This window comes from Bos indicus x Bos taurus, chromosome 19 (genome assembly GCF_003369695.1).
Source record: "Bos indicus x Bos taurus breed Angus x Brahman F1 hybrid chromosome 19, Bos_hybrid_MaternalHap_v2.0, whole genome shotgun sequence".
NCBI classification, from domain to species: domain Eukaryota; kingdom Metazoa; phylum Chordata; class Mammalia; order Artiodactyla; family Bovidae; genus Bos; species Bos indicus x Bos taurus.
This window is the reverse complement of record NC_040094.1, coordinates 38983525-39034761: the sequence shown is the minus strand read 5'-3', so window position 1 is coordinate 39034761 and position 51237 is coordinate 38983525. Positions and strand designations below refer to the sequence as shown.

The window sequence follows — 51237 nt, the reverse complement described above, 5'->3', positions numbered from 1 at the left end:
GGAGGTACAGAGAGAACCCGGTTGCTTGGGGCTCAGGTTTCCAGAAAGAGTGGTGTCTCCACTGTCCCAAGGTTCAGAGAAATGCTTGATGCTGGTCGGAGCTCTCCCTGCACCTGGGCTTCCCTGGGCTGCACCAGGGGTGGGGGTGGAGATGAGGAAGAAGGTCCTGGCTTTTCCAGGAGGCAATAAATAGGGGAGGAACTAGTTGGGGCGAGCCTGCGCCTTCCTGGTAGAGGCTTGCTGGGGTCCAGCCTCAAACAACATTCCAGAAGTCTCTGAAGTACCAAGTTCCAAAACATTTTGGTAGCTTCGAGATGAAGTCGCGGGTGGGGGGTGGGGGTGGGGGACAGGTCTCAGAAAACAACCTCTGGAGGCCGCTAGTGCAATACAAATGTGCCAGGAGGGGGTTAATAGGGTTCGATGGGGGTGGTGGGGGGAGCTTTTTGGTCTGTCACAAGGCAGCTGGTGCTACTGTAAGGTCTGTGGCAACTAGAGAGATTAAGCGTTGGTTATACGCCAGCACCCAAATACCTCCCACACAGGAAACCTTCTCTCTGTCCCGGGCCTAGAAGGGGGAGTTAGGATAAGAGTGCAGGAGAGGAGAGTCCTCGAAGCTCAAAGGCACTGGACTGAACAAATGGAAGTTGGAAGGGAAAAGAGAACCCGGGAGGTTGGGACTTGCTCCCACCCTACCCGAGGGCTGATACCCAGATTAGAGGCAGAGGGAAGCCCTTCCCTCGCATTAGACAGGTTGGGTCTCCCGTGCCTCTGGTCCGGTAAGGTCCCCAGCCATCAGCACCCTGCCCAGACTGGAGGAAAGCAGTCCCCCATTCCTCCCAAAGGCAGCTCTGAACTGGCGCCCCAGGCTAAATAGTTGAGCTGAGGCTGAGATTAGGGAGAACAGAGGAGAGGGCTGGACAGGACTCCTTGGTGCTCTGGTGCCGAGGAGTCCCGGGTGGGAGGTTTAGTTCAGGAGGTGACAGAGCTGGGCGAAGCTTCCGGGGAGGTGCACGTGGACTGGTCGGAGGTGTCTCCAGTCGCCTCCTTGGGACAGCCTGGAGGGGCTGGGGGCACCCGGCCTCCCTCCCGCTCCCGCTTCTTCTGCTTCATGCGCCGGTTCTGGAACCATATCTTGACCTGCGTCTCATTGAGCTCCAGGGTGGCAGCGATCTCCACCCTCCGGGCCCGGCTCAGGTACTTGTTGAAATGAAACTCCTTCTCCAGTTCGGTCAGCTGCCGAGTGGTGAAGTTGGTGCGGAGGCCACCTGGCGCGCCCAGGCCCAGCTCGGACACCTTCGCTAGGGGCGGGGCAAGAGAAGGGCCACGTCAGTTCTCTCCTCTTTCTCCTTCCCCTCCCCACCGCCCCCCTGCCCCGCCAGCTCTGCACCCCCAGTCACCATTCTATCCAGCTTCAGCTCTCAAAGTTTCCATGGATCACCAGGCACCCCTCCAGGCAACCTGGAGCAGGCCCCACACTTCCACCCCCCAGCTCCCCCTCCTCGGAACACCAGGTCCTAGGCCTGCGCTGAGCACACAGATCGAAGTAGGGGTGTGTCTGGAGACTTACTCTTAAGGATAACTGGGCACTCACTGGGTGGGGAGACCCCACCTGACCTGAGACTGAGCACAGTGCTCTTACCTGCCTCTACCCAGTGGTGCAGACAGGAACCCAGCCCAGGACACCTCAGTGCAAAAGCAGCAGAGCCGCTCTGAGCCCCTAGAGAGGGGGTGGCCACATCTGAGCCCTACCTGTCTTGGGTGGGTTCCTCTTAACCTTCATCCAGTCGAAGGTCTGGGCTGTAGGGGTGCTCGTTTCCGACGTGCAGGCCGATTCCTTGTCCTCGGAGAGGAGATCAGCACAGGCCGGTGCAAAGCTCCCTGTCTGCTCGTTCCCATAATGGGGCTGTGGTGGAGGGTAGGGCCCTGGGCCCACTCCAGCGGTTCCATAGCCATCGGAGGACAAGGCCCCTAGCTGGGCCCCGTAACTTGAAGGATGAAAATAGCCTCCATCTCCTTCCAGCTGGCCCAGAGGGTAGTACTGAGAAGACCCGTAGCTGGCACTGCAGGCAGCCGGGGAGTACCCCGAGGTCGCAGAGCTGGGGAAGGGCACCCCTAATGCCGAGGGTGGCTGTTGGGCCAGATAGCCTGAGTTCTGCTGCAGTGCAGAGCTGGGCAGCCCCCCACCATAGCGGGTCTCGCCTGCATAGCTGTCAACAGCAGAAGCCGAGCTCGAGGGGAAGGAGGTAGGGGCGCTGTGGGCGCTGTAGGCGCTGGGTCCCCGGTTACAGAGTGGGTACTCTAAGAAGGAGTTCATCCTATTATAGTCCATGCGTGGAGGCCGCAGGAGGGTCGGCCCGTTTGGGGGAGACACCCTCTTGCCCTACAACCTTTCGGCAGTATGTCACAGCGCCGAAGCTTGCATCCATGGCCTAACCCAGCTCGCCTGGGCCAGCGCTCCCCCAGGAAGGGGGTAGGGAGTGGGGGTGGAAGGGTGCATGTGATCTCTCCCAGGCCAATGGGCGCAGCGGGCCACAGTTTGGCAGCCCCAGCGCCCATCCATCACCCCCCAAGCATTAGCATGACAAAGACACTTCAATCACCCGCAGCCCATCCATCTGAGGGCGACATGGAAGCGTCAAAAACATCTTTCTTCAAAGACTTTTGGAAAGAAGGGACCAGAGGGAGAGGGGGCAAAAGTTAGAGGAATATTCAAGACTTTCCTCCCCTCTCAGTCCCCAAGGCCTTCAATAGGCTCCTAGGTTATTAGATTTGGACAAATTCAACCCAGCTGCCCTTCATTCTTCCCACCACCGCCCCCCTCACCTCACAAAGGAGCAACCCCCTCCCCAAGTCTGTAGACCAGGAGATGGGGAATCCAGCCTCCTTTGCCCAGAACTCCCACTCTGAGTTTCTTTCTCCTAATTTGGGGTGATGGGCTAGAACAGCCAAGTGAGGTATGTTGTCTTGGGCCAAATGGATGACTGTGAAGGAAGAGGGTGCAAAAACACCTAAGGGTGTGAGGCAGGGCCTAGAATCTAGAGAAAGAATTCATTAAGTGAGGGGTGGAAAACTGGCATTTCAAGGAGCAAGACAAGATGACAGAACTGCGGAGAAGAGGATGAGAAATGCCCCATTCCCCTCTCCACCTCTCTACATAACCACTCTCTCCTCATTCACACATCCATTTCTCTCCCTCAGCTTCTTTTTATATTCTCTCTGTCTCAATCCATCTCTCTGTTCCTCCATCTCTCTCCATATTTATATTCCTTCCCTACCTATCCATCAACTCATCTCTCCGGATGTATTTATCCTCTCTCTAGCCATCCATAGCTGTAGTTGGCTCACTCACTCAGACTCAAATAACTCCCTGTGTCTCTCCAGAGAGCCACAATGAGCACAGAGCTAGGTGATGTTTACTTACAGGTGAAGACGAGGGAATTTTTATTCTTTTCCTGAAATGCTTTAAACTAGTGTAGTGCATTCTTCTGGTTCCTTCCTGCCCCACACCCCTCTCCCCCAAAATCCCAAGCCTCAAATCCGTAAATTCAATAGCAGTTATATCTTAAAGATTACTCAAGTTTCCAAGGAATTTTGTAGAATAGATCAAAGGACTTTGCTTAGAGAATGGGAGCTTCTGAGTGGCGAGTGGCGGGTCTTGAGGCTCAGGAGGGGAGTCTCACCCCTTTCTGCTGGGTGTGTCTGTTGGGTTATGGTTGGGGGAGGGGAGGGGAACAGGAAGTGCCTCCTTCAGTCCGTTCAGACTGAGATGGAACTAGAGGGAAGCTCTTAGGTAGAGCCCATTGATTCCCCTCCTCCAGACTCTGGGGACAAGAGCTTGGCGCAATCTAACACCCACGCTCATTTGTAATCTGTCAGGGTGTCTGCCTGGCTGAGCCCTGGGGCCGGGGCTAGGGCAAGTCCAGGAGGGCAAGAGTTCAGAGGAGGATCTCTGTAAACAACTGAGCTAAGGGGAGGAAGGGAAAGCAGGTGGGACAGGCCCAGAGAGGACCCTCAAAACTTCTCAGGTTTCCCCACCCCAGAAAGGGCAGGGCGAGTCCTCATCTCTCTGCAGGAGGCCCAAAGTTGTCTCTCTCAGTCTCTGTGTCACTGCTCCCTCTTTCTGTTTCCCAGTTCCCTTGCTTTGCCTGCTCTCTTCTACTTTCCGTCTCTATCACCAGACTTGCACTGCCTTTCTCTTTTCTTAATAACTGTGAGCCTTACTTAGCCCCCAATTATGAAAAAGCTTAAAGCATTTCACAGGACCCCTGCTTCCCTCCCTCTGCTTCAGAGGAGCAGGACAAGTTGTGGGGAGGGACCAGCTGGCAACTCTTTTAAGAGAGATGCAGTGGGGGAGGGTGAGAGACTGTTCAGTGCCAAGGGATGAGGATGGACAAAGGAAAGGAGGGTTGAGGTGGGAGGTGGAAGTTGGAGGGGGCAGGCAGTGGCTGCAGAAGGATTGACGAGAAAAGGAGTATTGAGGTGAGAGCAAGCATATTTCTGTTGCCCTTTTTGGATTGGTAGATGCTCCCAACTGTTTCCTCTCACTTTAAGATGTCCTCCACAGAGGCCTTTGGAAAAGAGGGAAGAAGGGAACCAGGGTTTCCCTTCAAACCTCACATCTGAGCTAGGCCTTTATCTGACCTGGCTGCCCTTCTTCTGGGAGACTTGAGACTCCACTTTCTACATTTCCCTCCCAGGGAGAACCTCCTCACCTCATCCCTTGCTCTTCTAATCAAGGAAACAATTTGAGGTCTAAAAGAGGAAGTAAATTCCAAATCAGATTGATAAAAGAGTAGAAATCATTCTGGGAGTTGGGGAAATGCAGTCTCCCTAGTTAATAGCTGAAGTCACCAATAGTCAATTATAAATACAGAAGGAAAGGGATGGAGCAAAAGTGCCTCAAATTGTACTATCAAGTGCAGTAATTGTTTAGGCCTCAGCGTCCCAATTCATCCCTGAACCTTGCTACCTTCTCCTATGTAGCAGAAAGATGAAAACTTTCCAGATTTCCTGCTGGCTTCCCTGGTGGCTCAGCGGTATAGAATCCTCTTGCAGTGCAGAAGACATGGGTTCAATCCCTGAGTCTGGAAGATCCCGTGGAGGAGGAAATGGCAGCATTCTTGTCTGGGAAATCCTATGGACTGAGGCTGGTGGGCTACAATCTATGGGGCTGCAAAGTCAGACATGACTGAGCAACTAAATAACTCCCAACCCCAGCAGAAAGGACTGAGAGAAAAGGCAACGTGGGTTCTTAGGTTCCCAGTCTCTTCCTCCTTAAAAGAAACCTCACTGGCCTCTGGCTTGAGGAGAAAATCTATGGAGCCTGGATTCCTTGTTAAACCCACAGCTGAGGGCAACCAAAACAAAGTAATCCCCATCTGAAGTAGCCTGTGGCCTATAGGAGTATCTGGTTGGCCAGATTAAATTCACCAGGGATGGTCTGTGTAGACTCAACACCAAAGTTAAAAATGGTTGATTTCCTCTTTTTATAACCTATTTAGACATATAGGTGAGCAAGGAGAACACAGGAATATTTAGAACTGATACGATCTTTGAGAGATGCTGGTCCCTATACCACAAAGACAAGACCATTCAAATCAGAATAGGGATGTGTTAGTAGTTTATACCTGATTCTGGACCTTTCAATGGAGGAAGCTGCTTTAGGTGAAGGTTGGCAGAAGCAATCGGAACAGATCTTTCGTTAAGTCCTTAAGTGCCTCTCCGCCTGCTCTCCCAGCCCAGATCTTAAAGGCCAAAGCCCAAGATCAAAGATTGGAACTTAAGAATTAAAAGGATATTTGGGGTTATAATTTTTTTCTCTATAAGAAATGATTTCTTGTTGCTGTTTTTGGGGAGGATGCAATCTGAATTTAGGGGTGTGTTTTATTGCAAGCTCATTAAAATGTCACATGTCTGGTTGAGAACCATAGACTGTGGATGGTGCATATTGTAATGGGAAAACTATTAGTTTTGGGCCTAGAAAACTTGGGTTCAAATCCTTGCTTAACCATTTCTTAGCATTATAATCCTGGACAAGTTCCCTGGTTTCTCTGAATCTCAGCCTCAGAGAAGAAGCATGGGTTTAATACTACTTACCTCCCTACATTGTTAGTAGGATTAAAGCAAACAAGAAAACATAAACCGTAGAGAACTCTGTAAGTGTATGATATTAACATATACATGCACATTCTGAAATACTATGAGCAGTCTTCTGTTTTTAATATAACTGACATATTAAAATATGGAAATATGTGATGGGAAAATAGCAGATGTGCTATATTTTTATATACCATATCACATATATTATGTAATATGTACTTTATCATATGCACATTTCATTGAAAATTCAGAAGGCTGCCTCTGTTTAGGCAAAGAAGTTTCTTCTAAACTGAAGAGGTGGTTTTTTTTAAGTAAAGCCTAGTATTATATAATCTATAACAAACCCTAACCTCACCTAATATAACTCTAATATTATATAATATATTAAAACTGCAGCAGAAAGATTTGAGATTGGGCATTAACAAGAACTCCCTGACTTTCCCAATTTGGGAGAAAACTGTCCTTGTCAGGGTTGAGGGTTGAACCTGACTTCTGTGATGTCAGAACAGGATGAAAACCTCTATCTGGATGGAAAAGTAAGTCAGAGAGTTGGGATCTTGCTAAAAGGAAAGATTAGAGTGACATGAAGAGTTGTACTTATTATTAACTTATTATTAAGTTGCTACTTAATTGGGCTTATCCAGGTATAGTGGTTGTGGCCAAAATATCCACATTGGAAACTTTATTGAACACTAACTGAGCTGAATTTGTATCCAAATGACTGTCCAGACTGTGATTTTTCTGTGGTGGTTGGGAATTAGAGACGGTTTTGTGTGTTAGCCACACAGTCATGTCCAGCTCTTTGTAACCCCATGGACTGCAGCCCACTCGGCTCCTCTGTTCATGGGATTTCCCAGGCAAGAATACTGGAGTGGGTTGCCATTTCCTTCTCCAGGGGATCTTCCCAAACCAGTAATCAAACCCAGGTCTCCTGCATCGTAGGTGGATTCTTTACCATCTGAGCCACCAGGGAAGTCCAGAGAAGGTTTTAGGAAGGCACTTTTACTGCTAACTCTCTCCTCAGAGGAGGAAGCAGTTTGTTATATCTCCTTCAGGCACCAAATATCTGCTTCTGAGTAGGAAGAAGGATGGGGGTGGGGAGCAGGAGGGCAGAGCTGGGCTGGAAAGGTCAGTGGAGGATTTGGGCCACATTAGCTGCAACAGGTGGAGAGACTGATGTAGGGCCTAAGAGTCTACTTTCTGCAAACTGAGGACATGTATTCAATAGAGCATATTTCAGAAGGATGTACAGTGGGACCATTGAGTGTTTGTCAGAGACTTGAAGGAAAGGTGGAGAGAAGGTTCAGCAGAGCTATTTAGGGAGACCCATAACTTGTACCTATGTTCTAATGCCCTAGCAACCAGATAAACACTGACCAAAGGGGATTTTTAAAGTCTAGTACACTGGGAACTCCTGGCAGCCCAGTGGTTAGGACTCAGTGCTTCTACTGCAGGGGCCACAGGTTCCATCCCTGGTCCAGGAACTAAGATCCCACATGCTCAGTGTGACCAAAATGTATGTGTGCCCAGTCATAGCCAACTCTCTGCGACCCCATGGACTGTAGCCTGCCAGGCTACTCTGTCCGTGAAATTTTCCAGGCAAGAATACTGGAGTGGGTTGCCATTTCCTACTCCAGGGGATCTTCCCGACCCAGGGATTGAATCCGTGTCTTCTGCGTCTCCTGCACTGGCAGGCAGATTCTTTACCACTGCACCACCTAGGAAGCCCTTAAATAAATAAATAAACATTAAAAAAAAATGAAGTCTAGTACATCATGGCAAAGAAGTTTGGTGCCTCTTTTTTTATAAAATGTCCCACTTCTTAATACTCATATTCGTTGAATACCTGGCGCCTGGCACACAGCACTACAGCTAATTACATTCTTGTTGAAAAGGTTTCTCTCCCTGCTCACTTAAATAATGCTTGGGGCATGATTGTTGGTGTAAATAGGCAAATTAAAATTCATTAAAATGGCTCTACCAGATACTTGGGAAGTGGGTTATCATCAGACATCAAAAGTCACCACCTCCATTTAAAAGCACCTGACACCAGGTGCTATAATAAATATTTGATACGTTGTTTGTGAAGACTAATGAATATACTTTTGGCATATACTGATGCAGAGAACATTAGAGTCATTTAGTTCTTCCATTTATTTTACAGTTGGAGAAACTGAGGTCCAGAAAGGGGAAGAGACTTACCCAGGCATAAGTTTTTTAAAAGTGTAATGACTCAGGATTAGAGTGATTGCAAATAATTTCTCAATCTAATGGTCTTTTGCTTTCACCATAATATTAATGGGCCATTCTTCTTAAAAAATGACTCACCAAGAGTAGGACGGACTGACCAGCAGCTTTCAGGACAGCACTGAAGCCTTCCCACTCCAACCACAGCCAGTTTATAACCAGTCTGTCCTACAGACCACTTAAGAGGAGCCATACCACATCAGGATGGGATAACTGAGTGCAGCCACCTGGCACTGCCCTCTAACCTGCCATTGACGGGGGGCAGTCTGCTGCCCTGTCTAAGAACTCCCTTCTCTTTGCCTTCCTTCTCCATAGCCAGCCTGGAAGACTCAGGTTAAAAAGGATGACCCTAGAGATGAAACAAACAGAAGGAGCTAACTTAGAAAACAACTTAGGCACCCTGAGTCCAGTTCCTTACGAATTCTAAATTGCCATGCATTCCTTTGAATTTGAAGTCAGATGGAACAGAAAAGAGAAGTCATTTCTTTTTAGAAATGCCTTGCCTCTTTGTTCTTCTCTGGTGGCATCAAAGATGGTGAGTTTCATGAACAGGAGACAGGAGAAAGAAACAGAGGCTGTGTGTTGCCTGTAAAAACAGCTCTAACTCCTCTCTAATAAGCAAGGGAAATACTGGACCTTCTGATTTCCTGGATTGGTTGTTTCTCACCCCCAGGATGCAAAAAGTACCTAGATCTAAGCAGGTAGATTGAGCCTTTGGTTGGGCCCTCCCAACTCCCACTCTGTTGGGCAGGGAAGATTCAGGAATTCAGGGAAGACTCAGGCAGAAGCTAAAATTCAGGGCCCTTTGGGCCTCTGGTTTGGGTTGGGGAGGATTGGAAGGAGGTGACCAGATAAAGTGGGTGAAAAATTGTTAAACATGGAGGAAGGCAGGAAGCAAGGTGGCACTGTGATCCAGCAGTACTTCTCAGACTTTAGTTTGCCTGTAAGTTACTTGGGGATCTGCTAAATTGAGATTTTGATTCAGTAGATTTGGAGTGGGGCCTAAGAGTCTGCATTTCTAACTAGCCCACAGGTAGTGCTGATGCTGCTGGTCCATGGAGCAGCAAGTCTCTTAGAAAACTGGAGTCTCAGAGGCCCCTGAGTATTACAAACCAAGCCATGATTCCAGGAGGTGAATTCTCTCCAACGGAGCAGAGCCTGTATTTTTGGCATTGATGAAGTGTGCTCTCCTTTTGACCAAAGAAAGCTGAAAGGTGGGCAATTAGCAAGATCCTTCTGGTATTCTCCATCTTTGTAAACAATCTGCTATAGCTGAAAGAGCATTTTTAATTAGATCAAATTATCTAGTTTGGCTGTCCATAGAAATCAAAACCCCAGCTGAAATGTCTGTTTTATTTTGTTGGTGTAGAGATGGTTATGTGCTGTGATTTTAAAGAGGTTAAACACTGCCTATAGGCATATTTTATGGAGAAATAAACACACAGCCCAATGAGATGTATAGTGTGGTTTTACTATATTATATATTCACTTATTTATGGGGAAAATAAACACATAAGCCAACAAGCTGTATTATTACTTTAATATATTGAAATTATTTCATATGTATATATTTTATGAGGGAAAATAAACTAATAAGATACATGGTATTATTATAATAACACATCTAATTGTTCTATATTAATTTATTTATGAAAGAAATAAGTGCAATTTAACATGGCATACGATTATTTAATGCAGGAGATGAATTCTATATTAAGACAGTTTAAGGGATTAAATTCCAGCTGAATAAGATGTGTGTACTGCCCACACTGAAAGACCAGATTTAAAAAAAAATATGCAGGGGTCTGTTTAGTCCTGTATGTCACGACCTATGTTCGCTCCTGGCTTTTCCTGACAGTTGTTGCCTTTGAGTGCCTGGTACTCCAAGTCCCCATCCTGCTGGTTCAGGGGAAAGTCTGGGAGGTCCGGGAATAAACTGCTTTTCAAGAACAGCAGCATCTGCTGGGGAGGTAGCCCTGCGGTGTCTGTTTCTGAGCCCGAGAAATATTAAATAAACCTAAGGAGGATGGATGGCTTTCCAGGGCCCTTTAAATCTCCACGTTCCCCGGAACAAACCAGGAGGCAGGTGGAAAGATCGATCCTTGCCTCCCGCTTACTGGGTTTGCAAGAAACCTGCTAAGGTGAGGTGAGGGATAGGAAATAGTGCTGAGACGGCAAATGAAGTTGTTGGCAAAGACAGGTAGGTCTGCATTTGGAGAACGCTCTGGCCGGGCATCAAATCCGAGAGCGAAGGATCAAAAGTCAGATTTGGCGAGGCAGACCCAGCCAGAAAGATCCGCCATTCACCCTCTCCCATTCCCACCCCCTCGCGGACTATCTGTCCGGCTCGCATCCTCAGCATCCGTTGGGCTGATTTTTCAAACAATACAATACAAAAACAAAAAAGGAACCCGTGAGACAGGGCTCCCTGTCTTCACAGGCATCGGGATGGTCCAAAAAGGTGAAGGTGGGTGCGGGGACGGTCCCGGGGCTGGCCGCGCGCATCCTGAGGCGGCTGTCATGGCGGCCACAGTCTCTTCCCTCCCCTCCCTGCCTCCCGACCCCAGCGCCATTTTGAGCATCTTCCTGGCTTCCCTGTCTCTCTCCCGCTCTTCTCGCTCCTCCTTCGCTTTATACAAGCCAAGCGCCTCCCAACGCTGCCCGGGCCTCCCGGAGCTTGTCGCCCCGCAGCTCCTCGGACGCTCCTCCCAACCCCAGGAGCCTTAGGGTGACCGAGGGACCCGAAGAGCATTAGTGCCCGCTCCCGCTACATTTTCCACACGGCCTCCTTTCTTGTCCACTTGGGAGGCCAGTGACCATCCCTGGGTACGGGACCCTGCTTCTCAAGAAAACTCCCGACCCTACTCCACTCCTTGGCCCTGCGCATGACCCCAGACCTCGAGTTCCCCAGGCGTCCTGCGTCCTGGAAAAAACCCCTCCATTCCACTTGGGGCACTGAGGCGAGAAGCCTAGGAAGCCCTAGGGACCCTCCCAATCTAGCTGAACCTCTACGCCTCCCATCACAACTCTGAAGCCGGTGCCTGAGATCTCTTTTTGCTCTCACTTCAGTTGGCAGCACACCCTCTTCCTCCAAGGGGCCTCTTTTGTACCACCCGGACTTACCCGGCCCAGGGCAGACCCAGAGAGAGAGAGAGGGCGGCCTGGCCTAGTGGGTGCGGGGAGGAAAGGGACTGGGTCCCAACACAAACATTATCTCGTTTCCGTATTATAAAGACATTTATTTAATCTATGAAAATAATGTACAATAAATACTTTCCCCTTTTCCTATTAGTAAAGAATTTTAATAAATAATCTACGGCCTAAAACTTAAAAAAAAAAAAAGAGACAGAGAGGAAAATAGGTTCCTCTAGTTCTTAAGAAAGCACACCCCCGCTCCCCAGAGTTTAATTATTCCTGAGATTTCGTTGGAAGGACTCTACCAAACGGATTTTTTTATGTGTAATTTGTAAAAGACGCCCGTGTGTCCAATATTTTAGAGAAGAAAGGAGGTGGATTAAACGCTAATTCAATAATACCTGAATTTTAGCAAAACACATAAAGAAGTCCATACAACTTGGGGAGGGGGGTCCTTGGGTTTCCCCGCAGGCTGCTGAGGGGGGCCGGGGGTCGAGAGAAGGAAGCGGGTTATTAAGGGAACTGCAGGTCGATGGCACACAGCGTGCTGGTGAAGAAGTCCAGCTCTTCCTCGGAAAAGGGAACCGGGCTGTCCAGAGAGCCCTGGAGACTAGGGGAGAGGCCTCCGGACAGCTGGAGACAGGAATCGGCCGCGAAGAAGCTGAGGTCCGGCAAGAAAGGAGAATCCTGCCGCTCTGAGAAGGCGTCTTCTGGCAACGGCTCCGGCTCCCGTCCGCCGGCCCCGCGCAGCGCGCCGCCCGGGCTCCGCGCGTCTGCGCCCTCCACGCGAGCGGCCAAAGCCCGGGGGCCCGAGACGCCCGGAGGCCCTTGCGCGACCTCGGGCGTGAGACAACAGGCTGCTCGCGAGGCCTGCAATACGGAGGGGCGACCCGGGCTAGCCACAGGCTCTTCGGCTGGCTCGCCGGTGTTCCGCAGCGCGCCCGGGCAGGCTGGCTCCCCGTCGGGCGGCTCTCGGTGCTGCGTCTGCCGCTTGTGCTTCATGCGCCGGTTCTGGAACCACACTTTAACCTGCCTCTCGGTGAGGTCCAACAAGGCCGCGATCTCCACGCGGCGCGGCCGGCACAGGTACTTGTTAAAGTGGAATTCCTTCTCCAGCTCCAGCAGCTGCGTATTGGTGTAAGCGGTGCGCAGCCTGCGCGCCCCGCCGCCGGCGGCCTCCGGCAGTCCCGGCCCATCTGCGGGGAAAGCGGGCTGGGCGTCAACGCGGGCCGTGTCCTCAGCCCAACCTCAACTCGGCTGAAATAAAAGACTATCCCATCCTCCCAAAACAATGTCAGCGGCACCCCCAACCTGCCCGCCTACCAAAGCGGCTCGCTCCCACGGCTCTTGCCTTCTTTCTCGTCCCTCTCTCTCTCCGCCAGACCCGGCCAGAGTCAGCGCGCAGCATTCAGAGAGCCGCCCACGGACCATGCAGGGGTTACGGAGCGGCTCCCCTTCGCCCCCAGAACCTCAGAGCCCCTCCCAGGTCCTCCGAGTGGATCCCTCATTTCAGCACTTTCCAACTCAGCCTGGGGAGAGGATTCATAAAGAAAGATTGTTCCTCACCTCTTCTCCTCCCTAGCCCCCAGCTCTCAAATTCCCCCTGTTCTCCTAGAGCTAGATTAGATGGGATAGAATCTTTTCCTGCCTCCAGATTCGACCCCATCCAACAATACTCCTCCACACAGCTAAATGTGAAACCTCAATCGAATCCTTTTCTCCTAGCAGAAAAAGATGCTCTTCCCCAATCGGCTTCCAAAATCTGCTGTAGGGAAAGGGAAAAAACCAAAATGCTGGCAGCGGCCAGGCCTGAACCAAAACGATCTTTTCTGCTTTCTCGTCCCTGGAATCGACGGGGGCAAGAAACCCCAACAGGCTCGACACCTTTTTCTACCTCCCCCATCGCTCTTTCTCCCCCTTTTTTTCTAGCTGCCCCTCACCCAACCCCTATCACGCTTACCGACCTGCCGGCGATCCGACCCCGGAGGCCAGGACGGAGGAGGCGGCCGGGGGAGACGCGGCGGATTGGCTGGGTTTCTTGGCGGATTTCTTCTCTTTCATCCAGGGGAACTCGGGGGCCAGGGGGGCGGCGGGGAGCGGCGGCAGCGGCGGCAGAGCGGGCCCATCTTCGGCTAGCTTTTGGCTCCCGGGTCTCTGAAGGGTGGAGGCGCCGGGCTGGAGGCTGGGGAAGGTTTGCTCGAAAGGAGGAGGAGGAGGAATTAATGTCGACTCCTTGATTGATGAAGTTTGAAATGTCTCCAAGACAGCGGGGAAGGAAGTCAGACACTCGGCGAGCGATGGCTGGCTGTTTATAAACCCAATCTCCCTCTCAAATTCAAAATTCATGGCTTTCAATGGTGGGGGAGGGGGCCTGCTGGGGGGGCGTCAGGAGGGAGGATCGGAAGGGACCCCCCCTCCTGCCCCCCCCAGGTTTGTGTGATGCAGCGATTTTGGGAGGGGAAGATTTTGTTCTCTCTCTCTTTTTTGTTTTTTTAAATTTTGGGCCTTTATAATTGTATATTGCTGATAAATACAAGCGTATGGGGACTCCCTCTATTAAACCCAGGACTCCGGCGAAATTGCAGGGAATTCATGGTCACGGGACCCGCCTTGGCCAATCACTCGTCTGGGCCTGGTAGAAAACAGAGCATTATTTGCTTTAATTGATTCAAAAACTCTAGAGGACCATGACCTGGACACCATGAGCCCCCCAGTCCTACATACCTGCTCCCCATGCCCCGCTTTCTCCAGAAAAGCTAAAGGAACCTTGTCTTCATCCCCTTCAGAGGAGGGGAGGTTCTGGAACCCAGGAAACAAGAGAACCTGAGGGAGAAGTCTTTCTCTTTTTCAAATATTTTTAATACAGTAAAGCTTTCTTTACAAGGCCAGCAGCATTCCCTGCCCCCACCCCGGAAAAAAAAGAAAGCTGAGCGAGGATCTCAATATGGGAGGAAGAGGTAGTAGAAAGAAGTTTTCCCCTTTGGGAAAGGCCTGTGTTACAGTGCAATAAGGAAGAGAAGAGATTTACAATCATCAGCATCACTATCCCCAACCCACCCCCTAAAAGCAACAGATAAATCTTAGAAAATCGACAAGCACTCCTAGGCTGACACAGAGGAGTGAGATAGACAGTGAGGAGCCCTTTTGGGCCTCTGGCCTGTGGAGCTGTGAAGTCTTCTCTGCCCAGCATTTGCAGCACTGCCCCTGCCCCTATGTCTACCTGCCTCCTCACCTGGAGGCATCTGCTCCTCAATGACACCCCAGCAGACAGGGTCTAAGATGCACATGCACCCTCTCAAGCCTCAAGCCTGTATCTGCATCTATATCCAGGAACAGGACCAAGGTAGCCCCCAGTTTGACTTAAAGAACTCTCAAACCTCAGGTCAATGTATTGGAAGGGGGTACTCCCCCCCACAGGAATGCCCTTGCCATTTTCGTCATTGTATGTATGTATAAATATCCCCAACAAGATAGAATTCTCTGAACATGGAGGGGGTGCAAAAATAATGATCAGAGATGATATCTCATTTCTAGCCCCTGGGGAAATTGTTGTTTTTATTTCTTTTCAGAAGTTCAAGATAGTATGAACTTTAGGGAGTGCTGTAATTTACTGGAGGGACTGACTGGGTACAAGACTCAGGGCCCCAAGCAATCGTTGGAAAACTAGATCTCAAAGCAGAAAATGAAAAGTCGATCTGGGGTAAGATTTTTAAATAAGTGGGTCAGAGGGACCGAGAGGAGATGAGGCGATCAATCTTAGCCCCCTGACAGCTCCCTCCGATGGCATCAAAGAATTTGTTTCTTTGGGAAAGCAGAGGGAACAGCCGAAATTCCCCATCTCTTTAAAAGGCCTGGAGGTAGGGGGTGTTAGCGAAAGAGAAAGGTGATTCTGGGAGAGCAGGGAAACAGATGGGAAATGGGGACAGAGGAAAGGCGCCGGGTTGGGTGGAAAGTTTTTCTGGAGAACTCCCACGGCTCCGGCCTCCCCTCCCCCTCCTCGCTCGCTGCCGCGGAGCAAGGAGGAGAAGGCTGGTTAGCAGAGAAATGGCAACTACTCGGCCGGGAGCTGGAACTAGAAACTTTCTGTCAGTGTCTAACAGCCGCGTGGGTGGTGGTAAGTATTCATCCGTGTGGGGGGGGGGGGAGGGTGAGTGTTTAAAAAGGACAGAGAAATCTGAGGAGAAGGGTGGGGGTGGAGGAGAGCCAGGAGGAAAAAGGGGGAGCTGGACGTGGGGGCTGCAGGGACAAGGGGCGGCAGGCTCTGGAGGGCTCAGATCCAAGGGAGCTGCTCTGAAAAACGGGGCAAACTAGCCAGAGACGGTTGTGTCCAGCTCGGCTCCAAAGAAAGTAATTTTTGCCACTTGGAGGTGAGGACGGGGGTGGAAGTGGGGGAAGAGGCACAGAAGAGTAGTCGTCTGCAGGTTGAGCAGGGAGGCCTAAGAGGGGTCTCCCTCCGGCCACCCCCTTAAGAAGCCCTGGAAGTTTTTTCACAGCCTCTCCAGCTGGCTGCAGGGTTGAGCGATTCTCTCCGCAACAACTCCGGCTGTCCCTGCAGGAAATACGGCTCTCTCTAACCCTGCTGACAGATTTTACGGCCAGATTAGAGAACAGCAGAAAACTTGGGTGTTAAAAGGGGCCAAGAGAACCTTCCTTCCCAGAGTCGCCGCTTCCCCGCCCCCTTGTTGTGCTGTGAATCCTACTGTACAGATATTTTCCCCTCGACTTTGGCTGCTTAGCTAGGGGCTGAAATCTCTAAGAGAGAAGGGAGGGGGACACCAAGCCAAGGTGGCCCTGATTTTTCTTGTTTGCAATTCCAGTTTCAATCCAAAGCTCTGTTTTTCAAACTCAAGTTAAACTTTCTGACTTGGCCTGCCTCTCTCCTGCTAGATAAATAATCAGTCCACTCTACATCTAGAGCCAAACATGGCGCTTCATCTAGTTACATCATTCAGAAAATGTTATTCAGGGAAGAGGAAGAGAGAAAGAAAGAAAGAAAAACCCTTGAGCGTTATTTGATCCCAATCAAACTTTGCACGCTCTTATGCCTTTAAATTATAGCCTGACCCAATGCTAAATTGCTTGCTGCTTGGATGAGCCTAGTCCAGTTAAAATCCTACTTGGTGGTGGTGTGGGGGGTGGGGTGAAGAATTCAGGTTGCTTTTTTATTGTTATTTATTGTTGCATAAAGACTATAATTACTAACCTTGGACTGCCAGGATACAACATAAAAATGAAAATCAGCCCTGGCTTTAAGGCTGAGGGCCTGGAATGATTCTCACCGACACGCCCCCCACCCCCCCACCATCTCTACCTCCAAATATATGCTCCTAATTAAGCAATGCGAGAGCATCGCTTACAATTAGAATTATGCAACTCTTCAGCAAGCAGCCATCGCTTCTCTTTCAACGAATTAGCTCCATATTTCAGCTTCCCTGTCTCCTAGCTCTTATCGGCTTCAGCGACGCGGTGGTGACATTTCATCTTTGACAGACCCTCTCTATCCTCGCTCCAATGTGATAAAACTTTTATGGAACCACGACTAAGAAATGAAGTTTTCCCAAGGATCGTGGAAACAGAGCGGCACATTAGCCTGGGGACCGTTTTATGTATGCTTGGATCCATAGCTTCTCCCACCCTCCTCCTCTCCCCTTACCCTGGCAGGGGAAATCAAACAGGCCTCCTCTCCCTCTGCCCTGAGTTTTATTTAGTGATTTAATTTCCCTTTAGTTTTAAGGTTTGACCTGAGAAGTCTAGGCCTCAGAATTTTTTTTTTTAAGATTAATCATTTTCCTTTGTTTTCATTTTAGACCCAATGGTGGTTGGGCTTCGGGTCACGTGACGACTTCTTTGTAGCTCCGGAAGAGAACTGTGAAGTTTAGGTTGGAGAAGCAGTAATGGGCCAGATTTCTGTTGTTGTTGATGGGTTGGGGGGGGGGGAGGGGGGGCGGGGCAGCGAGGAGGCTGTGGCCAAAGAAGCAAAAAGACAAAAGGTCAGTCAATGAGGAAAAACTGAGAGGGGAAAAAGACAAACAGAAAAGACCTAGACAGAGTCCCCTAGTCTCCCTTTGCCCCAAACTTGTTACTTAAATCTTAAGAAGTTGGCAGAATGTTCCAAGCTTGTGTGAGAAAAACCAAATAAACCTGAGACACAGATGGGGGAGGTAGGGCCCTGAGCAGGGGAGCATAAAAAGGCCAGGATAGGGTCTTCACCATTCTTCTTCCCTTGGGGAAATCTGGCAGTCAGCAGCCTGCTGCTCTGCTATCTAAATTGGACCACCAAGACAAGATAAAATTGATAACAGAAAGTTTATTCAAGAATTATATGACAGACAACCCTTTTAAGTAAGGAAAAAAAGTAACTACAGAAGAACAAAGAAAGTTCCAAGAGGGAATTAACTCTAATTCTACAAATTCAGGACTATACAGTGACAATTAGGAGCTGAGTTCATGCCTTTTAGAACTAATTACAATTGTTCATAAGTACAAGTTTAACATAAATCTATAGCTTTTTTCTAGAGTACAATAACTAAAATAGCTGGTTTTACATGACAGGGAACACAACGTCCTTTATAACAAGTAAATACTAAAAAAAAAGTACAATTTTTTCCTTTTTCCCTCATATAAATACATAAAGTAGGGGGATAAATAATACAAAAAAAAAAGAAAATATCTTAACAAGCTATAACCAATAAATATATATGAAAATGTTCACTAGAACACACGTTTTTTGAGCAATGCTGGACTCCTGCAGGCCCAGGCATCTCTCACAGTTGTTTTTATATCCATTAAAATGTAAACTCTAAGTGCAACAAAAGTGTCCTGTCCAGGGTTGAGCAAGGCACACAGGCCCAGCTGCAGCCCCCGCCTGGGACAGTTTGTCAAAATATACCCTGTTTTCACGTTAAGTCAAGAGAGCAACAGAAGAAAAGTGTAGAACCTCGCTGTCACCGACTGCTTTCTGTGAAGAGAGGGGGATGGACCTGGAGCTGAGATGGGAGACAGCGGAATGGGCAGACCTTTACTCCTGACAACTTGCCTGCCCTCACCTCCCAGCTTTGCCATAAAAGAAAATATATATATATATATTTATAATATAGACAGCTCTTTCAGGATCTCTCACCATCCCTGAGCCCTCTGAAGAGTGTAATTGATAGGGGTGGGGTATAGATATTAATGTCCTAGAGCAGAAAAATATGGGACTAGAAATGGAGTGCCCAATCAACCTTCTCCTATCATGGGAAGAAATCTGAGGATTCAGGAAAGTGGGAGGGGGACATGCTTTGTGCCCTTGGTTTTGAAATGTATTTGAATTTTTTTTTAAAGGAGAATTGCCAGGAAAGAAAAATCAAGATTTGGGGGAATTAACCACATGAAAGGTAAGTTGGTTGGTTGGCTGGTGATGGCCTAGCCATCTTGTCTGTTTTTTAAAATGTGCTTCTTTGCCTGTTTCCCTATCTCCTCTTCCTCTACCCGACTCCCTAAGGTGGAATTCCAACTGGATATTGCTGGAGGCCTAGGGTTGATGGGGTCATCTCCAATCTGCTGTAGATTCCTTTCCAATGGGTTGGCAGGCAGACTAAACAAGAGCTGCAGGACTTAAAAAGCAACCTCTCAGGCCAGGGGGAGGGGAAGGACCTCCAGGCCCTTTCTTCCCAGGAAGCCTGGCTGCCATCTCCCTGCCTCCTCTTTCAGACCTCCCGACTGCACCCAACTCCACAGCCCCCGTCCCTCCTGGGTCTTCTCCACCCCAAGACCTGCTCCTCAGCCCTCCCTCTCCCATCACAGGTGTGTTAACTTGGGCGCTTCTTGGATTCTACCCTGAGGAGGAGGCGCATGGTGAGAGGAGAGGTCTGTGTAGGTGGGGTGGGGGTCGCAGGGTCCGTGGTGCTGGCTGGGGGCCATAGGGGGCGCCCCGTTGTAGTCCAGGTTCCCCGAGGGGTGGTGGGAAAGGTGGTTGAGGCCGTAGAGGGAGGGGCCGGCAGGGGGCGGCAACGGATCCGCGTAGCCGCCCCCGCCCACGTACACGGGGCTGCCCTGCATGGTGGGCGTCCCGTAGGCGCCCCCGTTGGTTTGAAGGACGTGAGGCTCGTAATCGGGCGCCGGGGTCTGGGGATACTTCTGCGGGGCGCCGCAGCCTTTGAGGGGGGGCTGGTAGTTGGAGGGCAGCGCATAGGCATTCTGGTGGGCTTTGCCGAAGGCGGGCGGGGACGGGCTCTCATAGCTGGGGGTCATGGAATGCAAGGCGTTCATGAAGCCAGCCGTGGACTGCATGGGCTGCGAGGGGCTGCCGGCGGGAGAGGGGCCCCCCGAAGACGAGGCCAGGCCCTTGGCCTTCTGGTCCTTCTTGTATTTCATGCGCCGGTTCTGGAACCAGATCTTGATCTGCCGCTCGCTGAGGTTCAGCAGGTTGGCCATCTCCACGCGGCGCGGCCGGCATAGGTAGCGGTTGAAGTGGAACTCCTTCTCCAGCTCCACCAGCTGCGCGCTCGTGTACGCCGTCCGCGCCCGCTTGGAGGCCGCAGACCCCGGGGGGCTCTTGTCCCCTCCCCCGCCGCCGCCCCCACTGCTGCCACTGCCGCCGCCTCCTCCGCCGCCGCTGCCGCAGCCCTCCGCTGGACCCGAGGGGGAGGGGTGGGAAGGGGAGAAAATGAAATAAAAGATAATTACTGAACACGCCGAAATTGAATGCATCGTTTCTTAATAAATCCAGGCCTGGACTCGGAGGCCCCGCCGCCCTCCCCTTCGCGTCCCCGCCTCCTCCTCTCCACCGCCCCCCGCCCCCACCCGCCGCATTAGCGGACACTCTATAATAGTGGCATTTATTAAGAGACCTGTTCTCCTCTCACTGCCCCAGCTTATGAAAATTTGATCATGTCACGCAGACAGAGCCGCATGGCCATTTATTTAGGGCTGGATTTTCTCGCACACGCTTTCTCCCCCCTTTTATCCCTAGTTCCAGGTGTAGAAGACACTCCTCCGCCCTCCACTGCGCCCCGTCCTGTGGCCCAGACAGGTGCTTGAGGAGAGCTCCTGGGCGAGTCTGGACATTCTGGGCAGGGCACGGAAATGGGGGGGTGGGGGTGGCAAAGAGGTTGCCATGCCTGGAGGCCAAGACCGCGGGCCGCCCGAGCGATTGTGATTAATACCCACAGTAGTAATACTTAATAACAATCAATCGTTGACGACTCTGCGTCTACTGGCAGCGTCTCGTGACTCTGCGGCCTTGCAAAGGGCTGAGGCCGAGCACCTGGCCTTCTGGGCCTCTCAGAAGTTCAGGTGGAGGAGGGCAGGAGGGAGAGGGTGCTGGCGGGGTCAGGGGTCGCCAGGTGAGGGGGGAGGGTATGGGAAATGCGCCGTAGCTGCCGCCGCCGCCTGGGCGCCTAGGGGCTGGGTGCTAGAATAACAGTGACATTCCTGGCCGGGACAAAAGCTGACGACGACGAAGCCAGAGAGCCGGTACCTGTGCCAGGGGAGCTGTTTTTCAGCTTGGACGTTTGCCTCGACTCTTTCATCCAGGGGAATATCTGTTTGGTGAGGGTGGAGTTGGAGCCGGCACCGCACTTGGGGGGGCCGCTTTTGCTGGGACCGCCCCCGTTACTGCTGTTGCTAGTGGTACTGGTAGGTGCGGCGCTGGGCGGGGGCGAGCCGGGCGGGGCCGGCAGGGGCTCCGAGGCCAGGCCCGGCCTCATGCAGCTGCCGTTGAGTTCCTTGCCCTTGGCGTGTGGGGCGGCGTTGCCCAGGGACTGCAGCGAGCACGCTGAGCGCTGGTAGTCACTTTCCAGGTGCGTGGCGGCCTGGAAGGGGGGCTGAGGGGGACCGTCGTAGCCGAAGCCATTGCTGCCAGGGTATGAGGGGTAGCCTCCGAAGAGTGCTGCGGCGGTGTTGTCGTAGTAGGTGGCTTTCTGCATCGCTGGGTGAGGCCCTGGTGGTGGGTGGCAACTTGCAAGGGCCAGATACCCTCACGACCGGACATTGGCACCCCTTGGGGTCACGTGGCACGCCGGACCCCCCCCCCTTTCTGCCCCCCTCCTCCCGGGATCTGTTCGTAGCGGTTGACCTGCGGGGTGAGAGAAGAGACACGGGGAGAAGAGGACTGGGGCTCGAATCCATCTTAGGAACTGAAAAGGGAACTGACATCAATAGGGTTTTTCTTCTCCCCCACCCAACATCTTCACAGCAGATGCTGAGGCCACTTGTTTGGCCTGAAATGGATTTTTCTTATATCAGTGCTTTAATTTTAAAAGAAAAAGCCCACCAGTTTTCATCTTCACTTAAAAAAAATAAGGACTCCACTCCTTTGGGAACTCTCTGGATATAGAATCTTACTATGGCAAGGGCCATGGCTTCTCTCCTGCCTGCCTACTAGCCCCTGACCTTTCTTCTCTCTCCCTACACCCGTCCCCCAACTCTGGGATAGGGTGGCTCAAGGTGGGGGGGACTCCAAAATAAAAGCATCATCAACACCCTCCTCTGAGCTGAGAGACCTCCTGCTTTTGCCCCCATCTAGGTCCCTTTCATCCAAGCAGAGTCTAACCTGGAGAAAAAAACTGAGGCTGAGGATCGCTGGTAGAGGCAGCAGGAAGAAGCAAGTTGAGCAGGGAACCTTCTGGTGTGAGGGAGCCTCTCCTTACCCTCCCATCTCAAGAAGCAGCACCCTGACCCAAAACTTCCTGAAGATTTTTAACCTCCAGAGCCAGTGGAACTGAGCCGCCTCCATGGCCTTTGCTGCAGGTACCACCACCTCCAGTCTGAGTGTTTGCTAACCAAGTCTGGGATCCCACAGCCAGCGGCCCCCATGGGGCCCCCAAATGGAACAGGATTGTTTCTTTGGTGGGACTGGTTGGTGCTGTGACCATTTGGCTAGGTCTTCCCCCACTCTGTTTTTTTTCATCAGGCATAATTTTTTTTACCCACCCTTTCCTTGACAGTCTGCTTCCTTTGATTTTTCCAAAAGAAGAAAAGAAGAAAGAAACTGGGCAACTGCTGGAGTTTTCTACAAAGAGATGGGAAAGTCTTTCTAAAACAGAATTTTTTTCCCCTAAGAAAAAAGAAAGTAAGCAAAGCAATCTAAGCAATATTATCTGGGCTGGAAACTGGGTGCCCCTGTTTACTGAAGTTCTTTGAGGCAAAAAAAAAAAAAAAAAAAAAAAAAAACTTTAATGCAGGCTTTTAAAAGTGTGCTGGAAAAATAAAGGTTCAAGCTGTCACAGGATTTTGTGTATTTCTTCCGAAACTTCTGACTACATCCCCCCAAGCTCACCAAATCTGTCTTCTCAACTCCTCACCATCACTTTTCATAGAATCTTTAGATTGACCCTCTCTTCTGACATATGAGTTTGGACTAGTTAAATCTCATTCAGCCCAGCTAGTCAACTCCAAAGAAAACTAAAAATAGGAAAATAAAAAGGGAGTCCAGGTGAAGGAAATCCCTCCCACACATAAATCCCCTTCTTAATGGCACAGATTTATACTCAAAAGGGAGCTGGGTAACTCTGAGTTCCGATTGGTTTCTGGGAAGAATTTGTTTCTGGGAAACACACAGGGGTCTGCAAAGCAGGAGGTCCTTCCAGGGAGGAGAACTGGAGTTCAATTGACCAGGCTGACCCAATCCCTTTATTATTATTACCATTAGCCTCTGATGATTTAACCAAAATTAGCTTCGGAGCAGCCCTGGTTGAAGGGGGAATTAATTAACAGGCATCAGTTGAGTTTGTTATTAATAGATAAGAGAATGAAATAAAAATGTTGGAGGGGGTTGGCTGGCTGGGCCCTGGCTTTATTTAGTCTAAATGATTGTTACAGCAGTAATGATGATGATGATGATGATAGTTATAATAAAACAATAATTTGACTAGACGCCTGGGGCCGAAATTCCTGTCGCTCCCCCTGCAATGAACTCGCAAACCATTGCAGAAACGAGGCCAGGCGAGTGTGGGAAGCAAGAAGCTAGAGACGTGATAGGAAAGAATGGAGGCTCCACCGGCAGCCAGAAAGGGCCGGGAAGGTTTGTGGATGGAGTTAGTCCCTGGCTGCCGCTGTCGCCGCCGGGCTGTCTCGGCTGCTGCTGCCATGGTGCCTGGCGACAAGCTATGTTGGCCAAGGAGAAGAGAAGCGTTCAGGACGCAGAAACGATTTAGCAGCGGCAGGTTCCAAGCACACCCGGCCGAGGACCAGCCCTAGGGCGGCAGCAAGTTTGGGCGCTGAAGGTAACTAAATTAAAAGGCGCCTTAGTAACTCCACACCGGGACTTTGTCAGGCCCGGCCGGCCGGAGGGCGCACACAGAGGCCCGGCTGATGGGACAGTGAGAAGAAGGAGAGGTGCCGAGGGGATCCGAAACCTGGGGATCCAGGAAAAGGGGGGTGGGGTGCAGTTCTACCAAGCCAAACACATCTATTTCCCTTGCCTCCATGTTGAAAAAATCCAGGCTCCATCTGGCTCCTCGGGAGAGAGAGAGGGAGGGAAGGAGACGGTGGCTCCCGGCTTCCCCCCAGGGTCTCACTGGAGAGGGGCGGTGAGCCACCCCAAGAAACCCACTTTTCCAAGCAACCCCCGCCCCCAAAAGCTTGGGAGAGTAACAATAGCTGGGAAGACCAGGGAGAGGGGCTAGGCCACCTTCCAGGACTTAAAAAAAAAAAAAACACATAGAAAGAAGAGAAATAGAACAAAAAAGGAAGAGAGAAAAAAGGTTAGGCTCTTCTTAGCAGCCGGGCGAAAATTCAGTCCAGATCTGGCTGCTGAAAGAAAAGAGAAGAGAAAAGGAAAGAAGCAGGAAGAGAGAGGGAGAGGGAGAGAGGGAGGGAGGGAGAGAGAGAGAGAGGGAGAGAGAGAGAGAGTCGCTGCGTGGAAGGAAGCTTAAAGCTTGTGAACTCTTCTTGAACCGAGATTGGAGTCATATGGGCCATAAATCATTGAGACATACTCTCCGCCATTCACAAACTGATAGCCTATTTCAGTCCAGCTTACCTTAGCCACCGACGAGGGGAGAACAGGCAGACATAATATATATTCACATCGAGCCCCAGCGCGAGCGGCAGGCGAGAAATCTCCCCTCCTTGAAGGCAAAGGAAAAAAAGACCACTGTTTAAAGCGGCGTCGCCCCCCTCCCCAATAGCCACCCCGGCTGGGGAGCCCGAGGGGCAGACCGGCCGGAGGAGCCGCTCGGCGTCCGCTTCAATTCACTCGGCTTAGGAGCGGGGGTGCGCAGGAGGGAGGGGGTAGGGGAGCGGGAAAAAAATAGAAGATCGAAAGGTGCTCGGGCGGCTCAGCTCGCCGAGAATCCAGCTCCAGGCTCCGGCACGGCCAAGCCGCCACAGTGCGGTTGCCCTATAAGACTGGTACGCCCTACTCTCCGTAACAATGGCCTCTGCTTTTGCACAGGGAAAAAAACCACACAGACACACACACTCACACACACACACACACACACACACACATACACACACAAGCTCACACACACCCCCACCTCTCCCCCTTTAGCAAGCTTAGATGCCTGATAAGGAAGGAAGGTGATGGTGGTAATGGGGGAGGGGGGCATTTTGAACGCCCCCCCCCCCGTTAAAAAAAAAAGACTGAGAAAGGAAAGAAGGTAGAGCTTTTAAGTTTTGTTTTTGTTTTTTAAGGACAGGTAAATTTTTAAATTCAGATTTTGGTGAGGGAGGAAGAGGAGCGCAAAGACAAGGCAAAGCTGGTGGAGTTCACAGCTCCCCACCACCACCACTAGTAAAACCTTCTGTCTAAGCGGAGAAGTAGCTTGGCCTTGCGGGGCTTGGGGGGGATGGTTCCTGGGTGCCCCTCTGCATTCATTTGCAGTGGGAACACTAGGACTTTTTTTTTTTTTAAGTAGTTTCACTCTTGTGGGACTGGTGGCTGAGTCTCAGCAGTCTGTTTGTTCTCTCCTCCACACCCTCTATTCCTCTTCTCTCCCGGCAAATCTCCTGGCCCAGTTTCCAACCTGGGGTGGGGGGAACTAGACCTTTCTTTTCAAAAACCCCCTCCCATTTTTGAGAACAGACAACAAGCGGTGAGTGATTATTTCAAAAATCCAGACCATCTTGTAGGGGAGGGTGACAAAAGGAAGACCTTGTGTTTAGCTTGAGTTCCAGACACTGCTGGCAATAGAGAGGCTGTAAGAACTTCACGAAGAAGTTTCTGTTAAGATTCTCACCTCCGGATAGGCAGAAGGGGCTAAGAGGTGATAAGGACATTTGTACTTCTAAGAAGATTCAAAGAACCAGCAAAATGCCTTAATTTTAAATGCACTGGCAAAAGAGATGGAGGATAGTTATTTTTATTATTATTGTTCAGAACAAATCTGTTTACTTCTCTTAGCTCTGCAAGATTTAGGACTCTTGAAACAAGTGAGGAAAACTACAAAAGCTCAAGTTGTCTTAGAGTGCGTTTTAGAAGGGCAGGGAAAGGCTAGGAGGCCTGTAGGAGGAAGATAGGGGGCAAGAATGTAGGTGTCTGCAGATTTGGGGCGGGGGTGGGGAAGAGCCATTCCTGGTGGAAGAAAAAGACAAAAAGCACCAGGACTTTTCCAAAAGCAGGAGTGTTTGCAACTTGGCAGAACTGCTGACTCCGGGCTTAGAGGATAAAATAGAAGTCCGGCAGTTTCTCTTTTCTACGAAGGCAGCTTGGAAAACGTGTTCTCTTAACTCTGCGTAGACAGAGCCAGCTACTACCCTGTGATGTCCTGGTTAGAATCCTTGGCTTTTGCTTTTTCCCATCTGGATGGACCAGGAGAGAAGGGACTGGGAGAACAAAGGTGAGAATGGTTTCCAGCTATTGTCTCCCTTCCAGGAGAGGGTGGCGGTATCTGGCAAAGCTTCCCTCACACCCCATAGCTCCCCACTCACTGGCTTTGCTTTGGGCTGAGAAAGGGTCCTACTGTCTACTCTCATCAGGTGTGGCCCCTGGCCTCCTCCAGTCCCCACGTCTTTCAGGCCCACTAAGTCAGGCTTACTTCGTGGGCTGGAATAGCCAGTTTCCTGGGGCCCTGATGAACTGGAGTGGAGAGGGGGACTCTGGCCTTCTTAACCTCCAGCAAGGAACCCGTTGAAGAGTCTCCTACTGTGAGGTCCCTAGGATCCTAATGCCTGCCTAGAGAGTTGGTGGCTGAGGGTTGTGGGGAGGTGAAGATGGAAGGTGGAAGCCATTTTTCTATGTTTATCAGTATCAAGAAAAGAAAATACCCAAGCTGGACCCACTGCTGGGGCTCAAGCCAGGACCGTCAGAGAAAGCAGTTAAGGCTACAAAGAGTCTGTCCTGAGATCTCCAGACCCCGGTTAGAGACCTGTTGGACTGGACTTTATGTAGCTCTAGGCCTGGTGGGTCAGTGACTCACTCACCCAGGATTCTAGAGGTTTAAGAGACCAGCACCTTTGGATCTTTTCCTCTCCCACATTAAAAAGTCAAGAATGTACCTCAGACCCTCCAACTCTTCTAGCTGTTACTGCCACTAGAGAGAGAGAGAGAGTCATTGTGAAGTTAAGAGGAGGATCTGGTCACTTGCGGGACCTGCACGGCTTCACCCCAATGAGTAAGACAGAACCCAGGGACATCCAGTCAGTTGCGGGCCTGCAAGAGGATCAGCCTGGAGCTAAGCCAAGGGCAGAGGAGTTTTCCAAACACAGCAGTGGACCCCTCCCCGCTCTGAGCCTGGATTCTTGTGGTCCCTTCTGGCTACACAAGGAGGTGGAGTACAGTGGAGTGGGAGCGGAAAAAGAGGGCTGGGAGAAAGAAAGTTAACTTGGAGCAAATTTTGAGAGGACATGCACCCCCAAATGCAGGAGGAAATAGAGTAAGGACTTCTTAAGTAATTCTGAGAGCAAAGCCCCTTCCAAATACTTGAGACACAATTAGATCCCAGTTTGGTTTCCTTCTGGACTTTATTATTCCTTTCTGGAGATTTCTGGTTGGCAGATAGCCCCTTTTGGGGGCTGGGAGGATGGGGGATGAATGGTAGAACGGCAGCTCCAGGGCACCCTTTTCCGAGGTACGAGGTACGTCTGCAGGCTAGAGACCTTCCAAATTTCAAGCGACAGAGTGGGGCAGTGAGGAGCCTGGGCAGGAAACTTGGGGTAGGAAACACCAGCGGGGCTGGAGGGAAGACTTTGAGGTCTGGAAAAGGAGGAGAGAGGGATTTATCATCCCTGATAGTGAAGTCATAATTTAGGGGGAGACTAGAGAGAGGAGGGAACAATCTCTCCCTGGATTCGAGCCGGGAAACTTGGGCAACTTACCGTGTTTGTGTCTGTGTATGTGTGTGTGAGAGAGAGAGAGAGAGAAATTTTTTTTAAATTTAAGAGAAAGATTAAGACACAGAAACCTTAGAAATTAATAATAAAGGCAAAAATCAGAGAAAATGCCCCCCCCCCCCTTCATAGACATTCTTTCCTGTTTCCCCAGAGCTAGACCACTCACTCCTCCACTCCTAATCCATACCCAGTATCAGGACACCGGGCCCCTAAAATCCCCTTGAGCAATCACGGGGAGGGGGGCATCCTTGGAGGCCATTGGAGATGTCTGTTTCCCTCTGTGCCCAAAAAAACATCAAAGAACAAACGAAAATTCTCCTCTCAATAAGGACAAACTGGCTGGTTCCTTTAAAATCGATTTCTGGTATCAGCCGTGGGATGACCAAGGGATTTTCCCCACCCCCTGCCCCAGCCTAGCGCCCAGCTCAGCCAGCCCCAAATCTGACTTGCCCGCCAGGCTCCCTGAGAAGCCAGGACCTGGGAGTGGGGCTGGAGGTGGTGAGGCGTTTAGCAATCTCTTTCTGGCCCTGTCTGGGTTCCGGGTCCCACACTCTTCCAGATTCACTGTCCAACTCTGTGGCCTCGGAGAGTCGTGAAAAGTACACACGCACACGCACACACACCCCTGAATCTCCATCTCTTTTAAATATTAATGAAATTTCAAAGATGGGGGCTATAAAATGGGAAATGCTCCTGCAAATCGCTCTTGGTATTTGGATCCCGAACTCCCACTTTTCTAAGATGCCTGAGCCAGTGGGAACAAAGGGGCAGAGGAAGGAAGATTTCCCGCCTGGGTGGAGGCTGGTGTAGACCCGGCTCAGTAGAAGCCGAGATCCAAAGAAGAAAAAGGCCACCGAGACTGAAGTAAATTGAAGTAAATTCCGAGTTGAACTCTCCCCTAACCCCAGGCGTGGGGGCAAGAAAAAGAGGAAGACAAAACAAGGCTCCCACAAGGGTTTGCAAAGTCTGCTCAGTGAGCAAGGAGGCCACGCCAGTGCCCCTATGCCGTGGACCAAGGCGGTGAGCGGCGCCCAGTTGGGTTTGAGCTTCACTGTATCAGGGGTCCCGCCTCACCCAGAAGCTCTGTCCCGGCCTGACAAACCCCACCCCTGTGGATGTAGAGACAAAAGGTGGGCAAGGCAAGAAGGAAAAGGGCAAATCTTGGACAGCTGGGGGCCTGGGGTCAGGGGTGGGTTGGGGGGTTTGGAGGGGGATTGCTGGGGAAGGAAGACAGAAGCTGACGAGGGAGGTACAGGGCCCAGGGAGTTGCTGCAAGGGACTGACTGCGCAGGTCTCTCCTGACAGATCAGATGCCTCTCTCCCACTGACCTCTGTTTAGCAGACAATAACTCATGGGATTAATGACCAATCAGTGGAAGGCCTCCTGAGCTGCCTCCAAATATAAAACTCCAAAGTCAGAATGGGATAGGCCCAGAATCTGGGCCTGCTGGCCCTTTCGTTTTTTTCTTTCTCTCAAATAGGGTTTGGGGTGAGACTTTAAGAAGTCTCAGGCAAAAACAGACTATTTCCTCTCAGGATTATCTGATTTCCAGGAGCTCTGATTTCTAGAATCCCCCCAAAATGAATTTGTTTCTCCTCTCTTCCCACTTCTTCCACCAGAATTCATATCCCTGACAACACTTCCTAAGGCAGTCTGGAAGCCGCCCCTCCTCTGCTAGCCTCCCCGTAGCCCTGATCCTACAAGAAATCTCCCTTCTCACATCCAGGCCACTTCTGAGAAGCCCCCACCTCTTTTGAATTTTATCTTTTTTTTTTCTCAGTTAGGAGAAGAAATGGAAAATAAGAGCAAGAAGACAGGGATCATCCACCTTGCAGGACTTCTGTCCTGGCTTCCCTGGGAGGAGACCTGGTGTAATGCCATGGCCCCCTGCATCCAAAGGCTCAGGGGGGCAAAGTGAGGCTGGCAGTGGTGATGGTGGTCTCCTGTCTCAGATCTAAATTCTGAAACCATAATTTGGTCCCTGGGCTGGTGTTGGAGGGACTTCAAAAGCTGTTCCCAACAACTCCAGCCTCAGCTCCGAATCCTGGCAGAGAAAGTGCTCTGCTCTTTGAGGCTGAGCCCCTCCTTCCCTAGCTCCCCTCCAAATGCCAATCACGGCCCAACCCAGCTAGCTAGCCCCACCCACTGCGTTCTATCTCCAGTGCTCTAGACTTGGGCTTCTCCTCTGCTGAGAATAAGGACACCTTCAGGAGAAGGAATAGTCCAGATTCCAGTGGATTTCCTCGAGTCAGTCTGAATAACCATGCACTTCTCTGGACATATACAAACTTCATGTATACTGCAAATATGCATGCACATAGCGACTTCTATACTCAGATGCCCACAGAACCCCAGAAGCAACAAAAAGGAGTTGCTCCCAAGCACTAAAGAGTTACTCAAGGTCAGAATTGGGAAGAACTCAGGGAGTGTCCTGTCCAATGCTGCCACTGCCAAAGATAGAGAAACTGAGGTCCAGAGCCAGGAAGTGGCTTGCCTAAAGTCGTACATAAAGGAAAGGTTTGGGAGTCAGGAGGCTTGGATTCTAGGTCCAGATTGGCTGTGTAATCTGAAGCAGAGACTTCACTGGGCCTCAGTTTTCCCCATCCCTAAAGCCAGATCACATGTGTGGAGGGGAGGGCTTGGGCTAAACGATCTTCCCTTTTGAGCTGACAGTTTGTGGTTCTCTGTGTACTGATGTAAAAGTGAGTGACAACAAGCAATCATAAACTGATTTCAGATAATAATGGGTACCATCTCATCCAAAATCAGACTATTTCCTCTTGGAATTTAAATGCTTACACCCCCACAACTGAGTGCCAACCCAACTCCTGAACCCTCAGAGGCTAGTGCACTGGTTTTTACTGCCTTTCTGTGTCGAGGGTGGGTTATTCTCCACCTTCATCACCAAATCAAAAGTACTATTTTCGGACATAGCAACCTGAGCAGTAAATAATTAATTTGTGTAATTAGAGGAGGAAGGCTTCAACCTGGCAATTTTTAACCAGGAGTCAATGCACCCATTGTACCAGCCTGGCCTTCTCACCCGACCCCCAACTCTACTCACACACCTACCAGCTTCCCCAACTGCCTCCCCCTACTGGGAGACCAGCATTCCCAGGACTGCCAGCCAGGGTTCATGGAGTCAGACTGTTCCCTCCCCAACAATGTTCCATTCTCTGCCTTCTCCCCTAAGAAACTGGTCTGCCTGCAGCTGCCCCTCGAAGCTAGCTTTCCCGACCCCCTAAAGCTGTGCTGGGCTCCAGGTACAGGCTCTCTGCTCTTGGGACACATGTAATCCACCTCCCAGCTCAAAATGCCCCAACAATGCAGCGAGTTTGCATTTCAAGAAACTCCCATTAATATCAATTTACTTCACTGAAACCTCGGGTTCTTCATCAAGTTGATGATTTATGATAAAATCAATTAAATTACAGCCACTTAGGGCCCAGCCGCTTCCTCTCAGATTTCATTGGTGCGGGGCCCAAGTGTCTGGTGGAAAAATGCAAGTTTAGCTGGAGGCGAGGAAAGATAATTCTGCGGCTGAGAAAATTTAATGCAAAACAATTTCCAGGCAAAGCCCGGTGTCTGGACAGAAATGCAAGAGCCACCGGTTGGCTGGCCTGCGGAAATAACTATCTGGGGTCAAAATATTTTTCTCCCACCCCCATCATCCTGCATGGCTCCTTTCCCCTGGTCCCCTTTGTGCTCACCGGCCCCCTCCCAAACAGAGATTTTGGGAGAATTTGAGCAGTACTAGTGGAACCCCCACCAGCCTCAAACCACCAACAGCCCCTACCACTTCAGGCCTTTTTCTCCCACCCCCTTCCCAATCCAGCTGTGCTCACTAATTCCTTAGTCTTGCATGGCAAAGTTAAAGGTTCAAAGTGAAGATCAGGCAGCGTGGGCAGATGACACAGAGGGGCCAGGGACCAGGCCAAGTGGGCACTGCTGCTTGTGGCTGTGGGAGGAAAGAAAGCACAGACTGCAGCAGCATTCCCCCATGGCGAGGGTACGAGGCAACAGAGAATGTCCAGAGCAACCAGGTCCTGCGTACCCAGACCTGAGAACACCAGGTCCCCATGCAGCTGCCGATGTGCTCACTTGTAAAGCGATGCTGTACCCGACAAACCCCGACCCGAATGAATACACATGTGCACTCACACAAAACACACCTACGTGTGTGTGCTTGCACACTCCTTACACCTCACATCCTGCCCCTGCAAAGAGACAGCTTCCACCATTTCCCCACATCTGGAAAAATAAATCCCAGTGAATCAACCTGGCATCGCCTTCCACTCCAAAGAGAGAGGCTTCTCCCGCCTCTGTTCTGTTTGGTTTTTGGTTTCCAGAGGAGGCAGGGAGTAAACACAGCTTCTCTGAAGCCATAAATCACCCCGTCTCCTACCTTCTCAGTTTAACACCCGTCCTTAGCGCAGCCCCTTGTAGTTTCAGCTTCAAATAACCCGCGAGGTGCTAGTAGGCTCTGACCATGGTGGCAGCTGGACTTTGGGAGCAGGACCCAGCCGCCCCCCACACCCCAGCTGCTGCCCCTCACATTTGCCGCACAACCCGGAGCTCCCAATTCCCCTGGAAAACTCCCCGCAGCTTCCACCGCCCTTCCTGAGCCCCAGCGCTCCCCAGGCCCAGCCGGGTCCCGTCCACACCCCGCATTCCTGCACACCGACCCGCACCCTACGCCCACCCTCACTGCCTCTTCAACTCGCCCCCATGTCTGTCTCGCACCGATCCGACTGTCCTCCTAGACCGGGGCGCGGGGATCTCGGGCACCCCGCTCTCACCCCGAGCCCGGCCCGGAGCCCGCACCTACCTGTGCGGTTCTGCTAGGGCGCGGGCAGAGGCAGGCGGCTGGCCGGGCCTGGGACCCGGGGCGCCAGCGGGGGCTGAGCGGCCGGCAGCATCCCGGCCCCACCGGCCGACGCGGGGAGAGGCCCGGAAGCACTCCCCCAGCCCGCCTGCCGCGGCCGCCGCTTTGTTCGGCCCTCGAGGCGGCGCGCGGCCGGCCGCGTGGGGCTGCGGGAGGCTGGCGGGCCCGGCGTGGAGCGGGGTCGAGGCTTCGAGGCGTGAGCGGGCCGAGCGGCCAAGCGAGAGGAGCGGCGACTGCCGGGGCGCGGGGAATCGGGGGCGCCATGGCGGAAGGCGGGCGCGCAGCGGCTCTTCAATGTCACCGGCGAAATGGGTTCCATATGTCCGGCCCGGCGGAGGAGGGAGGGGAAGGGAGAGCATTCTGAGCAGGACGGGACGGGAGCATGGGGGGCGCGACGGGGGAGCCCAGCGGCGGCCAGGGGAGGGACTGGAGAGGCGAGCAAGATTTTCCATTTTCCCTGGAGTTGTCTAAAGCTGCTTAGGCTGGTGGCAACTTTCCACTTTTCCTTTTCTTTCCAGAACGATGGAGAAAGAAGGAGATTAGCGAGGGTAGCATCCATGTGTTCTGGCCAGGGCTTAAAGGGAGAAGATGTGGATTGGAGGTGAAAGGGAAAGTTCTCAGGCTGCTGGAAGATCAACTTCTCCCTGCCCCTGAAGAGGGAAAGAAGAGACCAAACGCAGGAGGGGGAAAGAGGCCAAGGAAGGAGTCCCAGGGTCCTGGTGTGAGAGACTGACAACAACCAGCAGCCCACCCCAGGGTGGGATTCTCTTTGGGAAGATTCCAATCTTTAAGTTACTGAAGATGGTGGTGGAAGAGGAGTTTGAAGTGCCCAAGACATCTTGGCCATTCTCAACACCAGTTCCTACCCCAGCTGCTTCACACCTGATTTAGCACCCCCGGGGCCTACTCTAGAGACGCTGCTTCTGGGATGGCCTCGGCTTTGGGCAGCTGCCTGTGAGAAGGCACAGAGCCTGGAGGAGCTTCCAGACCCTACAGTCCTTTCCTCAATGCCGCCCACCCCAAGGGGATGGGCTCTTTCTCTACATGTCTATCTCTATTTGTTTTTCTCCTCTCTCCCCCCTCCCTCCCTCCCTTTCTCCCTCTCTCTGCCTTTTCTAACCATCTCTGTGGTCTCTGTCCCTTTCTCACAGTCTTTTTGTCTTCTCACACTCTGCTTCTCTCTTTGTCTTTAGTGAATTTGAATGGGGCTTTGCTAAGGACTTCAACTTCGGAGTATCTCCAGAAATCACTTCTGGACTCGATTAGGCTGCTCCTCTGGGTAATGTGAAGCCCTTGGTCTAAGGGCCCTGTCCTCTTGGGGGTAGGGGGGTACTCATCCTTCTGCCATGGAGACATGTCCTACAGAGAAGGGGGCCAAAGTGAGTGGTTTCCTTTCCACTTCCCTTCTCACTTAACTCTTGTGTATGTACCTATCCAAATTGGGGGGTGCCTTCTGCCAGGACAGCCTCCCTGCCCCTCTGAGTGGCCTTTGTCTCCATTCTCCCTGTCATCCTCTCCTTGGGCTCTGCCTTGACCTCCCTCCTCAGAAAGGGAAACTGCTGCTGCTTCTCTCTCTGGGACTCTCTCTTTTTTCCTTCTAACTTTTTTTCCTTATCTTTCTAACTCCTCTGCTCATTAAAGCAATGGCAGCCCAGCTTCTTAAAGGCACAGGAATAAACACTATAATTATATACACAAAAGTGGACTCCAGCAGAGTCTGGGGAGAAGATAAGAGTCAGCAGCTTTCTTAAAGCCCCTTCTATCAAATACATTCTGCCCCATCTCCTGAACAGCACAAAAGCCAATGGTGTGTGTGTGTCTGCGTGCAGAACTGTAAGAAGCAGGGCACTTCATGGCTACATGAACCAAATGTTTAAAAAACAACAAACCTGCTGATCTGGAGGGTAGGCCTATATGCCTGGATGGAGGGCATCAGGCTTCACACAAGGAGATTTAGCAAGGGGCCAGAGACTGACTAAAAGATAATGGTAGAGAGGGATGTTCTCCCTGCTTTTGTCTCCAGGGGAAGAGAAGAGGAGGGGGGTATCCCCAGGGCCAGAAGAGACAAAGACATGAAGGGGGCAGAAAGAATGGAGAGGAAAAGCAGGGGGGGCGGTGGCGGATATCAGGCCTCCACTGTGACAGGGGGCGACACAGAAAGGGGAGTTGGAAGAACAGAGGCAAGGGCCTGTGAGGTTGGCTCCCAGCTCTCCTCTGGCCTGTCCCAGGGAGCAAACCCTTCAGCCTTCTTCTGCTATTCCCCACCCTCCAAAACAGGCTGAGCTCAGAAGCTACCAACACCCAACTGTTCCCTTCCCCCTGGCTCAGGGATTTTAAGACTTCAGCCTCAATCCTGAAGCACTGGATTGAGGGTGAACTCGCCCCCATCACTTCCCAGGTGAGGGAGAAGGAAATAGTTGCTTCCCACACTGAGGGGTGGGGGGCTTCTCCAACACCAAGGATGGGGTCCTGAAGCCCCCTATCCCTCAGGCCTCTCTGCTGCTCCTCCAGTCCTTCACACCTCCCCATGCTCTCCAGCCCTGTCAAAGCTGCCCTTGAATCCAGTCTCTCCCCAGCTCCTTTTAGCGACCCATCCCAGCCAAGGTCTTGGCCTTCTCCTTCTCTTTCTCACTGAACCCTTTTCAACCCAGACTCCCAAATTGGGAGGCCTCACCTACCACCCACCCCAAATGCTGTCTGTTCACAAGGACAGGGCTCAGTGCCCACTTGGAGCAGAGCGTGGGAGTGAGTTCCTAGGTGGACTGGGGCCTAAGCAGCCACTCCAAAGCACAGCTGATGCCATGAATAATTAACACCTGGGCGCGGCATCACTCTAATTTTCCTGCTCAAAGGTTTACACTAGCAGGCAGAGTTAAGTATCACAGATAATAGTGGCTATAAAGTCAGTTGGCCGGGCTCCAGCCAGGGAAGGAGATGCTAGCAGCCCCAACGGAACTTGGCCAATGTTCTGTCCCTCTGCCTCTCCTCCATAACAACTTTGAGGGGGGCAGTGCATAACATCCCTAAAAGCCACCTCTGGCTTTGCTCTCAACCGGCAGCCTCCTCCCCAGTGGGGAGGTACTGTGACCTCTCCCCCTCCCAGTCTGTACCCCATTTGCTCCCTCTTTGGATGGGGACTATGGACAGGAACATACCCTGTGTCCTGAAATGCTCTCCAACTTTCTGAGACCACCTGGAAACATTTCTCTTCTAGAAAAACTTAAGAGAACTTTTCCCTCCTTTAGCCCTCAACACACAGTCCCTCACCGCTGAGGAAACTTTCTTTGTTTCAGGAGGTCGAAGGAAGGCTACTAGGGTGTGAATTCACTTCCTTGTTTTGTTAGACAGAAGGGTGGGGAGCCAAAGCTTTCAGCTTCCCTCCTTGCCCTTCAGCCTCTGCCTCCATTGTCTTCCCCAGCTTGGGTAGCTCCTATCCCACCCTCAACTCTCTGTCACACAGGTCAGTCCTATAGGTTAAGCTTGAACACTATAACCAAATCCCTCCAGCCCCCTCCCGTTGCAGAGGACTTCTTTTTGGTCCCCATGGATTGCAAACATCTTTGCCTTCAACTTCAGTAATTTCTTCTCCTGCCTCCACCTCTCTTTCCCCCAGGCTCCTTCTGCCTTCAGAGTTGGGTTCTTTACCCCTGGCAGCATCGGAGCAGCCAAACTCCTGGAGGGGAACCGCTGAAAAATGAAGCTCTGTCTGCTGCTGCAGGAATGTTGGCTGTTATCAGGCTCACAAATATAATTTTTATATTAGGTCGTGGTCTTTGACTGGGTTTATATGCCAATGAGGCATTTCTAGTTTACCAAATTTATACAAATCTCGCCTTAATTGATAATCACAGATGCTGTAATTTAAGACCTCCAGCTATAGAGCTTTCATATTAACTGCTGATATATTACTGTAAATCGTCTGAAATAACCAACTCCTGGGAGCAGAGCAGAGAGAGAGGAAGTGCCTCCAAGAGTGACTCTTTCCCGGCCGCAGAAATAGCCCAGCTTCCACATCATTTTCTGTGAGAAATGATTTATCAAAGACATGGCCATAAACAACACAACTCGCTCACAAACACACGCAGACGCGCACGCACGCACACACACACACACACACACACACACACACAATGGCTGGCATGCCGGCCGAGAAGCTGACACCCATATTGCTATAAATCAAGAAAAAGGTTGGAGGAGAGGGAGAGGGAGAGAGAGAGAGAGATAGAGAAGAGGAATATTCCTAAAATCTCTATGCAATGCCTCAATGGGTACAAACACACAGAGCACCATGTGAAGAGAAATGGCAGGAAATGAAGATGGCTATTTGTCACATTTTACGACAATAACATTAATAACAAACAATAAATTTACATGGACATATAAGACGCGGTAGGTAGTGAGAAATCCCTTCTACTTACAATACCCCAGCCCGCGGTGTGGCTCCGGCTGCGGGGCTGTTTTATTGCTGCCTCCCTCTCTTTTTCTCTCTCTCTCCCTCTCTCTCCCCCTCTCTTTTTTTTTCTCGGGGTACAGGCTTGTTTTTCAAAGGACAGTTGAATTGCACGTCAGAAACAGGGAGACCGAGCCTGTGATTTTCCTGACGAATACATATCTATTCTGCAACCTCGGCATTAATTATTTAATGAATCACGTGACCAGGAGGGGGAAGGGGGTCTTTCGATTTCAGGCTCAAAGGACCACTATGACCTTCCCCTTCAGGAGGAGAAATTTTCCTGCGAAATAGGTTCCCCCCAACCCACCAATGGAATAGTAGCCAGTTCTCTTTCCCACATTCATATCTGTATCTGCTGTTTCTAACAGCATGTTTCTAACACTTCCTAACCAGCATCCCCCCCAGACACACACTTACCCACAGCCCACCTCTCCTCTCTCCCTTCTCCTCCTGCTTCTGCTTAGTTTGTGAAGGTGCAGAAATAGTCTGCAGGGGCGTCTCGGGGGGTGGGGTGGGATGGGCACAGAGTCCTTCTCCAAGCCCCTGGATTTCTCAGCATCCAGTTCCTCTCTCTACATCCTTTTAACATTAACATTCTCCCCAACTCTATTTTACCCTTACTCCTAGGATATTTTAGTGGGGCATACTCCCCCTCTTCCTTAAATGACCAACAAAATTTCTAAAGGGACCAGCTTCAAAAGAAACATTTCATAGATCCAGATTATATGTGTATAAAGAAGGGGGTTTCTGGCTTTGATTCTCTTTTTAAAAAAATCTTTTGTGGTACCTTTTGAAAGGGCAGAAAGGGGACAGGGTGAAGAGATGACTTAGGAGCTTCCAGAGTTGAGAGTAACCACAAGGGGGACTTTTTTTCCTTGTGTTGTTACTGTTAGAGGGAACCAAATTCTATTGAGAATACGCTCTAGAGACAAAGACCTGGAGTAAGAAGATTCCTACACAAAAGAAGTGGGCGCTTAATCTCTGGATACTTATGTCACACCCTGCCTCAGTCACTCCCCACCCACAACACACCAGTGAAGACAGCTAGAGGTTTGAACTGGAGGGGAGCAGAGGGAAGAAAGAGGCTTTGAAGTTGGCCTGACAGCCCAGTTCCTATTTTCCAGGTGTTAGTACCCGGCCCCCCAGCTTCCAATCAGCACACAATGGAGACAGATCAATAGGAAAAAGATGAGGGGTTTCATATTGAGGGGTTAAACACCAGTGCTGATAGAAGAAATCCATCCCCTCTGCCTAGAGAGAGAAACACACACAGATTTCTTCATCTCAGATATAAACAAAACAAAACATCCCTCCAAACCTTCACATACAGCTTGGCGCCAGAAGGAGCAGACCAGATATGACCAGAGTCCCAGAATCGAATCGGAGTCTTTGGCCACGGTGTGGGATGGGGTTGCAAAGGGAAGCAGAGAAGACATTCCTGAAGGAGCCCCTCGTCCAGCCCACACTTCCAGCCCTATCTTCAGCAGCTCTGGGGCAGCCGCAGGGGCCGGCGGACAAGGAAGAACAGATGTGGTTTGGGGCGGGGGTAGGGGGCCGAGGAGCCGCCAGCGGTTTATCTGGAGGGGTCTCAACCAAAAGCGACTCGAGGGGGAGAAGGTTGAAGACCCAGGTGCCCTCACCACCCCTGAAGAAACCACCAACCCAGGTGGTGTCTGGGTCCAGCGGGAGCGGCGGCGCGGGCCCCCGGCAGAGCACTGGGCCGGCCTGGTCCCCTAAGAATACCGCTCTTAACGCTCGGGTGGGGCGCCGGCGGGCCCGGGCTCTGTAGGGGGGTGATCGGCTTTGATTGTGCAGATACAAAACCCAGACTGGTATTGAATTCAGCCGCGCGCCCGGCTCCAGCGAGGGCAACTCCCTGCAAGGTCCTGGCCAGAGAAATCCATTAAAACTGCCCTCCCCCCAAGAAAAGCAGGCCACTAAAGTCTAAAAGGAAAATAGAGGGCGGGGGCGGGGGTAGCAGAGAAGAGAGGAGAGAATATGCGGGAGCATGGTAAGACACCAATCTCAAAACTGGTAAATTCATTTTAAGAACGAGCTAAAGAAAAGCCGGTAACACGGAGGCACGCCAGGCAGGTTCTGTTCAAATGCCCACACTCTTTTCGGATCCTGGGAATGTCCATGTTCAAATAAACAAGCGCCGGGGCGCAAGCAGAGAGCTTTCTTGCTGCCGATAAAGCGAACGTTTATACTGTGAGAAAGGCGAGATTGATTTACGAATCTGAACGCGCCGGTTTTATGGCCGATCACAAATCCGTCAGCGCTCAACTCACGCTGGGAAACTTCCCAACTCCGCTTTCCAATCAGACCCCCCTCCCGGGGCCGCCGCTTCCATGGGAGACCCACCACGGGCGCTGGGGCGGCCCCAGCGGCGGCCGGCACAGGCTAGTCGGGCAACCCCACTTTGCCCAGGCGGGTGCAAAGAGGAGGGAGCGTGGGGAGGGCCGACGAACTGGATGAAGAGAGGTCCAAAGGTTCGGAGGATAGAGATGGCCGCTAGAATTGTAGAAGGTGAGCCCAAGGGGCTGGGGAGCCTGCCGGCAGCGCTCAGCTCTACAGAGGTTGGGGGTCTGGCAGCGAGGGTGGTGGGAAAGTCCCTCAGGTCCTGTTTGAAGGAACCCCAGCCTTCTCTTTTCCTTTGATGGACCTGTAATCCTCACATGGCAGAAAGTAGGTTGTAAAGACCCAGGTGACTAGATCTTTGTCACCTGAGCCTATAGAGGGCTCACAACTGGTTATCTGCTCTGAGGAGTTATAGGTGCACATCTCCCCTGAGTCCCAAATATTTTCATTTCAGGAGTCCAGCTTGCCTTTCTGCTGGCTCCCTTTTCTTACCAAGGCCACCAGCCCCTGCACTTGTTAAGCCACCCAGGGACAAAGGAGAGGCTGCCAACCAACGCCAGGCCAGTTATTGCTTGTCTGAGACAGTCCCCAAGACACAGGAGACCATTTACAAAATGCAAACCAACATCCCACATATATCCCAGCAAGGTTCTGTTTCTCCTAGTCTTAACTCAAGGGAACATTTCCTCTTCCCAGCTGGAATCTGTCTGTCTCTCTCTTTGTTTCTATCCCCTCCTAAGAGGATGGCTGCTGGTATAGATTTTTTTAAGATACAGCAAGTAGAATTCAGATTTGGAAAGGCTCTCTGTTGAGTTCACATCTTAGCAAATGCTCCATGCATCTCTTAAAAGTTGTTGGAAACTTTGGTTAACATGGCACAGCTGTCCCTGAAAATGATCAGACAGCCTACACTGACCCTTCTCCCATCTCTCTTGCTCCTTTGGTGGGGAGGTACTCTGTGGGCACTGTGAGTAGCTGGGGTGGGATTGGAGAATGGGGAAGGGAGTGACAGTGATTATAGAAATAGCTTCCTAAACAAAGGGACTTCAGAAAATGGGTCAAGAATCTGTGGATTTGGAGAACAGACCTCAAGAGACAGTAACCACAACGGGGGCCCTCTCTCTCCTTAGGACCCAGGGGCTTGTTCCCCTAGCCCTCTGAAGCCCCTGGACCTCTCATATCTGTCTCCCTTTGTCTTTCTTCCCTCAGCCCCTCCAAAGGGACAGGAAAGGAGGAGGGGTGAACTGGACATGGATGGGGGGGTGGTGTGAATCTGCCTGAGGAAAGGAGCTCTGCACAGAAAGAGAAACCAGCACCCTACTTCCCTCCCCCATCTGAGCTTTTTTTTTTTTTTTTTTGCGCATTTTCTCTTCAATGGACTGTAATAGAAAAATAATCCAGAAACTTCAAGATAGAAAAAAAAAAAAAAAAAAAACTGTTGGAGTCTAATGGGGGGTGAAGATGGGACATGCAACGGCCCAAGGACCCCTCGCTGCAGAGGTGTGACTTTCCCTTCTGGGCAGGAGGCAAGAGCCAACACAATGTCCAGTCTCAGAGAGGTCAAGGGGCTTCCGAGGTCATTTTGTGGTTCTAATACTGAGCTAATCGCCTAGAAAACGTGGCCTCTCCATGAACTCTCTCTCCTGCCGGCCTCCTACTTCCAAACCCTCAGTGAGTCCCAAGGAAAAAGGCCAGCACATTCTGGTCTGAGGCAGAGCCTACTGGCTCCTTCACCCTTAGAAGCAGGGCCCCTGAGCGAGGAACAGAGCCCCCAAACCAAGAGAGCAAAAGGAAAGCAAACTAAACTCTGAGCCTTCAGGAAAAAGGGAGGGGGCAGAGTCGAAGAGGAAGATTCTGGCGTCAACGAACCTTGCCTGCAAGCAGAACAGTTTCCTGCTCCAGAGAGTGGCAAATATTTGTCTAGAACCCCAAGCTAGACACAAAAAGAAAAACTGAAGACATCCACCTATACCCACTCCGAGGTTGGGGCATTTCATCCAAAAGCTGCCTTTCATTTTTCCAGGAGGTAGCAGTGACAGCAACTCACCGGTAAACAGACCTGTGGGATACCAGCCCCAGAGTAGACAAGCAGAGTTATGGAACCCACAGGCCACATGTGCACCTCAGCTCAGTACACACACACACATGTTCTGGGGCTCCCCAGGCCCTGCTACATTTTCTAAAACCAGAAAGCACTTCTGAACTGCCTCCCTATCTTTTCTGGGGGCTTTCTGGGGCCCTAACACCTCAGTCCCAGTCAGATCAAACACTCTCCAGGTGTCAGTCCCTGACCCAAGCATCTGTCATCATAAAAGGCATCAAAACCGGACCAAGCATCCACCATAAAAACCCTGTGAAGATAGTTGAAAAAGAAAAAGAAGGAGGCGAGAGAGTATTTCTTCTTTCCCTTGTAAAAAGAGCTCATAAAACGATTAAAAAAAAAAAGCCAACCCAGGCGGGGGCTTTGTTACCTTTGCGCCTCTCGCCTCCTCTCGCCTGAACTCCACGGATCCCATTCATGACGAACAGCTTCTTCCAAACTGAGAGAAAAAAGTTTTCAACTTTATGGTTCCAAATTTTTTCCCCCTTGCAGATCCGGGAGTGGCGGCTAACACTTTTTTCCCCCAACAGCCGGTCTGCGGAGATTTGCTGTTGAATAATAACAAAGGAGAGAGGATACGTATTTAAAGAAAAGAAGTGATTAATGGTTTTCTGTATAATTCTCACATTTTTCTTAGCTCTTGTCTACACAGAATGGCTGTGAACTTTAAGCTCCATAGAAATCTTTTTTTTATTCTATTCATACCTTCCTAAGGGCAGCTTTGATTTGGTTCTATAGAGACATTCCTGGGGGGGGAGGTGGAATATGCTTTTTAGGAACTATTTTCCCCCTCTAGAAGGGAAGGCCGGCTGCATCCCTGGGCAGCTAAACATCACACCAGCGATTCTACTGAAAACAAAGCTCCGCTCTCAACCTCCAGGTCCAGGCGATTTGCTATGAGTCTCCCCACAGCATTGAAACAGGCGGTTCAAACACCCCTTCCCGTGTGGTGGACCCCAGGCCAGTCTGTCCCGGGGCCCTACCCAGCCTCAAACACCCGGGAGCTGCACACCGGAGAAATGCAAAAGAAATAACAGTAAAACGCGCTGGTGGAATTGGCTATTTTTATTTTCTGAAGGCAGATGGGACTGTAAAACGACTTTGAATTGCATTTGCTCTCCAGAGCCCTGAAATTTTGGGGGGCAAGATGGCTGTACCTGGGGCCACCACAGGACCAGAGTCCAAGACCAGAGCCTTAGAACTTCTCTTGGGCTTGATCCCAAAGTGGCCCAAGCCTCCCCAGAGCTTCTGAGGGTCACTTGCGCCCTCTTCCCCTTCCCCCATTCCATTCTAGGGGTGACTGGGACCTCAGAGACAGAAAGCTATTTGGTCCCCAGTCATACTTTCGATACTTTCTATGAGAAAGAAAATGAAAATTAATACAGGAGCAGGGCTTCACAAAAGAGGCCATTTGTCTTCTTGATTATCTATTTGCTTGTCAGAGTTTGAGCTATGGCACTGGCTAGCTCCTTTGTAATATAAAAATACTCTGAAAACCTGCAAACACCCAGAAACATCTGTGCAAAAAATTAGACTCATTAAAACCTTAAACACCTCAGAGGAAAAGGATACCTTCTTACAGGGAGGAAAGAGGCCAGCCGCGCAGAATCCTCCCTAGCAACTTTAATAAGCAAAGAGCCGTCTGTCTAGAAAGAGACAGCTTTAACCGCATTTTATTTGCTTATGACAAATAAATCACGATATGAAAGCTTTTGCCATACTTAAGCCTCTTGTGTCCTACAATGAAACATTTTCTCCCCATTAGGGATTGGAGTCAGCCCTCCCAGTCCTTTCAATCCATTTTTGGACTACAGGGAAAAAATTTAAAACCCCAAACAAAACACACCCACCCCAAAAGGAAAACACACCAGCTACCACAATTTGCAATCCTCTGAGAGAAGTTCCCATTGGATCCTTTGAAAAAATTCCTCAACCACGTAAATGTGAGGCCGAATGGACTGGGGTACTTAAAATATACACTGGGTGGCATTGGTCTGCATCTTTACATCAAGATTTTAACAAAAACACGCCGTGCTGATCACAAGAAACCAAACATTTATTTCTATTGTCACTCTGTACATGACACACATTTTCACACCAACGAAGGGTTCTAGACTCAAGCAGCCCCAGGACTAGGAAGGGGCCTGGTTTGGAATGTCAGAAAGAGAATAGGAGAGAGGACAGACGCACATGACATAAAATAATAATAATAATAATTAATAATCATCATCATCATCATCAATGCAACAATGATAAACTATGGGAGAGGTCTCTGTAACCTTATCTCCCAGATGGGAAGGGCATTTTATTGCCTAGTTTCACATTCACTTTCAATCTAGGAGAAAAGGCCTCCACTGCACAACTCTAGATTGGGGAGAGGGTTGTGTCCAGCTCCCAGAAGGCAACTGGCCTCTCACCCCGCCAGGCATGGCTTGACCTTCCAAAGGAGGGCCCTCCCGGTCTCTGGGTCATCTTTTTCTCTCGGACTCAATTACCCTGCCCTGCTCCTGCGCAGCCAAGGCACCCTACGTCCACCTGTCCCCAGCCTGTCGTCCCTACCCCGGCCCCAAGGTGGAAGGGGGGTGAACGGGCATGGAGGGGGAAGGAGGTTGTGTGCGCGTGTTTGTTACCGTGGCCAAAACACTGTGCTATCTGGCAGTCAGAGGATGCTTTCGCTGGGTTTCAGGAATGAGGGACAAAGAAAGAAAATCCAGACTGTCTTCCAAGAGCGGCAGCAGCAGAGGCGGCGGCGGCCGAGCCGGGCCTCATTTGTTAGCCGGGTGTCGAGGTAATGGTCGCCACCGAGGCCCGTCCTCTCCTCGGCAGAGTAAACAAGACAGATGGGCCTGGGCCTGGCGTGATTAAAGATGAAACGTGGATCCATCTTCGCCAAAGCTGAAAATGAGGAGTGCAGCCTCCTCCTATTTCTCTTTGTCTTTTTCTTTCTTCCTTCTTCTTCTTCTTTTTTTTTTTTAAGGAAGAAAGCAAGAGACTTGAACCTTGCTTCTGGGGGGCCTCACCCGGCTCCCTATTGTCATTTCTATAAATAAAGCTTCCCCTCCCCCCTCCTCCGCATTTATTCGTGTAAATAGACAAAGTGGGGGGAGGGCAGGTAGGCTTTTTCGGGCCCATGCCCCAGGGTCCCCTCCCTCGTCTCCCCCAACCACCCGCGAGCTCGCAACCCACCCCCGCCCCGAGGTTCGCGGCTCCCGCAAGGGGGGCTCTAGAGCGCAGGGGGGCCTCCGTTGGGCCGGCCAGGGGGCCCTCCGGCTGAGCCTGCGGTGCCGCCCGAGCGGATCTTGGTGTTGGGCAACTTGTGGTCTTTTTTCCACTTCATGCGCCGGTTCTGGAACCAAATCTTGATCTGGCGCTCGGAGAGGCAGAGCGCGTGGGCGATCTCCACCCTCCGGCGCCGTGTCAGGTAGCGGTTGTAGTGAAATTCCTTCTCCAGCTCCAAGACCTGCTGGCGAGTGTAGGCGGTCCGAGAGCGCTTGGGCTCCCCGCCGGCGTAATTGGGGTTGACTGGACACACACAGAGAGAGGGAGAAAGAGAAAGTTTTATTGCCCCGAAAGGGAGGAGGGGAGCCCTTTCCTCCAGCTAACGCAATGTCTCCCTCCCTCTCCCGCCACCTCTTCTTCCTCCAGAGGGGGTGGGGACGAAGGAGAAAGCGGGACCCCAGGAGGAGAAAGAGACCTCTAAGTTTTGGACGACTGTGCGGTCACGACGTTGTTGTTTGGGGAGGGGGCGGGGAGGAGTGAGGAATCTTCACAAGGTTTTAATCGCTCATCTCTCCCCTTACTTGGCCTGGGGCCCGAGATGGGAGAATGAAGGGTGAAAGAGGGAGGGGGCTTCCCTAAACCTTTCTGTTAGTTCCAACCCTCAATGTTCCGATTCCAAGTAGTGCTGCCCCCAGTAAAAACTTTTGCCCACTAGCCAAGAAGCCAGACTAGAGGAAAGAAAGGAAAAAATAAATACTGGGAGTTGACTCAACTCTCCGCTTAAATACAGATTACCTCCTCCCCCTTCTCCTCCCCCACCTCTCACACCCCTCCCCAATTTCCAACTTCACTGAGACTGCATCTCCCTGGCGAAAAAGTCGCTGGTGAGAATGGCAGAGGATGGGGAACCTACTTCAAAGGCGCGGGGCCCACCAGGCCATAAAAATTTATGGGGGATGTAATTATGTGGCTCTGAAAACAGGCGACCGTAAATCTCCGGCAATGGCGAGTTTATAGCGGGGACAATTGGCTTCCCCTAGCTCCCCCCACCCCCATGCCTTGAGGTCCCTTTGGTGTAAAGCGCCGGGGGTGGGAGGGGGAAGGGGTGCCCACGCACTCACCCGTGCTCACGTGAACTTTGCGCATCCAGGGGTAGACGACGGGCTCTTTGCACGCGGAGTGGGACGGGCTGGGGTGCAGGGGGTTCTGGGCGCAGGGAGGCGGCGGGGGGCTGCTGCTGACCGCCTCACAGCGCTGGCCCGGCTCCGGGAGGAGGGCCCCGGACGGCGGCTGTGCGGGAGCCCGAGGGGACAGCCCGGGCGGTGGCGGGGGCGGCGGGGGCGGCGGCTGAGGCGGCGGGGGCCCAGGGTCTCGGCAGGCCGCGTAACGCTGCACGGTGCACGCCGAGCGCCGCCCGAAGCCCGCCTCCGGCTGGAAGCTGCTCTCTCGCCTCTGGCCGCCGGCGTAGTACCCCGGCGAGTGGTCGCTGGGTAGGTAATCGCTCTGTGAATATTCCTCGCACGGAGGGAACTTGGGGTCGACATAGTTTGAGTTGATCAAAAAAGAACTCATAGCCATTAATTTCTGGGAATTGTCCACAAAATATACTAAAATTTATTCCGACCCCTGACTCGTTTTCCTGTTTCCGAAAGCCCTCCTACTTACTGTCAAGTGAACAAAGTTAGGGGCCCACGTGATCCTCGGAGCCAATGGCCGCCCCGCCTGCGATTCCCGGATAAGGAAATCTGCTCACCCGGACCCTACTCCAGCCAAAGAGGTTTATTTCCCCTTCTTCTCCACCCCCCCTCCCTACCCACCCAACACCAGGATTTACATAGGGCTCCTGCGGGGCCACCGCGTCCTCGCCTCGCCTCGCCTCTCCGGGATCGCGGAAAGGGAGGGAGAGAGAGAGAGTGAGCAGGTTGCCACCTAAGGGCCTGTTGGGGCGCTGGGCGGAGCGCAATCCCTGGATCCCCTCAGAAGTTGGGGCTCTGAATGTGGCCCCTCCCGTCCTGCCTCCCTCCCCCAGGCCTCCCTTAGGGTCTTGGCCCCTCTTATCGATGGGGGTATGGAGCATCTGCACCCAGCGTCTAAGCAGGGAAGTTAAGTGAGGGGCGGACTAGGGGCTCCGCCTGGAGAGGAGAACCCACACACAGGGGAACGAGGCATCAAGCGTGGGCCTTTTCTCTGCAGCCGCACGGGGAGGGGTAGTGAGTGAAAGAAGAGGCGTCGGAGCAACCAGGCGGGTGTACGGAGGGACTTGTCAGAGATGAATGGAACCACGGGCGGATCGATAGGAAATTCATGCACTAATTCGGGGAGACCTCGCCTTCCAAATCGCATTTAGCTGCGCTATTAGTTTGGCTGTGTCAGTCAGTCCGTCTGTTCCCCTCTCCTCTCCACTCCTCCCATTATCCCACGCGGCCCAAGCCGGGAGAAACGAGTTGGTTTCCCACACGGAACATGAACACTGGAGTAAAAAACCTCCAACTTCTGAGAGCACGTTGAATAGCAATTTGCTAATTCCAGAAACACCGGAGCAAGCCTAACCGCAGCGGCGAGATGTTCTAATTGCCGTTAATGCCGCGCCTCAGCAGCGAGCAGAAATCTCACATCCTCGTGATGCTAAGGATAGGAGTCTGGGTGATCCCCACACAATAACACCCTTTGGTAATCGCGTGTTTCCAGGGCATCTTGTTCTGCACCCAAACGGAAAGGCGACCTCTGCATCCGTTTGAAAAGTGAATTTCCTTTCCCTTCGCACACTGAAGACAATAGTCATTTTTACCAGATTTTCAGTGAAGCCTCCCTGCACCCAAAATAGGGAATAGCTGGACCAAAGGGAAAGGACAAAATAAAAACATCAGCAACAACATTAACCTTTTAAGATAAGTGAAAAAGGACTAAGGCTCCCAAGGGCAGGCATGGGTAGATTTCAGGTAGATGATTCCTCCATCTCTAACCAGTTGAGGGAGAAAAAGAAAAAGGAAGAAAGAAAAAGGAGTCTTCGTATCACCGGATGGTCCTCATTTAGGAAAAAAAATTTTGTCTTCAGAAAAAAAATGAGCGGAGTGTTTATGTCAACTACATATTCCCCTAGATACGAATTTGTGATCACAAAATTCCTTACACAAATTCGGATCTACAGGGTATATACAGAAGACAGACAGATCTTCTTGGCCCAGAAATTTTCCAGTCCTCCTATTTTCCGCGCATCCTTCGTTTGGGGTATGGTTTCAGTGCTTTGCTTTTCTTTTTCCCCCTAGTTTTGAGCTCTGGGAGCAGGAAAAGGCACTGTGTGTCCATTATTGGGATTACAAGATTTTCAACCCTCTTCCTCTTCTATTAGAGAGAAACAGAAACAGCAGGTTCCACAAAGGGACGCGAACCTTGGGGTTGCTGTGCATCTCCGCGGCAGTGCATGAATTATGAGATGTAAACATTAGCTAAGCACAAAAGGAGGAAGGGTCATCCTGAGGCTGCGGCATAGTCAGAATCAGGCCCTTCTGGGTGCCCTCCAGCCCCTCCCCTCCCCCAGGACTTTTTTTTTTTTTTTTAAGAAAAACAAAACCCCAATCGGCAACTCCGTGTTCTTCTGCAGCCTTTAGTTTGTGATCAAACGAAAATCTAGATATTTTCCAAGGGGCCTCTCAGCAAAGGGAAGAGGGATAGGCGGCTGGGTGTGAAGGGGGTGTCATAAAAGTCCTTTTGGAAAAATTCAATGGTAAAAAGAGAAACAGCTGTAAAGAAAAATGCTGGGAGACCAAGCAGATGGGGCCCCAGATATTTAATGACGGGCAATTCCGTTTACAACCTGAGAAAAAGATCAAAGGCGTTTCATTTCCGAATAGAGGGTGAGGAGGAACCGTAAAAGATGCAGCCAGATGATATTCGGCCCCTCCCAACCTCCCATACCTCCTGGGGCCAGGAAAGGGGGATGATAGCTGAAGTGTGAGGAGGAGTCCCATTTCCTCCACCTCCCTAGCTCCTGGCAGGCTCTCTTCATCTAAACTTGCTTATTCAGCCACCTGCTAGGGTTGCTGGCAATGGGACCTAAATGGGGATCTGGGAAACCTGGGGGATCTGGAGTTTCGAAGGGACTTCCTGAGGCTGCCAGTAACCTCCGAATTTACTAAGCTGGGAGACTGGGGATGGAGGGAATGGCATCCTAGACTGTGAAAGCTAAGGGCCTTCAGAGGGTGATGGGAAGGGTGCACAGAACCTTTTCTCCACCCAGACTCCTCACTCATCGCTCCAGGTCTGAGGAATATTTGCATCCCTAGTGATATAATAAAATTTTCTTTAATAAATACATCAACAAAACAAAAAACAACCCTCTAACCACCACACTCTAAAGGTCTGTGCCCATACCCAGCCCTGGGACCCTTGCATGTGGGTAGGAGGAGTTTTCACCTACTAGCCACTGAGTCCAGAGACTCTGATTTTTTATCCCAAATCTAGCTTGCCAGGTTTGGCTTCTAAGCTTGATTTCTAACACTGACACCTATATTTGAAAAATCACACACACACAATAATATTGCAGTTATTTTTGCCGAGAGGGTCCAGTAAGTAATTTCATACCTCCATTTGGGCACTCAGGAAGACTGGCACCTGGCCCTGGACCCACAGACAAAATGTGCGGACAGATGCACCACTAGCCCCCCAGCGTCAAGCAAGGACCTTTCCTAGTCTTGTCAAAGGCCACTTTAGTCAGGGGCACCATTCCAGCTGGCCAGACCACTTCCCCTACCCCATACCTCCTGTCCTTCTCAACTCGCCACCCTAAAACCCGTCCAACTCATACACTTTTCAGAATTGGGAGAGGGCCTCTGTGCTGCTCTACACTTTCTTAAGAGATGGAGTCCAGGTGCCCCCAAGCACCCCAAGAGGGAGGGTGGGAAGCAGAGCCTGTGGGGTTGATCCTGGGGACACAGCGCAGAGATTTTTCTCCTCTGTGCGCTGGGAGCCGCCACCTGCCCATCCCACCGAGGGGTCGCACTGCCCACCCCAGCCAGTCCCGCCGCGAGGGGTGGAGGACTGGGTTTATCAGCGACTTTCGAGACGAGGTTGGCCAGAGCAGGAGGCTGCCTCTCCCCTCCACTCGCGAAGACCACTAACATCAATACGCATACTAAAAATAAGAAAGAAAAAGCCAAGGCTCCGCGCGATTTCAGAGCCACCTCCCCCGCGCTCCCGGTGGCTCGCTGGCCCGCCGGCCGCCTTCTCCCGGCAGCCACAGGTTGCCGCAGTGACCTCTCGCTGCTCAGGCCCTCCGCCGTCCCGGGCGTGTCCAGCGCGCGCCACCACCGCTACCTTTTGTCGGCGGGGAGGGAGGGACAGAGCGAAGGAGGGAGTTCGCAGGCCGGGGAGGCGAGCCCCCGGGCGGCCCGCGTGGCAGCGGCCCGGAGGAGCGCCAGGCCCAGAGGGGCGCGGGCGGGAGTACTCACCGAGCCGCTCCCCGCGCCCTCCCGGCCGCCGGCCCGCTCGCGGGCCCGCGCGGCCCCCGACAAGCTCGCTCTCGTCCACTATTGTGTGTTCGGAAAACCGAACCGCCGCGGCGGGCAGAGGAGCTCCGGGGCCCCCTTGGTGGCCGGAACAAGACTTTTTTTTTTTGGTGTGTTGTTTTTGAAGTGCAAGTTTTCGTATTAATCTCATACTTTGGCAGTCTTTGTTAAACAGCTAGGCGCGTCACCAGGCTCTCGAACATTTTAATAATTTTTAGACGCCGTGACCTGCGGTTCACCCCCTCTCGGGCCTCCCCCAAGAGCAGGCAGTTACTATAATACGCTCGCGCAGTTCGCTGGGTCATATTGAATTTTGCGCAGGTCATTACTTGGGAGAAAAATGACAGAGCAAGGAATTTGATTCAGCTCATCCTCTCTAGCTCTACTTTTTGCCAGAACCTTCCCGTCCCTCCCCCCAACTCCTACCCGCCAAAGTCCCACTAGAATAGGGACTCAGCCGGTCCACCCCCACTTTGATATTCCATCATTTCAATATTTTTTGTCAGCTTTCCTTCTGGGGGCAAAGAGAAAGTGGGTAGAACTCTACAGGGGTTCACTTTGCAGCCCGTGATGGAGACCAGCACCTGGAGAAGTGGAAATGTGGGGATCTGGGTCCCAGAGAGCAGACTTGAGCCAGAACCCCTATAAATGGCCGCATTGACAGGGCCTGTATTCCCACTCAACTGCACACTCTGCTTTGTTCCGCCCCTCAGTGCCAGGGAGATCCCCATTTCTGCCTGAACTGGAAGCTCTCCTGGTGCTGAGATCTAGTCCACAGGCCAGCGTGTTTGGGGAAGATAGAATCCTGAGAGAAGGGCTGGACTGCACTGGTCCAACCTGGGGACTTGGCTTTCAGATGCTTTAATTCTCCTTTAAAAATCAAACAGTATCCTCCCCACCTCCATTTTTATTTAAAATTACTTCTCATCTATGCTATAACTCTTTGCCTGAACCACCACCAGGAGGTTCAGGAAC

At 51.4% G+C, this 51237-nt stretch overlaps 4 protein-coding genes and 2 long non-coding RNA genes across 7 annotated transcripts; 2 read left to right on the top strand and 4 right to left on the bottom strand.

Annotated features, from left to right (window-relative positions):
- Window positions 1–969: 969 nt before the first annotated feature.
- On the bottom strand, window positions 970–2329 carry HOXB1 (homeobox B1). The gene is made up of 2 exons (XM_027519744.1): window positions 1750–2329; window positions 970–1298 (listed from the first exon to the last, which is right to left on the bottom strand). Exons 1-2 carry the CDS (start codon window positions 2327–2329, stop codon window positions 970–972), a joined length of 909 nt encoding a protein of 302 aa, XP_027375545.1.
- A 9235-nt stretch (window positions 2330–11564) lies between these two features.
- On the bottom strand, window positions 11565–13973 carry HOXB2 (homeobox B2). The gene is made up of 2 exons (XM_027517079.1): window positions 13446–13973; window positions 11565–12677 (listed from the first exon to the last, which is right to left on the bottom strand). The coding sequence occupies exons 1-2, from the start codon at window positions 13825–13827 to the stop codon at window positions 11995–11997; spliced, it is 1065 nt and encodes a 354-aa protein (XP_027372880.1). The 5' UTR covers window positions 13828–13973; the 3' UTR covers window positions 11565–11994.
- An 883-nt stretch (window positions 13974–14856) lies between these two features.
- LOC113877198 lies at window positions 14857–20167 on the top strand. 2 transcript variants are annotated; one of them, XR_003506711.1, is made up of 5 exons: window positions 14857–15595; window positions 17289–17360; window positions 18805–18857; window positions 19267–19317; window positions 19856–20167. It is a non-coding gene; the product is annotated as an uncharacterized LOC113877198 (long non-coding RNA). The 2 variants fall into 2 exon arrangements; XR_003506710.1 differs by having other exon boundaries at window positions 19267–20167.
- On the bottom strand, window positions 17769–44259 carry HOXB3 (homeobox B3). Its single transcript, XM_027517078.1, has 5 exons — window positions 44170–44259; window positions 41910–42087; window positions 24446–24533; window positions 20942–21538; window positions 17769–20093 (listed from the first exon to the last, which is right to left on the bottom strand). Exons 4-5 carry the CDS (start codon window positions 21387–21389, stop codon window positions 19261–19263), a joined length of 1281 nt encoding a protein of 426 aa, XP_027372879.1. The 5' UTR covers window positions 21390–21538; window positions 24446–24533; window positions 41910–42087; window positions 44170–44259; the 3' UTR covers window positions 17769–19260.
- LOC113877199 lies at window positions 21177–22693 on the top strand. The gene is made up of 2 exons (XR_003506712.1): window positions 21177–21263; window positions 21989–22693. It is a non-coding gene; the product is annotated as an uncharacterized LOC113877199 (long non-coding RNA).
- Window positions 43575–47926, bottom strand: HOXB4 (homeobox B4). The gene is made up of 2 exons (XM_027517080.1): window positions 45880–47926; window positions 43575–45061 (listed from the first exon to the last, which is right to left on the bottom strand). The coding sequence occupies exons 1-2, from the start codon at window positions 46334–46336 to the stop codon at window positions 44763–44765; spliced, it is 756 nt and encodes a 251-aa protein (XP_027372881.1). The 5' UTR covers window positions 46337–47926; the 3' UTR covers window positions 43575–44762.
- Window positions 47927–51237: the final 3311 nt, after the last annotated feature.

What these genes read in the sequence shown, in the direction of transcription:
- HOXB2 (XM_027517079.1), bottom strand. Translation starts at nt 13,827, where the DNA reads ATGAATTTTGAATTTGAGAGGGAGATTGGGTTTATAAACAGCCAGCCA. An exon ending in CGGGGTCGGATCGCCGGCAG is followed by an intron (nt 12,678 to 13,445) that starts GTCGGTAAGCGT and finishes CTTTCCCCGCAG; the next exon opens with ATGGGCCGGGACTGCCGGAG.
- HOXB4 (XM_027517080.1), bottom strand. Translation starts at nt 46,336, where the DNA reads ATGGCTATGAGTTCTTTTTTGATCAACTCAAACTATGTCGACCCCAAG. An exon ending in CAAAGTTCACGTGAGCACGG is followed by an intron (nt 45,062 to 45,879) that starts GTGAGTGCGTGG and finishes GTGTGTGTCCAG; the next exon opens with TCAACCCCAATTACGCCGGC.
- HOXB1 (XM_027519744.1), bottom strand. Translation starts at nt 2,329, where the DNA reads ATGGACTATAATAGGATGAACTCCTTCTTAGAGTACCCACTCTGTAAC. An exon ending in GAGGAACCCACCCAAGACAG is followed by an intron (nt 1,299 to 1,749) that starts GTAGGGCTCAGA and finishes CCCCGCCCCTAG; the next exon opens with CGAAGGTGTCCGAGCTGGGC.
- HOXB3 (XM_027517078.1), bottom strand. Translation starts at nt 21,389, where the DNA reads ATGCAGAAAGCCACCTACTACGACAACACCGCCGCAGCACTCTTCGGA. An exon ending in AAACAGCTCCCCTGGCACAG is followed by an intron (nt 20,094 to 20,941) that starts GTACCGGCTCTC and finishes CCTCGGGTCCAG; the next exon opens with CGGAGGGCTGCGGCAGCGGC.